Source organism: Melampsora larici-populina (genome assembly GCF_000204055.1).
Source record: "Melampsora larici-populina 98AG31 unplaced genomic scaffold MELLAscaffold_58, whole genome shotgun sequence".
Lineage (NCBI taxonomy): Eukaryota > Fungi > Basidiomycota > Pucciniomycetes > Pucciniales > Melampsoraceae > Melampsora > Melampsora laricis-populina.
Window position 1 is genome coordinate 300294 of NW_006768822.1, and position 60948 is coordinate 361241.

At 40.4% G+C, this 60948-nt stretch overlaps 8 protein-coding genes across 8 annotated transcripts; 4 read left to right on the top strand and 4 right to left on the bottom strand.

Annotated features, from left to right (window-relative positions):
- Window positions 1-7057: 7057 nt before the first annotated feature.
- MELLADRAFT_39732 (uncharacterized protein) lies at window positions 7058-8610 on the bottom strand (the record flags this gene model as incomplete). The annotated part of the gene is made up of 4 exons (XM_007416244.1): window positions 7058-7409; window positions 7492-8063; window positions 8124-8319; window positions 8408-8610. The coding sequence occupies 4 exons, from the start codon at window positions 8608-8610 to the stop codon at window positions 7058-7060; spliced, it is 1323 nt and encodes a 440-aa protein (XP_007416306.1).
- A 12759-nt stretch (window positions 8611-21369) lies between these two features.
- MELLADRAFT_111843 (uncharacterized protein) lies at window positions 21370-23560 on the bottom strand (the record flags this gene model as incomplete). Its single annotated transcript, XM_007416243.1, has 6 exons — window positions 21370-21944; window positions 22025-22543; window positions 22797-22874; window positions 22936-23142; window positions 23179-23290; window positions 23366-23560. The coding sequence occupies 6 exons, from the start codon at window positions 23558-23560 to the stop codon at window positions 21370-21372; spliced, it is 1686 nt and encodes a 561-aa protein (XP_007416305.1).
- Window positions 23561-31407: 7847 nt separating this feature from the next.
- On the bottom strand, window positions 31408-33407 carry MELLADRAFT_67817 (uncharacterized protein; the record flags this gene model as incomplete). The annotated part of the gene is made up of 6 exons (XM_007416242.1): window positions 31408-31916; window positions 31982-32416; window positions 32502-32585; window positions 32641-32772; window positions 32795-33143; window positions 33219-33407. 6 exons carry the CDS (start codon window positions 33405-33407, stop codon window positions 31408-31410), a joined length of 1698 nt encoding a protein of 565 aa, XP_007416304.1.
- Window positions 33408-34885: 1478 nt separating this feature from the next.
- On the top strand, window positions 34886-37281 carry MELLADRAFT_50391 (uncharacterized protein; the record flags this gene model as incomplete). Its single annotated transcript, XM_007416202.1, has 4 exons — window positions 34886-35033; window positions 35249-35375; window positions 35695-35812; window positions 35882-37281. The coding sequence occupies 4 exons, from the start codon at window positions 34886-34888 to the stop codon at window positions 36884-36886; spliced, it is 1398 nt and encodes a 465-aa protein (XP_007416264.1).
- Window positions 37282-39112: 1831 nt separating this feature from the next.
- On the top strand, window positions 39113-41271 carry MELLADRAFT_111846 (uncharacterized protein; the record flags this gene model as incomplete). The annotated part of the gene is made up of 2 exons (XM_007416203.1): window positions 39113-41066; window positions 41195-41271. 2 exons carry the CDS (start codon window positions 39113-39115, stop codon window positions 41269-41271), a joined length of 2031 nt encoding a protein of 676 aa, XP_007416265.1.
- Window positions 41272-44139: 2868 nt separating this feature from the next.
- MELLADRAFT_111847 (uncharacterized protein) lies at window positions 44140-46922 on the top strand (the record flags this gene model as incomplete). The annotated part of the gene is made up of 5 exons (XM_007416204.1): window positions 44140-44168; window positions 44520-44596; window positions 44661-45048; window positions 45127-46607; window positions 46678-46922. The coding sequence occupies 5 exons, from the start codon at window positions 44140-44142 to the stop codon at window positions 46920-46922; spliced, it is 2220 nt and encodes a 739-aa protein (XP_007416266.1).
- Window positions 46923-52044: 5122 nt separating this feature from the next.
- Window positions 52045-52948, top strand: MELLADRAFT_123880 (uncharacterized protein; the record flags this gene model as incomplete). The annotated part of the gene is made up of 5 exons (XM_007416205.1): window positions 52045-52195; window positions 52299-52367; window positions 52445-52558; window positions 52739-52810; window positions 52914-52948. 5 exons carry the CDS (start codon window positions 52045-52047, stop codon window positions 52946-52948), a joined length of 441 nt encoding a protein of 146 aa, XP_007416267.1.
- A 1083-nt stretch (window positions 52949-54031) lies between these two features.
- Window positions 54032-54867, bottom strand: MELLADRAFT_75760 (uncharacterized protein; the record flags this gene model as incomplete). Its single annotated transcript, XM_007416241.1, has 2 exons — window positions 54032-54412; window positions 54515-54867. The coding sequence occupies 2 exons, from the start codon at window positions 54808-54810 to the stop codon at window positions 54349-54351; spliced, it is 360 nt and encodes a 119-aa protein (XP_007416303.1).
- Window positions 54868-60948: the final 6081 nt, after the last annotated feature.

Below are 60948 nucleotides of genomic sequence, written 5' to 3' on the forward strand. Positions count from 1 at the left end.
AGAGCTCTCATGGTGAATCATCAATCCCAAACCCACAAATTATTACAATTACATTTCATTAAAAAGGTTCTTGCTACTCAAGAACACCATTTTGCCATGTTCTCATATCTGAGCATTGGCACTCAGATCTGTATTCAACAGTTGCTTCCACAACTTTACAAAACACCACGCCTCACTTCCATGCTCAGTGGACAAGCTTGGATTGATGAGCTTATTAATCATCCCAACCAATCAGTTTTCTACGAGAATCTTGGCATGCAAAAGCATGTATTCTTTGAACTACGCTCAGTTCTCCAAGATGCTGGAATTCTAGTAGACTCACGTTTTATTACGGTGACTGAGAAATTAGCTCTCTTACTCTATACTCTCATAACCGGTCTCTCGAACCGCAAACTTCAGAACCGTTTCCAAAGATCTGCTGATAGTATTTCTAAGTACGTTTTTTTTTGAAAAATTGTATTGCTTTCTTCTAACATGTCTTATTTTGACTAGGATTGTTAATCACCTTGTCAAGGGAATCTCTGATAATGGTGATTTACTTCAAAAATACATTCCTCTTCCCGATGCCAACACACCGCTCCCTGACGATTTCTCTACGAATACCAAGTTCATGCCTTACTTTAAAGACTGCATTGGCGCAATTGACGGTACCCACATTCCAGTCACTCCGCCAGTCTCTGAATATATTCCTTTCTCTAATCGTAAAGGCTATACATCTCAAAACGTCCTTGCTGCGTGCAATTTCAACATGGAATTTATTTATTTATTGGTTGGAGCTGAAGGAAGTATGGCTGACGGTGCGCTTTGGAGTTTGGCTCGAAGTCGTGACCTTGCAATTCCAGCAGGAAAGTACTATCTTGGTGATGCTGGCTTTGCGCTCACCGAGACTTGTCTTGTTCCTTTTCGAAAAGTCCGTTATCATTTACGAGAGTGGGAAAAAAAGGGTTTCAGGTCAGCATTCTTTTTTTATCATCCTTTTCATCAATCTCAATCTTTTCTTATTCTTATCTTTTTCCACCATTTCCATCCTTTCATCTTAGACCAATGAATAAACAAGAACTTTTCAATCTCCGACACGCTAGTGCTCGTAACGTCATTGAACGTATTTTTGGAGTCTGCAAGAAACACTTCAGTATCATGGCTCACGGGTGTCAATATACTATAGAGATACAGATTTCTATGGTTACTGTTATGTGTTTTATTCATAATTTCATACGTGTGAAAGATCCACAAGAAGAAGATCCTCAATTTGGAGCTGATTTCATGCCAGACATTCAAGATTCAACTCAAACTGCCACTCAAGATCAAACTGATAATCTAGAACCTTATGGTAGTACCACTCAAGGTAATAACAATGCTAGAATGCTTCAAGATTCAATTGCAGATGCTATGTGGGTAGATTATCAAAAAGAGACTGCAAGAAGACAGCAGTTAAATCGTAGCAGGCAAAGACATGGGAAACCCATCCCATATCCAGGTGCTTAAATGATTAGATACAACCTTATTTAGTTTTTATTTTACATGTATTACTCACATCTTTGATTGTTTCTCACTGAAATCTCAACTCATTCATCATGATAATGTGGAAGCAAAGACTACATGTGTTCTTTTTTATTTCTGAGCATCAAACAAATAACTAAAAACAGGTGTATAATAATATTGTGTACATACAGCTTTACAAACAGCTTTTGAGTAATAACATTGTGAGTAATAATATATCAATTTAATTCTGTGTCTGTGTTTAAAAAAAATACAGAACAAAAAGAAGAAGACTGAAGAAAATAAATCAATAAATAGATAGATGAAATAAAATCAAAATAATGAATTCAATAAACAGTGGATGAAAAGAGTAAAGAAAGAAAGGGAAAAGATAGAGTACATCAACATGTAGCAAGGATAGGTTTGAAGTAATTGAAACCACTTACCTAAATCTTGGATTGAAGCCACTCATCACGTTCCTCAGCTGGAGTGCTGATGTAAGTCTCAGCCAACAAAGGCTGGACTAAAAACAACTCGATAGCCTTCCAGCGCTGTTGGCGAGTAAGTGAAGATTCATACAATAGCTTGACTGCTTGGCTATGGTTCGATTGGGGTGGAGCCTCAGGAGTAGAATGTACAACAGAAGTGGAAGTTGAAGGGATTGTCGATCTCAAAAGGGTGCTCATGTCGTGTAATTCGGTTGAAGATGAAGAGAGTGATGACTTGAAGAGGGACCCAATGTCGTGTAGTTCGGTCAAAAGCCCATCTACAATCTCGACACCGCTGCGTTTCTTCTTGCGAACCAGGTTACGCTCCTTCAGTGCCACCGCAGACTTACCATGTCGATTTCCGGCTGGTCCTTCATCTGAGCTAGGATCCTCTTCAGACTTAGGAACGTCCGACTTAGGATGGGCAGGATCTTCAATACCGGGCAAGTCGGATGTGGAAGAGGTTGGTGAGAGGGAGTGGGTGGTAGCTGGGACGTGCTGAATAGTTGAAGTCGAAGGAGCTGGAGGGGGGTCGTCGGGCTTCTTGATCGAGGTTTTGGTGTACTTGGCAGTGGCTTTATGGCCCTCCAATAAAGGCGCCAGTTCGCTGAACAAAGGGAAGGGCCGGCCTTTGCATCGGGCGTAGTCTTTCGCTTTCTTGGTTCCCTGAGAAAAAGACAAAAATCAGTTTGAGAAAAGCAAAATGATGACAATAATAATGAAATTTACTTACATTCTTACTTTTGGCTAGGATGGGTGCCCAGACCCCCTCAGGAAGTGTGATACATCCATCTTCCCACCCAGCTCCACTAAGCCCGTCCAGATGTTTATAGTCGGCATAGAGGCCTCGTAACTAACAAGCAATCCAGGAATTCATATAAAAAAGAAAAAAACAGATTAGTTTGAGAGTTTTGTAACTAACAAGTAATTGAAGAGTTCATATAAAAAAGAAAGAAACAAAGAAAGACTCATTTGAGAGTAGACACGGTGGGATGGACTTGAATCCTGTCAATCCCCATCCCAAAACCATCAGGTTAACCGTGAGGAGCTGGGAAGGTGGCAGCCTGAACCTGTCAGTGCGCCCCAATTTCCCAGCTTGAGGGATAGAGTGGTGGAATAGAATTGAAAGTGTAGAAACTGAAGAAATGAGGAAATGAAATTATTATGAAAAACTTACAACATACCACCTGGACTTGCAGTTTCCTACCTCTTTAGTGTGACTTAGGTAAACAAGACCATCAATAACTTTCCTTTCACTCCCTGCAAGTGCGGTGACACAGGCTTCCCAAGTCGGAATTTTGAAGCCATGAGCGGTCGTAGCGTTCTCAGGTCCAATAGGTTTTCCGTCAGCTGGCTGGCGTTCAGCAGTGAGAACATCAATCATGATTCGATTGTCATTGTCGTCCCAAGTTACATTCGGAATGATCTTGTCAGCTTCGACGGACTGGGTGGTAGGCTGGGTAGCAGCAACACCCAAACCCCGCCGCAGCGCGGCGGATTTTGGGTTCACGGAGGCAGAGGTGCGATCAAGCCCAGTTTCAAGGCGACCTCACCGCATCGCTACCACAGTGAGAAAAATTCTCAAGGGGACCGCGGCACGCTTGAGACCATCGCAGCGCGCCGCAGACTGGGTTTTTTTCACTAAATTTGAAAAAAACAAATGGCCGCCAAAAAAAAGTCCAAGCTTGCTTTTAACAGACAAAGTGGAAGGATTCATAGCACAGAATGCATCTGAGAAAGAATTTGAGAAAAGAAAATTCAAGACAGAACTTGAATTTGAGGAGGACAGAGGAGAAAGTTAAGTGGAAAGGGGATTTGATCAAAGGGGTGATAGGATTGGGAGATTGCTAAAGGCCTTGTTCTGTTCTATTACCAAGGATTCAACTCTGAGATAGTGCTTTGGAATCAATATTCTGTTTTGCATTCACTTAAAAGTTGATAAAAATCGATCGATCAAGTTGAACCACTGATTTCCACTTAAACCTTTTACAAATTCTCTTTTTTTTTGGTTCCCTTCATCTTGATTGATTTTCACCACTTTCCAATCACATCTTTGATCGATCCTTTGGTTTCATTCTTGAATGAATTCATCAAACATGTTCTTTGATCTATTGGTTAAGTACAGCCTTTGATCAATTTGTTATACATTTCTGCATTGGTCCGTTACTTTTGTTCTTGAATTGATCTGAACCTCTTCTTCAACCAAAAGACGTTATTAGTATGACATCATTGGCTTTTAAATCACCAATTGTATCAACTTTCCTCAGTATGATTCAGTCCAGTTGATTAAGTATACATCACTGATTGCCTTATATGGTGAAAAAATATCTAGATAGCAGGAAAATCTCATTCAACTATCTTATTTTGCTCTTTGAGCCAAACTGGGCCCCTGGGTTCCCCCTGGGGTCCCGTCAATGGGGCAGCGGCGGGTCGGACCCCAGTAAAAACCGGGACCCGGCGCGCTTTTATCCCAGTGCCACTTCAGTAGACTGAGGGTGCGGCGGGACCCCCGCGCTGCCCCAGTTTTCCGCGGCGGGGTTTGGGTGTTGCTACTAGTGAGTTGAGGATGAATGAAGAGAATTGGATCGAGTAGGGAACTGATAGCAAGTTGAGGATGAATGAAGAGAATTGGATCGAGTAGGGAACTAATAGCAAGTTGAGAATGAATGAAGAGAATTGGATCAAGTAGGGAACTACTAGCCAGTTTTGATAGGCATTTAGAGTGAATAAAAGACTTGATTGGATAGAAAACCAATAGCGAGGTTCGATAGCCAGTTTGATGAACTAGCTGAGGAAGGAAATCGTGAGGAGAGCTGAGCGAGGGAATGAGGAATAAAAAGAGACGTTGGAAAGGGGGTGTGCGGGTATTGAGATTAGGAGAAAGGGGTGGAAGAAGGAGATGGATTGGGGCAGGGGCAGATAGAGATAGAGGGGGTAGATACAGCCCAAAGGCTGTATCTGTATTTGGACGAATATGTGAAGATGTCCGATGACATATTGACTTCACATATTTGAACCGAACGGGTATGTAAAAGCGAGTATATGGGTCCAATCTGGTCCATATAATAAGGGTACTCAAAGTAAGTATGTACGTGTACATACTTTTTGCTATATACTTTTTTTGGCGGGGAAGGCGAGGCCAAAAGTATATTTTTTTTCTTTGTCCCCGCCAAAAAAAGTATGTAGCGAAAAGTATGTAGCGCTACATACTTTGCTTTGAGTACCCTTAATATATTGCTGTATGTAACTTTTTTGGTGTAAAAGTCGGTCACATAATATGTGACCGACCGAACCAAACGGGCCCTAAGATCTAAGCTATTTCGCAAATATATGCACCGGCCAGAAATTTCTGGTTACTCACTGGTGGTCACCGTGTGCCGAAATCCTTTTGGGCACACGAGTTGGTGGCAAATAGAGTTACATGTTCCCCGCAAGGAAAGAGATTCTGGGATTTGTAGCATATACTCCGAAAGGAAGTCTTTGAAATGCAAATTCCAAAGGCGTCACAATTTCTCGAGTTATCCTTTTCGCTTGCTGTAGCGAGAGTGATCCGTTTTCAATCAGGCTATATTGGAGTCAGACAATATCTTGTCGATCAAGTGTCTCATTTCATACTATGGATTGGGGTAGCACCGCAACCGTCTTCGATCAGCTCGCTTGCATTTCGGACTCAGTCAAGTCCTACCTGAAGGCCAATATCTTACATTGTAATGAAAGCTTCGACATTCACCAGATGCCGGACCTATCAGGTAATGTTTGAGGGATTGCTTTTGTTTATCTTCAATCAAAGGTCATATGGGGGAAAGTTTGTGAGAATGTGCCCTCGCAAGCAGCCCTACAGGTCAAAAAAAATCCAGGAAGGTTTAATCAAAAAAATGTAAATCTTCATTGATCTACGGCATACATATTACAGTCAAAACGGAAAAGCTTGACCAATTTTGCCCGCAAAACTCGAGCAATTTGGCGGGGAATTTGTGACAAGCTTTTCTGGTTTGACTGTAGTTTAAGAAATACATATCCTTGCTACTATCACAATAATGGAAAGTGTACACCCTTATGGAATCAATTCTACATATAATTACAACAAAGATTCATACAATACTATGTGCGTGGAAATTAAAAAAACATAAGCAAAAGAAATATTTGTACAAACGATTTTCTTGATCACGTGCATTAAAATTTATAATACCCTAAAATTATTAAAATATCCTCTTTTAAGAAACAATATTTATACCTTTTCCACCATTGACTTCTACAGATGCTGTGTTTAACTCTGAAATGTATCTAACAGCATGTTCAATATCAATCTGAAAGCAAGGACGATCAATTGGTAAGAGCGGAAAGATCTGATATTCTGAATCTGAATCCTTGTTACCGCTCTCTTCATCTTCGATTCCTAATAAACAGAATCACAATAACACAATCGCTCATTCAATTCTTTGTTGATAGTTATCAATAAAAAAAGAAAGCATACGTGGTTTATGTCCAACTAAGCTACCATCCACCTCACCTGTTCCAAAACCTCGAGCTGCCAATGCAGAAAAGACTGAAGAAGAACGTAACCCACAAAACACGATAGGTATGCAGTGTGATTGTTGAAGAGTTGCGAGTGCTTCAGCGGCAGTCGAATCGATCTCGACAGTAGAACTAAGATCTAATACTAGTCCGATCGAGCCTTCTTTGAAGATCAGATCATTTAGCTGATCAATGATCCGACTTGCATTTGCGTAAAACATCGGGCCTGTGAGTCTGGCTACTGAGATCACGGAAGCGTTGGTTTTACTATTCACAAGCCTGGGATTTGTGCCATCAATTCCAGAACTTGAAATCCATACGACCTCTGGGGTTTCTGTTTCACGACGCCAAACGGTCGCGGTCCCGAGCGGTTGGACGTTGGTATGTACAAGCCTGAATAAAACCAGAGTGTCATCGTGAAGATAGAAAGTGGATGTGTGCTTTTAGACTTGAACAAAAACAGTTTTAGAGGTACAATAGACCGACCTAAAGAGGAAACCAGCTAATGATGCAATCACAGTGGTGTAAATGCCAATCTCTGATATGAACAGAAAAATAAGTAAAATGACAAATGATCAGAAGGTAGGTGAATAAAGATATAGAGCATGTTGATGATTGAACCAACCGAGAGAGGTGAAGATTGCAACGAAGACTCCAACAATGAACAAAAATCCATCCCAGGAGGAGATCCTCCAGATTGTCTGATAAGCCGTGGGAGGCCAAACGATCAAATCCCATACAGCGTGAACGATGACTGCACTGATGGCTGCATTTGGTATATAATAAAATACGCCTGTGAGCTCATAGATAGCAAGTAGCACAAGAGATGCGGTGACGATTCCGGCAAGTGGAGTTCGAACTCCAGCTTTGGATTTGAGGGCTGTACGCGAAAAGGATCCAGTGACTGGATAAGCACCCACAAAAGGTCTATTGAATAGAGTGCGCTGAGTCTTTGGTCAGTATAGAGGACTGCAGGTCAACAGGTAGTTTTCGGATTGAGTTGCCATACCCAAAGATGTTAGAAATCCCGATGGCAATCAACTCCTGTGAGGGTGAGATGGTGTAATGGTTGATCCGAGCAAAGGATTTGGCTATCGAGATATGTTCTATGACTAGGACAATCAACACAGCAGGCAGATGAGATGCATAGGTTTTGATGACTTCTTTGTCAAGCCGAGGTGGACCGACGGTGGTGAGACCGCGTGGGATATGACCTAGGATGGCAATCGGTGGTGCGGCTTTGTGATGACGGGTGACTAGGTAGGCTATGAGAGTGTAGACCAACAGCACGAATATCGAACGCATTGCTACCAGTACATCTGTGCTCTTTCGGCCCATCCCTCCAAGTCGACATATAGGCGGAAGCCCAAATTTGATTGCATATAAGAAAGCCAGCGCGGTTATGCCGACAGCTGCTTCAGTGGTCGTATGTGGTAGTTGCTTCAAGGTATTGATTATGATTCGATAGGTTGCAGCGTGAGTGTCTAATCGGCGAGAGATTCCGAGCATTGTTGGCACTTGTCCTGCGATGATGCTGATGGCAGAGCTTGTCAAAAAGGCCGCGATGGCCGGAAGTGGGATCTGAAGAAGCAAGACAGATGAGCTCAGATCATAAATACTTCCAATGAAAAACATACATACAAAATCTACCACAAAGCCAAGCCTCAACAAACCTAAGGTGAAAATGATGCAACCCGATATCAAGGCGAGTGAAGAAGCCATGACGTGACCAGGTATGTTCGGTGAGGTTACTGCAGCTTGTCGTACGATTTCACCCATCAGTGAACTCATGACAGCCACAGGACCGATGGTGATATCCTTGGAGGTTGCAAACATCCTAGGTAAGTGAGAGCTTATCAGCATCAATATGTGCTTCTTCCAACTATTGAACACATGATGATGATTATTGTGATCTTTTTTCTCACCAGTAGATCAGAACACCCATGAATGAGCCGTAGAGTCCAAATTCGACAGGAAGTTCCGCTAGTTTTGCATAAGCCATTCCTTGCGGAATGACTACTATTCCGACAGTAAGACCAGCTACTAGATCACCTATGATCCAATCACGTTGATACTTGAACAACCAACTGGAAAATGGGAAAAAGGAACGCATCCAATCGAATACCATCCCTGCTGAGAGGAGGGGAAATTCACGAGGGTCCGGTTCGATGAAAGGTTCAAGTGCAGGCGCCGATGATCTCAATGCCTGTATCCGTCGATCTCGGTCGCTCGGCTCTCCGTCAAGTGGAATGCCAAGAAGGATGCGACGGACATGCTTGAAGGTGGTCACTGTGAGTTGTGCCATATTGCTACTGAGTGGGTTTTGGAGACTGTGTAACCACTAAAAACCAATATATCCTCGTTCTAAGCTTCGAAAGGAATTTGACCAGAACGATGGATGTAGAGATAAGAAACTTGAAATTATTAAATAGCTGTGTGCAGGAGATTTGGAGGGTGAAGTTCGCAAAGTAATTACGGATTCTGAGACGGTAGTCTAAAGAAATCGCAAATGCAAACAGAGCAAAGCAATAGAAGGAAAGAGAAGGAAAGGAGGATTGAGTGAGTCTTATCGTAAAGCATGAAGATGAGCTTCAAGTTCAGTGATCAATCGATATCACACTGAGCCAAAAAGTGATCTATAGCACGCCATCGACTGCTGCATAACTTTCTAAGATAAGTGATTGGTAATGAGTTTTCGCCTCATTTGACTGATCCAGAATACTCGAAGGCTTGTGCAGCTGAAGTAGCTGCTACTTGGGTAGCAGCTACTATCCACTACGCACCCCTTTCTGACACGCAGGCATCGGAATAGTCCAACCGTGAGACCTACACCAGTGTACAGCGTACGCAGACTCTTTATTCAGCAACCATCCACAAACAAATCCGTATTGAGCCTTCCCAAGCTTTTTGTTTGGCCGCTCACGAGTCACCAGTGCTCCACCCGTTCAAACTGAAAATGAGAACATCACATTTCCCATTACAAGCGGAAGCCTTGGAACGATAAAACTTGCTTCACTGATGTTATACATCCCATGCCCATTCACTCAAATTATGTTCACATTGCCAACTGAGTTCACAAAGATCATATGTATCCTTTGAATAGCTTTTATGGCACCAAAAGTCTCATTGACAAGATTGAATCAATCACCTTAAACTTATATTTTTTGAGGCTCGTTTGATCAAAATAGTTTCCATGTCATAAGCAAGGTCAGTATATAAGAGCTTTGCAGCGTCAACATTTCAAGAAAATCACTTTTGTAGTTCAGCTTAATTACAATCTAGTTGATTACAACTTCAACTTGTTTTATATGATCTGTTTAAGCTGTCTAATCCGTTTACTGAGTAAAATCAATGCATTAGGATTGATTCCCCCTAACCTTTCAGCAACTCCCATAGGGTCTGAGGCAATGGATAGATGTTGTCTGTCCGTACAAGCAGCAATCTGACCGGGTGTGGAGGATTGGTGCGGTGATTGTGATCAAATGTGCATTGGAAGGACGGTGAGGAGTCGGATGGGTGTTATTGACAACAAAGACGGATGGAGATAGAGTTTGGGTACTGTTTCTGAAAGGGGGGTGCTGCGTATTTTTTTTGGGTTAGAGTAGCAGAATTAAGGGGTTTCAAGTTTAAATCTTTTATACAATTTTTTAAAAATTTGGTCAAGTTTTATACAACACTGTAAGATTTTAAATTTGACTGTTTGTAAAAATCAAGCACGTCAAATAATTACTGTCGTAAAACAAATCAAAGCGGTGAACGTATTGTTCCAAGATTTGGCGACATTTCCTTTGAAGAGAATGACCAGATGGCCTTCTTGACCAATCTCATCTTTGATGACGTGGACAATACCATGATTGAAAAGGTCAAATCGTTGACCAAATGATTTTTAGAAGTGTACATTTATGCTAATTTTGGAACGGGAGACGTAAAAAGGTCTCCTGTTTTAAAAATATTTTACGTAAAATTTACAACTTCGTCCAAGTTTTTAAAACGTGAAAATACGGAAAATCTTGAACTTGAAACCCCTTATTGCAGTGGGTAGCTGTAGCCGCTACAAAGTTGCACAACCCTTTGGTGACTCCCGACTGATCTCACAACAAACGGAGTAAACAAGAGTGAACGAAAACCCAACCAAAGCATTAGCTTGAACAAGCCCTGTGTGGCCATGTCCGCGCGCCTCACAGAGGGGCTTGGGACTAATTGTGAATTCCTGGCACAGAGACTCCACGAGTTAAGTCCACTTATGTAGTTTTTTTCTCTTTCCCGCTTTCTTCACTGATAAAAACAACTTTACCTTGCAGGAAAAGTTGTTTGTATTTTTGTTCTACATGTGTTTCCATCTTGATATCCTGGTTATCACTACTTCATCACCCTGATCATGACTTCAGTTTTCAAGCTCTTATGTCCCATATGTAAATGAATGTACAGCCTGTATTTGCATCGTACGTGATTTAAACATAAGGATGTGCAAAACATTTGGTGAATTCGGCGCAGGCAGAAACTAGCATACAAAAAGCACTGAAAACAGACCACAATACAGGCGGGTGTTGTAAAAATGTTAAAGCCACATTTCTGGCCACATCAGATGGTTTGTCTACAATCTGAGGCAATGAGGATGTGTAGAAAAAAAATATGAACAACTCTTGCTGCAAGGTAAAGTTGTTTTTATCAGTGAGGAAAGCGGGAAAAAGAAAAAAACTACATAAGTGGACTTAACTCGTGGAGTCTCCGTGCTAGGAATTCACAATTAGTCCCAAGCCCCTCTGCGAGGCGCGCGGACGTGGCCGCGCAGAGAGGGCTTGTTCAAGCTAAACCAAAGCACGGGGCTCCCGACTACCCACTGTCCCATCACCAGATATCGCAGTGGAAAAGTGTCAGTCAGAGTGATTGATTTCCCACACTATACCCAAATAGAAACTCGTAATTACAGCCGTTTTTTAAAAGCTCATCCAAACTTGCCAGCAAAACTCGAGCAATCTAGTAGTGAATTTGTGACAAGTTTTTTTGTGAACAACTGTACTTTTTGATCACTGGCTCACTAGGACCTACTAGGACCCAGAAAAGCTCCTGTGGCCATGTCCGCTCTCAAAGAGGGGCTTATGACCAAAACCCCAAGTTTGGCTTGAGCACAGCAAAAATTTCAAGCACATTTGCTTGAATACCCACCATGAGGGCCCAAAACATCATGAAACCTCTCCAGAAATTGAGAAGATCTTCTTCAAGGTCTTCTGTGTCTCCTTGTACCATTTTTAGCATGTGAACAGTTGTTGACATGAGGATATTGGACTCCAAGATCAAGTGATGTTCAACAGTTTAATCATTCACAAGAACTCAACAACTCAACTGTGCAACTTTGCTCAAGTAAAGTGGTGCAAATAGTGACACAAGCATGTGTACAAGGCTTATAAGAAGCTCTGTTCATTTTATTGTGAGGTTACAAGATGTCTGGAGCTTTCACAATGGAATTTCAAGCAAAAGTACTTGAAAATGCTGTTGTGCTCAGGCCCAACGGTGAGTCAGCAGCGCAACTCTGCGCTACGAGGCATGCAACTTGTAGGGTAGCTTTATCCGCTATCGGAAATTTTCCCAGACGACTAGCGTAACTCTACAGGTTACGCTATCCTTTTTAGCGTAGATTTTTTGTACCTCGAACGCTATCCCAAACTGATAGCTTAACTACACCAGTTACGCTAGCGCTAGTTAGCGCGTTAACCAAGCTTCAAATCGAGAAAAACACTGACTAGACATGATATCATTGCCACCAAAAGATAGCATGTAGTAGGTTAAGATAGTAAGTATGTAAGACCTACGGTCATTACACAGACATAACTCACCAATCACTTAAATATTAACACTTATACTTAAAATGATTTCTCATATATATTATTGTTCTCAATTCTACGCTTGGTTCCTTAGCGATTCGGGACTGACTTCCCACCCCTTATCCTTCGGAACCAGGTAAGCGTTCATATTCTTTCTAGTGTTATCATTCTTTTCTTTTGATGCTTGTAGAGTGTTAGAGCGATTCGGGACTGACTTCCCACCCCTTATCCTTCGGAACCAGTCTCCTATACTGGGTATTCCGTTGATTTGAAATATAAGTCTCTCGGGTTCTAGAAACCTGTCCCGCTGTGTGTTCCACGGCGCTCTCTTTGTGCATTCCCGGTGAAGGTTCTAAGGAACCTTACAAAGTACCAACACAAAGACAGTAATAGAAAAAAGGTGAAAAGAAACAAAATCATGAATTGAAAATAAAATATTTAGAGGTCACATGAAATCATTAACTTTGATACATTCGACCACCTTGCTGAACTCGTTGCCAAGAGGCACCTTCTCAACCAGCCACATGTGAGTTGAAACGGACCGCTCAATGCTTATGGGGGTAAGACCGCCTCTGTTTGCAGAACATATGTCTGCGGCTGCCGAGAAGGTCCGCTCGGGTCCAGCCGATGAGCCTGAACATGCCAAGTAGTCATGAGCCATTCGCGCTATGATCGCAAACCGGCCATGGTTAACCTGAAGAGATGATGTTAAAATGTTAAATTCAAAAATCAGATGACATTTGGACCAGTGGAATCAAATAACACTCACCGACCACCAGCGAAGAGCCTCATTCGGGTTTCCCAAATCGTATTCTGGCTCCTTCATCCGAAGAACTGATTGGAAATAGTCCTTGACTTGGGAGTCATCACCAAGATCCTCCTGATCCTCCTCATTGTCGCTATACAAATCAAAAATTGCCGATGAAGGATTTGAGGCCTGAGCTGATTGATATGAAGGTGTATTACTTGGTCTCTTTTGAGTTGATCGCATCTGATACTCCTTGAATAATCGGTTAAAAGTCATTTCAGCATTTATGTATGTTGAAGAAGTCTTTTCGAAAAATCTCTCTAAAAATTTAAGTCAAAAAGCTGGGTGAAGGATTGTCGCCATTACAAGTGTTTCGCAAGCCAGGGCTTCATCTAGGTACCCTTGCAGTTTTGATATCATAGCCGCAAGCATCGGATAAAGTGCTTCGTTTGATGATAGTTTTTTTTCTCGATCTTGTAATCGTCGTCAAAGCTCGACATACTTAGGAATCACCATGGCCCCGGTGGGCATGTTGCCTTCCATCTGTTTCGTGGTGGTCAAAAAAGGCTGAAGACGTGATTTCAATATGCCAGAAGAGATGGAGGAAAAAACATCATAAAGGTGACTCACCTCAAGCTCTGAGTTAAGCTCTTCGATTGATGCCCATTCCGAGGGACTGATTGTAATCTCGTGGAAATAGCCGTGAGGCTTTCCATTCTTGCGTGGTCGTCGAGACTTTGAATGGACGCGGGCCAAGTCTTCCTTCAATATCTGATCAATAATCTGGAGGTAATGAAAAGAGAAATGAAATAGTTATGTTATTGATTTATCAGAACACATTCAGATAAATCAAAAAACATTCTACCTCACGAGCCAGCCACGCTTTATGTCGGCTAATATACTTGATATTCCATCTGATACCATACCCGGCTATCAGAGATCCCAAAGACAATCCACGTGCTTTCATAATACGATTGTATTCATTCCTCCAGGAGGATGAACGAGTTATTCTCCGTATGACGAAGTCGAGCTGACATAGGAATATGGAAATGTAATCAGTAATTCCAACACATCATGTAGTAAATGTAAGAGATTTAAATATGTTACCTTTTCTAATATGTAATGAAGCTTGTTAGCCTCCCTTCGGTGAGTAGGTGCAACTGTGTCATCGAGGTGGCACAGAGGGTTGGTTTCGTCGTCTTTATCTGCGGCATCCCAATCAGCCTCGTCATCAACAGGAGCGTCGGCTAAGGTGGCATCCAATCGATCTAACACTGAGGTATCTTCATCCAGGTCCTGAAGGTCGTGTTCCACATCGGAAGGAACATCTTCATCGCCTGGCGGATTCAAAACATCGGGGACTTCGGAGACTGGCCCATCCCCATCATGAGCCGTCTCATCTTCTTCAACTAGAGCGTTGCACACGTCTGGGAATCGGCCACGGAAGGCTGTCTTGACTTTGCGAGGTGGAGGCGTCTTGAGACCCAGCGCAGCTAATCCAGCTCCTACCACAAGTGCCAGCTTGTGGCAGAAGCAAAATGCGTGCATCGTATTTGGATCCCAACAGTAGTCCGAATCGACAAGACAATGGTCCATGAACTGCCGGTGCATTTCATGGGCCATCGTCTTGTTGTTTGAGCCAGAGTCCGTGGTCTGGCTAAGCAAGTGAGCACGAGTAACAAATAACAAACTTATATCAGTATGAAATTATGATCATACTGATAATAAAAAGAGAGCAACACTTATCTTTCCTGCTAGGTTGTGCTTGATTAACACGTTAGCCAGGGGTTTGGCTAACCATACTCCTCGGTGTTCCCAAGCAACAACTTTCATAGTAAGGTGACGCGAAATGTACTTCCAAGAAGGATCGATGTAGTTTACGGTGGCAGAAATGAAACCATGACGATTTCCTTTTGAAGTCCAAACGTCGTGTTGCATACAGAATTTCGATTCCAAGCCCTGTGAGAAACAATCAAAGTAAAAGATGTAAGTAAAATCAATAAGATGAATGTTATGCGTAAAAGAAACTAAAACACTAAAGGTTCTCACCTTCAACTCGTTGATCACTTGATCCTTCAGAGATAAGTTGAGCCGTTTAGCTTCCTGTGCTGCCCAATGCCGACCATAAAGCTTTGCTTCAGGTCTCAAATATTGGACGCATGCTCGGAGCCAAGGCTCCGCAAGCCTTAACCAAGGCAATGATTGCCTGAGAAGCCAGGTACACATTCCTTGGTTAAACGTGAGGTTGTCAAACTTTGAAACCTTGGTTGATGTTACAAAAGAATCGAGAGGACCGTTGGTCTTCTTGATTTTGGCTTCTTCTTGAGCTCGAAGTTCGGCAACTGACGGAGGAACCACATGTCCGGCTTCACGAGCTTTACGTCGACCAGGGCAACCTGTTGATGATCGACCAGTTTGGGTAGAGCCATCTCGATGAGCTTTAAGGTTTCCGGTTGGATTGGTGAAACTGATTCGAACGGGGTGTTTTCTATCGCGCGAACACCATAGACATGGGTAACCTAAGGGTCTTTTGGTTACGTCCTACAGAGACAGAGAATAACATGTTAGTTAGATAGAATAACATGTTAGTTATTATAATTGTACATACATCCTCTTTTTTACTATGGAATGGTGGTCCATAATACCCTAGTAAGGCGTCGGTCTGCATATCCTCCTCGAGATCAACATGCTTTCTCTTGCGTACTTTCCTGTTTTCATCGTCAGAATCGGCGCGCAAAGTTTTCTTCGTAACCTGGACGGAGGATATCTTTGATGGGAGGATGACTTGATCAGTACAAAGAGACTTGGTACAAGTAGTCTTGACCAAACAGTGTGTAACTGTTACTGACCTCATCTTTGGTATTGGTCTTTCTTCGTTTCTTAGTAACAACTTGAGGTGAGTCATCGGAATCATCAATGGTAACACTGGTGGTATTTCTTCGTTTCTTAGCTGGAGGTTTAACAACTTGAGGTGAGTCATCGGAATTGTTGGAGGTGAGGACTGGATCTGTGTGCTTGTTGGAGAATGGTTGAGATGTGTCAATTGAGAGTCTTCTACGGCTATCGGGATTGGTGGCAACCATTCCGGGTGTTGTCACAGGGTTTCGTGTTCTTTGAGGTCGAGTAGGAGTAGCTGAGACGACGGGATTTTTTGATGAGGTAAAGTTGATCTGGGATTGTTGACTTGAACCCCCAACGACGAATAACTGGAAGTTTAAGTAGTTGAACATCTGTATGAAGATGCCAACAAATGGATGACGAATGGGATTGATCATGATAATGGTGTAAGATAAGCGTCAGAAACGTTGAATGTTCTAAATGTGAAGATATATCGAGGAGAAAGAAAATCAAAAGAAGGAAGGTGGGAAGGAACGGGTGGCAGGACTGACCTTCATCCAACACCAGGTTGTACATTGTTCCCCTTGCGTCCGATTGTGATCGATTTGGTGCATGTGGTGGTGAATTGTGTCCAAAAGCGTCAGTGATACACAGCCCCCTTGTGCTGGTTTGGGTTGGTGCGCAACATAGTTACGTTAACGGGTTACGTGGCTGATGCGTAACTGAAAAAAAAAAATACCCGTTATCCGGGTTTGCTAACGTAACTCGAGAAAGAAATCCGAGTTACAGGGATCTGGCAGCGTAACTCATAACGGGTCCGTTAAGCTATCGGATAACTTAACGGATTGAGCTACGTTATCTCTACGCAGAAGCTACGAGCAGCGCTGCTGACTCACCGTTGTCAGGCCACCCCTGGGGTTTTAGTCATAAGCCCCTCTTCAAGAGAGGAGGTGGCCACATTGAAAGAGGGACTTAGTTAAGCTTGTTTTCAATTGAAATGACTTCTTGCGGACTGGATGTCAACACAGATATATGTGGTATGTAGAAATAAACCAAAAGCAATAAAAACCTGGTAATTGTAAACTTTTGAATCTCTATATGATGATTCTTTGACCTCTGTGCGCACACTGTCCACAGTAGGGGTTGGGCAAAATTTTGACCAACCGGTTTCAAAACACAATTCAGCTGCAGTTCAAAAATTTGGGAATGCTTTTGAGATTACTCAAAAGCAATACCAAAGCCACTCAAAACCAAAAAACATTTTTGTCTGTCTTTTTGCTTAAAAACCCCTGCAAAAATGTTTTTGGGTATCACTGGGACCCCCTAACATTTGGGTCCCAGGGCCAGGCTGTTGTTGTGACTAGCCTGGAGCAACTGTAGACTATATATTCTTGATGTGCAAATACAGGAGCAGGTGTGTACAGATTTATGATGTAATATGATGACATCAGATTTTGGTGGTATGACAGGCAAATGACCTCATATGATATTATGTTGAAGTAATTTTGAAATATTTCTGAAGCGTTCATGAAGCTTTCATGAAGTTTTGGTAGTCTCTGGCCTGCCAGAGCCTATTAGCTGGGGGCTGTGAAAGGGTTTCCACGGGAGGAGGCGGAACACCACCAATGCGGTAGGCCATGTGTCCTGACGCACTATCCAGACCAATTGTGATGCAAGCAATATTAGAAAAATGGTAGATGAAATTGGGGTCTGAAGCCATGAAAACATGAGGGACAACAGTACGGAAATAGCACATGGAAATACTCTTGCTACCCCCAATCCTATTGTATTTGAGAAGTATTTCATCAATCTTTTCAAAGTGAGCAGTGTTATTGTTGATGGCATTGCTCATGATTTGAAAGTATCACTATTGTTTTTACCTCAAGAACAACAAATTATGGCTAACATGATAAAGGACACAAGATTTTTGTTGTTGATAAAGTTGTGGATGGATACAAGTCAAGTAAAGAAGGCAATCTGAAGTGGGCCAAATGATTTATGAAAATTGTGAAGATGATATAATAGGTTTACAATCAAAAGCTTGAATACTGTTACACTGAGCTCTTTACCATTTGGAAACACAAATCTTTGAAGATTAAAAAATAAAATATGATCCTTTGTTTCTGGATTTCACAACTCCCTACGCCATTGCATTTTGCCCTTGGTTAAAACACTTCCCAACCACATTCAATCCATTTGTTACATAATCAAAGTTTTGAATTGGATCTGAGTGAAAAGCCCACAGAAGATTGATTGGGCTTCTCAGTTTTCTTTGACTAAAAGGGGGTCTGTCAGTGCCTTAACTCAAATTGCTAGAAGGAAAAATACAAAGAGCTTCAGGTTGTTTGGCTAAGATATACAGTATATCTTTGTAAAATATATCTTTCTTACTAGGCTATTACCATCCTTGGGAAAATTTGTCAACAACACTCTGAAAGAATCAATGTTTTTAAGTCAGGATCATGTCATGGAGTGGATTTGAAACCTTCAAATATAGGTGAAAGAGCTGGTATGCTTGTTCTCTTAGATGAAATTTGAATCAAAGCCAAATTCTCAGGCCAGATTCAAAGCTGCTATAGATCAATTTGACAAGACAAATGTGTTTAGCACATCTGCTGCAAATACTCTGACCAAAAATGAAGAACTAGACCAGTACCTCTTGGGCATGCATCCTTGCAAGTGTGAAACTGATATATTACAATGGCTGTGTACATAATTAATTCTCCTTGATATCACAGGAAACAAGAGATGGTTTTTTCCTGGGGAAAAACCATCATATTTGACACAGTTTTCTGCATTATTTCTGTCTTTTGGCTCCAAAACTGCATTAAATATAATCAGTCTTCCCACAGGAAAATCATCTCTTTTTTCCTGTGTTATATTTTTCTTCTTTTCCTCTCAATTACTTGGCTGACTTGTTTTTAAATAGGGGTTGGGCAACAAACCAACCAACCGGTTTCCAAACCCTATTCAATCGCAGTTCAAATTTTTGGGAACACTTAAGAGATGGCTCGCAAGTAATATCAAAGCCACACAAAACCAACAAACATTTTTATCCATCTTTTCGCTTTCCAAAAATGTTGACCAGTATGATTGGTCTTGTGATCACACCACCGCTTTAACTGTTCAAAAGCTCTTACAGGGAAAGCAATTTGCGGCACCACAAGCCTCGCAAACACCCTGTTTGCACCCTTTTTGCACCTCTTACAGATCCGTGAAAGGTGCAAAAACTTGCCCGAGTTCTTCAAGCTGAGCAATTGGTGGGGCTGGAGGAGAAAAATCAGACCCCAAGACTGACTTGTCTCTTTGGGTAACCTGGCACAGCAACGGGTCTGTGGAACCTGCACCCAGTTGATTTTGTCCATCTTTGGCTGTTTTCAATTTAGTTCTCAAGGGCGCAAAACCGGTTGGTCAGTTTTTTGCCCGACCCCTAATGCATGTCAATCAAAAACAATTCCCAAAGATTCCAAAGCCATCTTGGGACTTCCTAGCCTGTGTGGGAACATCTTGTGCAGCTGATAGGATCTTTTCAACTGCTGCAATTGTTTGTTTTAATTGTCACTGAGGCCTCACCTCCAGAACATTCACACAAGCCGTTGGCATATGTCAATGGCTCAAACAGAAGTGTGTTCAATTGAAAGAACAAATCACTTGAGATTTTTCAAGGTGTCAGCTCATGATGGCCTACCCGCACCCCAGGTTCTAGAAGAAATCATTTATGAGTTTGATGATAAACAAGTTGTAATAGAGAACAACAAGAAGACTTTATAAGCACTCAAAATAATGATGTCATCTAACACTGTTACATCAACACAATGCATCAAGCAAAAGAAATCATAAGTGCATAAGAGAAGAGAAGCACTGAGATTCAGATTTAAATTTGTTCCACACTGTGTTCTAAATGGAGAGCTGGAAACGGTATTGGTAGCTGTGGAACATCTTGTTAGAAGCTTGACTAAGAAGAAAAAAGGAGAAACACTTTAGTTTTTGGCCTACATTTTCTCTCGAGTTTTTCCTTCTCTTGTTTTTCTTGGTCAATCATCTTTAATAATTTTTTGTTCTTGTGACCAATAATCCATAGGACATGCATTTCATACTGTTTTATGCCCTTACAATTATTTCTTCTTATTGTTTTGTCACCTTTTTCAAATTTTGATTTTCTTCCCGCAATTGATTCACTACTGCGCTGCGCTTCACTGCAATTTTGACAGCGCATGGGGTTTTGCAATTAACACATTGCGCGATTTGCGCACCACACTGCGGTGCCCGGTATTCCCCTCTTGGTGAAAAGTGTGCTGTCCTGCGCTGGCGTTGGGGTTTGATTGGAGTGTTTTAGGGCAGAAGGCAAAGAGAGGAAGATATGTCTTTACATGAGGCACGAAATGTGGGGTTAGTCCATGTAAGCGTGATCCAAAAAGAAATGACAATCAAGGAATTGACATTAAAAGAGAAGGGAACATTGTGTAAGCATCCATCCCAAAAGAGAGAATCTACGAGTTCCCTCCAGGAGTGACGGACTTACGACAAAATGACCTAATTGATAGACGCTGTCTTACGTCACTAGTCAAGAGATCAAAAAGAAGCCTTGAGATATATAGAGGGGAGGCTCTGTACCCTTTTCCTTTTTGCTCTTTTGTTACTTACCTTTTAAGACTTTTTGATTCAACTCACAAGAGACTACAGTAACCATCTGTTACCAGTGATTCAACTTAGTATAGGAACTCTAATAGTTATCAATTCCCCGATATTGATATCAACCACTTACAAGTTATTTAAAATTGTAAGAAATAAGAAATAAAATTTTCTGTCCAACCCTCCCTCCCTACATAGGTGAAATAGAATCCTACAGTTCTCTTTCCCCGTGTGGAGACTCCGGCTCCACACGCACTCGTCTTTCTAAGGGGTAATTCCACTTTGAATTCTAGAAAGGTTAAGAAAAACCTTTCGTAGAATATACAAAAGAGGAAAACCCCTTAAAAACTGGCCTTCCTGATTTCTGTAGAATTCAGTAAGGCCTCTAGCCCATATAGACTCCTCTCTCGTCCAGGCACAAGTCTGGAGGAGAGAAGACTCAATTCTCATAGAATAAAAGACTTGAATCAACGGAATAATGGATACTTCACAAACATGGCACGAAGCTGCAAGTCACGCAGACAGGATCTAATTGTATTCACATGATCCACTTTCAGTGTATCACATTCTTCACTTTGTTGACTTGGATTCTAATTATCTGATTCTAAGAATTTCTTGAAGGCCTTGCATTCATTTGACAAATCCATTTCATGAATGACTCAGTTCACCATGTCAAAGAGAAAAGTAGTTAGACAGTAAAAGTAATTCAATTAATGCAAATTGACCCTGTGAATGAACAAACATAGCTTTTGTGTTGTCAGTTCAACAATTTGGTGAATGATAAAGATTAATCTCAAATTCTGCGCCTTAATGATTTGAAGTTGATAGAAAATTTTGAAGGATGATTTTAAACCATCTCAAATGAAGCAAAAGGTTCAGGTGAAACTGAACTAGAAAACTTTCGTTCATTTTTTCTTTTGAAGATTGATTTGAATCTGGACAAAAGCTTTTTGAGTTTTTCAATCTTGGATTTGATTTTATCGAGCCAAATTATTAGTTTGCTTTTGAGTGAAGACATTTGAATATATGGACGCTTTCGAATCTCTCTTCTGTTGGAGATCTTTTGCACATCTATGAACAGACCAAAGTCATTACCATGTGCCTGTGCATATGTTTCAATGTACAACTTAAATTTTTGGCGTGGTCTGTGTGCTCGCCGTTTCGCCTCGTTGTCTGGAATTGTGGGGAGTGATTTGAAGTGTAGCATCGCGTCCTGGGCTTCATTTGCTAGTTCTATGACTTGATCGTATGTTACATCCTGGGGTGCTTCTAGCACAATGCTTGATCGTGGTTTTCCAGCGTTCAAGTATGCGTCTGCTGTAATGTCCGCCAGCGATCTCTGATCGATCTCCTTCAAAGCCTTCTGTCTTCCCATAGCGTCCGCCAAACTTTCTTGAAACCAAACACGCTTAGCTTGATTGGCTATTGTAGGTTTGGTTGGTTGGATTGTGACCATGAGTGCCAGACAGATACGTTTTATGTGGGAATACAAACCAGCTCACGTTGAGTTTTTCCATGTTCAATCGTGGCTGGGATGGTATCGTATGCCCAAATCGATTTTCGTATGGAAGATACTTCCTTTTCCAGCTCTTGAAGGTTCTCGTCTCTTAAAAACCTATTGGTGTGAACCCCGTCTTCCATCTTCAAGTGACGCTCCAGTTCCGTGACATAGATACTTCTGAGTTCTTCAAGTTCACTGACTAGTCGGTTGGTTTCCACTTCGCTCTCCCCATCAATTACTGACTGGAATAGACGTTTTTCTGAGTAAAGTGCAAGATATGCTGTGAAAGTGAGGCCTCGTTCTTTGATTTCTAGAGCCGCCTGATGTTTTTCTGTACCGTCTGTCGCATCTTCATCGAACTCTTTGTCTATGAAACCTGGATTTGGCTTCTTCCGCATAACATCGTCTGTCAATTCCAGAAAAGGCTTGTAACGCACGTCGATGGCTTCCAGGAAGCCCAACTTAGCAAGTTCTTGGTCGTCATTTGATGATAAGCTAGGGAGCGAAGCCGAGCTTGGAGCTATTTTTTTGAAAAATGGCGATAATGATCATTGTCAAAGGCTTGAAAGTTGAGGGAGAGTCTCTTCGTTCTGGTACTGAGGATTCCGCTTACGAGTTTGGACCGGGTCTGAGCTGGATTCCTTCCGAAATGACTCCGCTTGAAGATTGGATTCCAAAGTACAGAACAATGATATACATATCTTCATGAGAAATTTTCTTCAAAGTGATGAAACATGGTTAATAGACAAAATTGACTAATTTGGGCTTCTTACCTCTCTCCAAAGTTGGATTGTCCTCGCCCCTCAAGTCTTTACTTGACTCTGCAAGATCACTGGCTAAAACCGTTTTGTCTACATGAAGAGAAACAATCAGGATCCTATACATCGACACGGTTTCTGATGATTTTCACACCTTTGGGGAGATCAGATATAGTCTCTGCATGGTCTGAGCCCTTTGATAGCCTTGCGATGCCTCCCCTGATTCCAGCGATGGAGCTTCCAAGTTCAGGTGATCTTTTGACACGTACTTTTCCAAAATGCCTTGAAAGATAGACTTGCTCTTTACGATTGACGAGGAGCCATTTCAAGAGAAAAACATTCGTGAGCTTAATATTCTGTCCTTTTGAGATTTAAAATTTGGATGAATGGAAAGTACCTTGCGGATTCTCGTAGAAAAAATGGGCGTTTCCGTGGGTCTGATCAAGTTTACTTCCATGCGGCCGAGATTTGATTGCCGGGATCGACCTATGATGACCTGGAGGCAAATTCTACAAACAGAAATGTCAGAGCCTTTTTTCTATCACAATTTGGCCCGGGAATGATCCATAAAACCTCAATCCTACCACACTAAGAGGTGAAGTCGGCTGGAAATTCTGCCCGATCTTCAAACCGGTTGATACGGAGGTATCATCTCCTAACTTCGTGTTGCTGTGGTCCGGTTGAATGCTTCTGCCTTTCTTGGATCTTGAAGAACATGCATTCAAAGCCAAGTTGAGTAGGATGGCAATGAGTACAATGTATGTCGATCTTAGTGGCATTTCGAGTAGACACCAATCTTATCAAGAAGCCAGGAGTCAGGACACATCAAGTGAACAGGGGGGCCGAAAAGTATGACCTTTGAAATCAAGAATCTTCGAAAGAGCCTGTACTTTGAAGTTGGTCCTGAAACAAAGGACGATGAAACACACAGATTGCATTGAGGTAGATCGGAGATACATCCATGTTACAGGAATGTGATGCAAATGAGAAAATGTCCTCAATGATGGTTATCCGCCTGTACACAGATTTGTTTGCAAATGTCAAGAGTTTTGAGTAACCAAAAGAAGATGGAAGAGCCATGAAGGTGCAAATCGAAAAGGACTCGACACCTTTTGTTAGTGTCAAGCGCGAACTGGAAAGAAGTCCAGAAATGAGCTCGCAGATTATTTGTTGCCCCAAGGCATGATTTCAAAGGATGAGATCGCTAGAGATTTGGAAAATTTGCCTGTTGATACCAAAATACTCATCGTTGATGGAATGCTATATAGGATTTTCGAGAATATGGCGGAAGCCACAGCAGTTCATCAAAACCCAGACATAGATGACCCCTCGTGCCTCGGTCATCGCTTGCTAATAAACCCCGGCACGCTGGGACTTAGTTAAGTTTGTAGATGACCCAGTTGTAGAATACATCTCTCGCCTTTTCTCTTTCAAAAACAGTGATATTGGCGCTATATTGCCCCTAGGGCCAACCCAGCAAAGTCTTCCATCCATAAGACAGCAGGATTCCGAGCACTTAGCGAATCGGTATCTCATTTTTTAAAGCATAGGTCTTGGAATCTTCATGGTAGATTGGATGAATCCAGAAAATCTCTTGAAAACGTTGAATTTATGATATTTTTGGGACAAAACCAGAACCCTCAATCTCGACTCTACAACCACATCTAGTATGTGATGTTGTGACTAACGATTCAAACAATTAATAGTCCAAGAATCCAGGGCTCACGACGAATATTGCAAGAATCCTTGAGCAATCATCTGACCTTCTGGCAACCCCGTTCTTGAAAAACCAGTCAGAATCAACTATCTTTCATTTCACTCATGAAGTCATTGTCACATGATCACCAAGTCCTTTATGTTGATGTTTCATCAGTTATAATCCTTCTGTACCCTTACAATCACAGCACAATCTAAATAACTTCGGTATTCGAAGTTTCACTTTCCCTGAATAGGTTTAAGATCACACTTAGTCTCACGGAGGAAGACTATGTTTGATCAAAAGGAAACAACTTCACCTGAATAGGTTTAAGATCACACTTAGTCTCACGGAGGAAGACTATGTTTGATCAAAAGGAAACAACTTTCTAAGGAAGGAAGATGTGACGCAAAAATGAAGATGAGTTCGATTTATCAAAAGAGAAACATTCTAAGTAAACAATAACTAACACCTGAATAGGTTTAAGATCACACTTAGTCTCACGGAGGAAGACTATGTTTGATCAAAAGGAAACAACTTTCTAAGGAAGGAAGATGTGACGCAAAAATAAAGATGAGTTCGATAAGGAAAGAGAATAACATGATTGAAGTGGTATTCTATATATAGGATCCTGTAGAACTCAACAACGCGTCATGGTGTAAGAAGAGAAACATAACTTGTAATGCGCATGAAATAGAAATAGAGACTGTGAGAGTAATGCGCTTTAAAGGATCACTTCGTGATCCTGATTCCCCCCCATCTTCAAAACATTGTGTAAGCCTAATAGTGTGCAGAAGTTTCCGTGTTTTGCCGGTGTTAGTGATTTTGTCATTATGTCGGCTATCATATCATTTGTCGGGATGTATTGTATGTTGAGTTGTTTGCTTGCTGACAATTCTCTTAACCAATGGTATTTTACATCCACATGTTTTTTCCGTCTTTTAAATTTTTTGTTCTTTGACAACGCTATTGCTCCTTGATTGTCCAATTTGAATATTGGCGTCTCTTCTTGTCTAATCCCCATACCCTTGACTAAATTGTCAACCCAAACCATATCTTGACCTCCTTCATATGCTGATCTATACTCAGCCTCCATTGTTGAAGTTGCTACCGTGTCTTGTTTCTTAGAGTTCCAATTTACCGTGCTATTCCCCAACCTTGTAACATACCCACCAGTAGATCTTCTCGTAATCGGACATATGGCAAAGTCAGCACCTGCAAACACGTTCAGTTTTAAATTGGAACCTCCTAGGACAAGACTTAGCGATTGAGTACCTTTCAGGAATCGAAGTACCCTTTTGAAGGCAATCCAGTGATGTATTGAAGGTCTATTGAGGTGTTGAGATAGTTGAGAAACTACAAATGCTAAGTCTGGACGTGTTGCATTGTTCAGATACATTAATTTTCCAACAGCTCAACAATAACTTACCCCTAGTTTGAGAAATTCTTGTTGTTCTGCTAGCGTTCCCGGGATTAGATACGTGTTGGGTGTCATTGGTGAACCGACTGGTTTGCAGTCTTCCATGCCATAATCTTCCAATAGATCCTGAATGTATTGAGACTGTGAGAGAGTGATGGTCTTGTCTTTGCGGTTCCTGACAACCTTCATTCCAAGTATATGTTTGAAATCAGTGTTGTTGTCCATTTGGAATTGTTTGGTGATGGTGTTCACGAAGCGTTGAACGTCATTTGATGCAATCACCATGACATCTACATGTACATGGACTAAACACCTCCAAGATGGATCTGATGAGATAAAGAGGCTTGCGTCGGAATCTGAGGGAAAGAGGCCAATAGTGGCGAAGAAGGCTTTTAGAGTGTCGTACCAGACCTTCGGAGCTTGTTTCAGACCGTATAGAGCTTGGTTGAGTTGTAATACAGTGTCGGCCGTAGGATTTTTGACATCAAATCCTTTGGGAATCCTGATGTAGATCACTTCTTCCGGTTTACCGTTCAAAAATGCGGCTACCGCATCCATCTGGATGACATCAAGATCTTCCTCAGCTGCAATGGTACAAACCGAGCGAAAAGTAACAAGTCTGCCTGTAGGCGCGTAAGTTTCGTTATAGTCCACACCAAAATACTGTAGAAATCCTAGTGCACATAACCTAGCCTTATACTTGAGTAACTCCCCTTCTGCTCCCATTTTCTTTTTGAAAACCCAGGTTGTGCCAATCTCTTTTTGTCCCTTGGGAAGGGTTACCACATCCCAGACCTTTCTTCTAGTCATGTTCAGTAGTTCACCTGTGATGGCTGCTTCCCATTCGGAGTTTTCGTTCAACATGAGTGCTTGTTTGTAAGACTTTGGGGTTGGATTGGTAGGAGTCGTGGAAAACTTGGATGAAACAGCAGCGGCTCTGCGACGTGATCCTGATGGAAGGATGTTGGAGGAATCTATGTTGCTGGAGATATCTTTTGGCGCTTCAGCTCTGATTTTCCAGTCCCACCCTGGTTTCGTGTGGTCGGTTAGTTGTTCGATGATGTTCTCGTCATCGTTGGAATCCGGATTATCTTCAGGTGGGAAGGGATCTTCAGTCTTGACAATTGGTGATGTAGGAGATGAGTCTTCAGTTTCAAGAATTGGTGATGTAGGAGATGTGGGTGTGACTGGTGGGATGCTAGAATTGGACAACTGTGGTTGAACATCACCTTTGGTGATAGATGGAGATTGTAACTCCTCAGCGTCCGTGGTGATTGTTGGAATGACGTATTCTTTTTCACTGAAGAGACCGGTGATTTCAGTTTCACTTGATTGATCTTCGCCTTTGATTCCTGGAAAGTTATCGCAATCAAAGGTGACGTCTTGTGAGTAGACGATACAGCCGTCATCCAGTCTTACTCGATAATATTTCATACCAACCTGGTATCCAAGGAGAATACCTTTGGTCAAAGTATTGTCAAACTTTCGACAGAACTGTTTTGGAATCAGAACATACGCGCGGCATCCAAAAGGCTTTAGCCTTGAATAGTCAAACCTTCTCCCAAACCACAATTCATAGGCTGATTTGTTGCCTGTTCTTCTGGTGGGTGTGATGTTTTCAAGGAATACCGCTGTCATGACAGCTTCCGCCCAGAATCGATATGGTAGATGAGATTGACGAAGCAAAGTCCTGGCTTTCTCTGTTGTCGTACGGTTGCCTCGCTCTGAGACTGGATTTTGCTGTGGTGTATAGGGAGCGCTCAGATGAGAAGTCGTGCCGTTCTTTGTAAGAAGATCTTGAAACTCCTTGGACATATACTTGCCTCCCTGGTCATTGACCAGACTCACAATCTTTTTGTGGTGAAAAGTCTCAACAAGTGATTTGTATTGCAGAAAACATGAGAGAGTATCGGACTTTGACTTCATAATGAAAACATGCTCGTAATTGGTACATGCGTCGGTAAGTTTAAAATAATAAAGACCTCCACCAACAGACGGGATAGAGATTTTACCGCTCAAGTCACTGTGAACTGCATCAAGAGGAAGCTTCAACGAGGGGAAATGTCCAGAGTAAGGAAGACGATGGCCTTTTGAGAGCTTACAGATCTCACAGTGCCAGGTATGGGGGAGATACATCGTACATCACTTTAAGGCAAGGGGGTTCGGGATGACCTCCCTGTCTATGAAGCATATCATAGTCAGAAACGGAGATGTTGGCACAAGGAGGAATAGCAGAGGACAACATGCCTAAGGTGATTTCTAACTCGATGACTTGATTGACTACATGGCCGATGAACCCTCCAGCGCCGCGCTTGGTCATCAAGATGTCGTCGACAACATTCTCAATCTTGTAGCTGTCCGTTAAAAGGGCGCCCATACTGATTAAGCAACATCCTAAGTCTGGGACATGAAGAGCCTCGAGAACAATCTCATTGTCAGCAGAGTTGCAGGTGAGTGTGCCTTTGCCGGCGATGTGAATGTTGGAACCATTAGCCAAGGTTACTGAAGAGGTGACCGCTTGATAATTGCTGAATAAATCACAATCAGGAGCCAAATGGTGGGAACACCCACCATCCAAGAGGATGCACTTGTGATCAGAAGATGTGACAACAAAGGCTTGTGCCTCAAAGAAGGTGTTGTTGACCACAGCAGCAGAGGCTCTGGGATTGGTGGTTTGAGCAGGTCGTAAGCTGGGATTCACTTGATAGCACTGGAGTGAAGTATGACCTTTGGCCTCCGGATTGTGGCGCCCATTGGAGCAGTACGGTCAAGGTGGTCAATTGAACACCAAGGGGCGTTGAGTCGCAGATCGTTGTAATGATCTGGGTTGTCTGACGGCGAGAGCAACAGAGGTCGCATGAAGCTCCTCATCCCTCATGGTGATGAGTTGAGATTCCAAGTACTTGATCACCTTTTCTGTGGTGAGGGGACGATCTTTACGTAGTAAAGTCTTTGTGATGTCCATGGTGGACGGGAGTTTGCAAACAATAGTTTTGCCAACGAACTTGTCATGAATATGCTTGAGTCCGTCGACGGCAAGTAAGCCAGCGAGGGCGAGTTGGTTGTCGGTGATGTAGGTCTCTAGATCCGTGAATACAATATCGGTCCACTTGAGATAAGCACAAGCTTGATTCTCGTCAGAAGATGATTGGAAGTGCTCTTTAAGTAGCTTCCACATCTTGATGGGATCAGAGACAACATCCTTAGTGACGACTCGCATTTGGTTATCTTGATCGATACAACCGTACAAGATTCCCGCGGCTTTGAGTTTTCTGGTGGAGAAGGTGTCGACACTGCCCTTATCATCCGCTTTGATAGTGGGAACTGGGGGATGATCGATATTGATGAACTCTTGAAGATTGCAAGCCATCAAATGAGCAACGACATCACCTGACCATTCAACATAGTTGGTCTTCGCGAGTTTAGGAAAATGTACACAAGTCGAGGAAGAAGTATCGGTCATATCGAAAAATTGAAATTTGACGTAGAAGTTGTAAATCGAAAAAAAAATTGAAGAATCACGGCTATTGGAGCGCTGGGCTCATAACCAAATAACTTCGGTATTCGAAGTTTCACTTTCCCTGAATAGGTTTAAGATCACACTTAGTCTCACGGAGGAAGACTATGTTTGATCGAAAGGAAACAACTTTCTAAGGAAGGAAGATGTGACGCAAAAATAAAGATGAGTTTGATTTATCAAAAGAGAAACATTCTAAGTAAACAATAACCAACACCTGAATAGGTTTAAGATCACACTTAGTCTCACGGAGGAAGACTATGTTTGATCGAAAGGAAACAACTTTCTAAGGAAGGAAGATGTGACGCAAAAATAAAGATGAGTTCAATAAGGAAAGAGAATAACATGATTGAAGTGGTATTCTATATATAGGATCCTGTAGAACTCAACAACGCGTCATGGTGTAAGAAGAGAAACATAACTTGTAATGCGCATGAAATAGAAATAGAGACTGTGAGAGTAATGCGCTTTAAAGGATCACTTCGTGATCCTGATTAATCTCTCATTCTATTTATTCACTCATTTATGCTTCTATTACTTGAATTTAGAATCACATTCATTCTGTGTTGTTCTGGTTATGTCTGGAATCAAGACTTGATCTTCTCACTTCACTGCATTTAGTTTGGACAACTTCTTTGGGGGAAAACACAAAGGTAGGAAGACACTTTGTGATCATGGCAAGAGGACAGAAATCACTTACAGGAAGAAATCCAATGTATGTACAATATGGTTCCTGGGGTGATCACAGGATTTGACCTTCTAATTATGTATCTTGCGACCCTACATGATGGATATTTTGTTTCAAGCAAAATTACGCAATGGATGCTTTTTGTTTACTCTGATTCTCATCATCTGATTCAAAGACATTCTGATCTAAAGCTTCTATTCATTTGTCCAATCCAACTCATAACACTACACAAAATGTTATCTTTACCGGGCGGTAAAGAAAACTACTGACATAGAAAAGTCCTGAGGCAACAGGAAGAGAGCTAAAAATCTGAAAAAATATGCACCTTGTTCCTAGATGTTGGGGCGTCATGATGAGTATTTTTTTGTATTTTACACGCAGATATTGGTTTATGTACTAACAATAAACGCTGAAAATCATCAAAAACTCACATGTAACAATACCTGAAATTTGGCCCTTGATTTTGAAGACAGGATTTTGGAATCTTCAAACATCAATAACTTTTGCAGTTCTGAATCAAATCACTCGATTCAAAGTGCATTAGAAAGGTGAGCCTTTCCTTTACATTTTTCATTGAGACATCACATCTGTAGCTGGTCTACAAAAGATCCTACAGAGCTATTCATGCAGAACTGTTTGAACATATGCAGAGTGTTTAAATGACTAGATAGCACCTTACTAAAATTATGAAGTGTGAAGGAGAATAGTTCAGCCTTTGAATGAACCAAAAATCGAGTTATTTGGAGCAGAATTGCAAAAGTTATTGAAGTTTTTAGACCACAAAATATTGTCTTCATACTCATGACCCAAATTTCAGGTATTGTTACATGTGAGTTTTTGATGATTTTCAGCGTTTATTGTTAGTACATAAACCAATATCTGCGTGCAAAATACAAAAAAATACTCATCATGACGCCCCAACATCTAGGAACAAGGTGCATATTTTTTCAGATTTTTAGCTCTCCTCCTGTTGCCTCAGGACTTTTCTATGTCAGTAGTTTTCTTTACCGCCCGGTAAAGATAACATTTTGTGTAGTGTAAATCTTTCAGTGGGTCATAACAAAGACCAAAGTGACTAGGAATAAAGAAAACTACAATCAATATAATTTTACCATGAAGACCGCAAGCCAGTATTTGTTATCTTTTTAACATGTGGTGGATGCCCAAGCATCTTATTGTGATTTTATATCCTGCGCTTTGATATTTTGAATTTGACATACATTCGGCCCATGTTCCAATTAATCAAAGCAAGACTCGAAAGATGATTCACCATGTTTTTAGACCACCAACAAAAAACCAACAAGTTCATGAAGAAACTTCTTTGTTCTTTTTGAAAATTGACGTAATTAGTTGGGATATAAGCTTTCTGAACTTGGTCTTAAGGTGATCAGACCAAAACGACAATCTTGTTTCAACCCGAATCTCTCTTCTATCAGAAATCTTTTGCAAATCTATGAGCAAAGAATAGTCAATCCGATTTCTCTGTGCATACGTTTCGATATACAACTTGAAAGCTTTTCGAGTTTCTCGTGCTTGTTTTCCATTTTGAATGTTCCTTAGAGGGCCAGAATCAAGGATCAATGCTGCGTCTTGTGCTTGATTAGCTAGTTTGATGACCATCTTTTTGGTCGCATCTTTAGGTGGATTGATCACCGTGTTTGATCGTGCGGTTCTAGTGTCTAAGTATGCGTCTGCTGCAATATTCGCTAGTGATTTCTTCATAATGTCTTTTGATGCCTTTTGTCTTCCTTCAGATTCATCCAAGGTTTCTAGAAACGAAACCCGCTTGGCTTGCTTGGCTAGAGTAACCTCGTCTGTTTTGGTTTTGACAATCAGTTCAAGATCAATGCATTTTTCCAAAAGAAGAAATCCAACTCACCAGCTTGTACAGCTTTGAGCTCGGATGGGGTCACTGTGCGTGCCCATATCGAGTTCCTCATGTCAGATACTTCCTTTTCCAGTGCTTCAACATACACCTCATTTAAAAATTCTTTGGTCTCCACTCCTTTCTTTAGTTCATTCACATAAATACTTCTATGTTTTTCAAGTTGAGTAGCTAGTTGATCAATCTTCACATTCTTTTCACCCTCAAGTGCTGATTGGAATAAAAGTTTCTCAGAGTAAAGTGCAAGGTGAGCCAGAATACTGAGCTCATCGTTTTCTTCGTGATTTGGATCTGGTACGGATCTCATGAATTGGTCTGTTAACTCAGAAAAAGGCTTGTACTTTATATCTAGGTGTTCTAGGACTTTTAATCGGTGAATTTCTTGAGATTCTTTTGATGATAAGATGGGAAGAGATTCAGACCTTGAAGCTATTTGTGTAAACAAACACAATGAGGGTCAGTGTCAGAGGTTTCAATAGCGAAAAAGGAATTGCATACTATGGAATTCACTTACGCTTTTGAACCGGTGGTAATTTGGATTCCTCTGGTAATGAATTGACTTCAAGATCAGAGTCCAAAGCACCCAACAAAGATATGTCTTCATTAGAAATTCTCTTCAAAGTGATAAAATATGACATAATCCAGTTTCTTACCTCTATCAAACTTTGAATCGTCCTGGCCAGATCCTCTTAATCCTTTATAACCTGGTCCTAGGTCTGAAAGATCAACATCTAAAAGTGTTTCGTCATCATGAAGAGAAACAGTCAGCTTCTTGTATCTCAATACTGATGTTGAGTGGGTTCAGACCTTTAGGAAGACCAGAGAAATCTTCTACATTGTTGTTCTTGGCTAGCCCTTCGATGCTTTTCCCGAGTCCAGAGATAGAGCTCCCAACACCTTCAAATGCCCTTTTGACGAGCACTTTTTCAAACCGCTGCGGTACATCCACCACATCTTTGTAATTGAAGAAGTTCCATTGCAAGAAAAAAAACGCAAGGTTGGATTTAGTCCTGGAAAAATTGTGTCGCTTGAATAAATGGACAGTACCTTGCCAATTCTTGTGGAAAGTATGGGCGGTTTTCTGATCCTTGTCTTCTTTGATCTCCTGTGAGTTGGTAAATTGAGGTTGAATGAATTGATTTCCTGCAATCGAATTCTACAAACAAGAACGTTTCAAGCTTTTATCAACAAGAATTGAAACACAAGATGATCCACGAATCCTAATTCTTACCTCACTAGACCGTGAAGAGCTTTGCCAGATTGTTGAGCCGGTGTGAACGGAGTGATCTGATCTTGACTTTGTGTTGATCCGATCAGGTTGGATATTTATTCCATTCTCAAAACTGCCGACGACGTCGTTACTTATTAACAAGTTGAGTAAGATCACAATATGTGAAATGTATGTTGACTTGCGTCGCATTTCCCTCTATTGATGTTATCAGGCCCCCGGGCCGGAGGGGGACGAGATGATCAAAAAGCTCGTCCTTTGGAGTCTTGAAGATTAGCAAGAGTTTCTGATTTGAAGCTTTTATGTAGTGAAACAATCAAGAACGAAACACCAATATCAGATTTTGGTCCAATGATATGTTACAAGAATTTGATAAACATGATAGAAAAGTTCTCAACAATGATGGTTTCTGTGTAGATTGGAAAAGAGATTTTTCAAAAAAAGGTGGAAGGGATACAAAAGTGAAGATTGATAGATGAAGAGTTCATCGGCGCTTGGTGGCCATTGTCCGCAGCGATTACTTTGTTGAGTAAGGCTTCATCCACTTCGATCAGGTTGCATCCTTTAACTGTGAGCGCAGATTCGAAGAGCTCATCAACCCCGCTTGTGATTGGTGTCAAGCGGAGGTCGAAACACCACCCTGGTTCCCGGAAGGCCCCACGGAAGGCATTCTTGAGGTCGTTGAATAAGTTAAAATGAAGCTTCCTCCCGCACCTCACGAGTCCCACTTTGAAAAGTTTAATCTCCTAACATGAAGACGAGTTTCTAAAGGTTGTCACTTACACAACAAATCCTTTTATAACAAACTTTCTGTTCTGAAATTACTTGGTTGCTTTGAGACTAACTAGAATCCTGCTTGCCATTTTTTTGGTGGGAAAAGCTAAGATCAAAGCATGTAACTCGAGTTTAATAGCTGAAAGGAGTCGGATCAAGAAGTTATTGGATGAACTACACCTTCAGAATCCCCAAAATGCCCCAATTCTTGAGAGATAAAGTTGTTCTTTACCAAATAAGGGTGCCTAATTATAGGTGCGGTTGTTGAGCAGAAGCAGGTGCGCTGGCGCGCCTTGTGAGAAAAGGACACGCCCCCAGCCTAATATCACTATCATTTGGCGGCGGCGCAATTGTGAATGGGATTGCAGCTTGGGTTCCATTCGATCTGCAAAATCTTGAAAAGTGATTGATGCAAGTGAGTCTTGCGTCATAAGAAACAGTCAAACTATATCCTGCTAGAGTACTCTAAAGCTTCATGACGGGGTTCAGATCCAGTCTTTCAAAGTTGAATCACACATGGACGAGGTGGTGAACATCCGTTTTCCATGCGTGGTGATTGTGGCACTAAATTTTGTACTTTCTGACCCGAGGGTCGTAAGGTTTTCAAGCTGAATTGCACCGACTGTAGCAAGTACTGTGGCCAGATTCTTTTGAGCCAAGACCCTCTGGAAATCGAAACTTGGGGATGAAGTGAAATTGTAGAAGAAGTCAACTTCAAGGTTCAAGAAATACATTTTGAACTGATAGACTGGTTCTTAGAGCAAGATTGATGGTGAGAAGAATTGAATGAATTATTTTGTTTTAATGAACTTGATGACTGATTGATTTTAATTTTCAAAGACTCAAACCCATCCCATCCCAATCCAAGCTCACCTCACTCTGACTCTAACACCAAAATGAGTTTATCAAATCATTCACTTCATCTTTCTAATTCATCGTCAAATCATCTAAACCTATGCGGAATTCCAATCAAATATTTATCTCTCATCACTCTAACTCTTCAAAATAGTTTACTTACTATTCTTTGTAAGTTTATCCTCATTTGTTTCTTGAATCATAAACTAACTAACATTTCTCATTTCATGTAACTCGAATCTCATTCTTGGATGGTACTACTGCTGATCGATAAGTGCATTATGTTAGTATGAATGAAACTATCTAGAAATCTTGTTTCGATCAAACTAATCCCATAAATGATTTACCCTTCTTTCTTGTTTTTCTATAGTCACGGAACACTCCTTCAAACCAATCCTACTCAGCTCCAGCTGCAGTCCTACTAAACGAGATTCTAAAATGTTTAATCTCATTAACCATTGCGATCTACAATTCATCAACTTCTTTCTCGACCGATACTCGTTCAGATGACAAAGTGGGTCAGCTTTGTAGGTTTTCTAAACTCACTTATTTTTGATTTTGTTCATCACTGATTTGGTGTTTATCTTTTTTTGGCGGTTTCTATTTAGCTTCACTTCTTTTTCATCATCCTGATTCTCTCGATAGTCCTCGTTCCGATCACTCTGTTTTACCGATCTCAAATCGGTCAAGATCTTCAATCGATTCTGATACTCGTCTTACCCATAACTTTGTTCAGTTACTTATTCAACAGACCTTACAGACCTTCAAGTTAATCATCAGGTAATTCTTCACTGACATGATCCCCTTTTTGTTTCGGATTTGTTAATGTTTGGTGTATTTTTTCTCGTAGTCGTGATTGTTGGAAACTTTCTATACCTGCTATTCTTTATGTCATTCAGAATAACCTTCAATTCGTTGCAGCCTCTCATTTAGATGTAGCCACTTTCTCAGTGACTTATCAACTAAAGGTATGCAATATACTGATCCTGATCAAACCAAATCTCTCATCTAACCTTTTTGCACATTCTATGGGTCAGATCTTAACCACAGCACTTTGTTCGGTACTTATGCTTGGTCGTCGATTATCGACCTACAAATGGGTTTCACTCTTTTTCCTAGCCATCGGAGTCGCACTAGTCCAAGTCCAAAACACGCCCTCAGCCCCACCTAAAGATCATCCAAGCAATTTCGAATCAACTGATCGACTCATCGGTTTTATTGCTGTCACGGCTGCTTGTTTCACATCAGGTCTAGCAGGCGTTTACTTTGAACTAGTCTTAAAATCCTCCACAAAAGTAGATCTCTGGATCCGAAACGTTCAACTCTCAATCTTTTCTCTCTTACCTGCACTCTTCACTGCATTCTATTACTCATCAAATTCTCAACATCATGGATTGTTTGATCATTTCGGTTGGGCTGCTTGGGCTACTGTCTTGACCCAAGTCATGGGTGGATTAGTTACGGCTTTGGTTATTAAGTTTGCGGATAACATTTTGAAAGGGTTTGCGACTTCTTTATCGATCATCTTATCAACTTTTGCTAGTGTGATACTTTTTAATGCTCCTCTTCCGCTTGGATCGGTTATTGGAGCTTCAGTAGTTCTTTTGGCTACTTACTCTTATAACCATCCTGTAGCTGCTGATCGACCTACTAGTTTAACTGGTTTACCTATTCGTATGCCTCCTAAGATTCCTACATGGAGAGACCATTCTGGGAACAAGAAGGAGGATGGGTCTGTACCTTTTTCGGCTCCTCTTGGGATCGGAATCAGTCTTCATGGAATCGATTCGATTGGATTTGGAAACACGAAATATTCATCAGCTTTTCCTAGTCTTCAATTTAATCCTTTAACGACTTCTTCTTCTGAGGATAAGGTTTTATCTGGTTTGATGAATTCGAATTCCAGAGGTTCGTCTGATACTATTGAACATGCGTCTGGGGGTGGGTCTCCGGCTAGGTATTTGATGGGGTCGGCTCATTCTAGAGGTTCGGCTTCGAGAGAGAATGATGAGGATTTGGAACTGGATGAGAAGATGATTTGAAGGGATTTGATTCATAGGGGATACGTACTTGGACTTATTGGTTTCTTATGGGAAACTTTTTATGCGGTTTTTTTGTGGGGTTTAGTTTAGGGTCTTGCTTGAAGATGATTTGGATCAATGAAGGGTAGATGCATCAATAGGAAATCAACAATTAGATTTGATGTGTTTTTTGTTTTTTTAACTTTCTTTTTTAGGGTTTTTTTCATTGAGTGAAATCATCATGAACTTTTAAATTTTTTTTGTAATCTTAAGATTTTGGTTGATGTTTGGTTTTTGGTTTTTCTGAATAAAACTCACTGGTGTTTTTTCTTTCTTTTTTTTTTTGGTTGGGTTTTTTTGGTCACTGCAGCAGTATATGTGAAGAATGCAAAGTATTTTATGTCTTGAGGGGGGTTTGATTGTCTTGTTTGTTTGGGTTAATTAGGCATATACAATTATTAACCTTTATGCAGTGTTCTTTTACTACTCAGTGGAATATGTCCAACCTCAAATCAATCTCAAATCAATGTCAAATCAATATCAATTCAATATCAATTCAATATCAAATCAATCTCAAATCAATCTCAAATCAATCTCAAATCAATATCAATTCAATCTCAATCCAATATCAAACCAATCTCAAACCAGTATGAATGTTTGGCCTAGAGTAGCAAACAAACAGTCTTCCAGAATGGACTCAAATAAGGTTTGGTTGTATCTCTGTTGGAATTTTTGGAAGGGTTGGGTGGGTATGCTGCTTAGGCATATTACACACTTGAACTGAATTGGAGGTTGAACTGGGATTGGATTGGGATTGGATTGAGGTGAATGGAACTCACTGGGCTGCTAGTGACTAGTAAAATGACACTGTGCTTAGTAGGTCTATTGATTGGGTTGTGGCCTAGCACAATGAAGCCTTTGGTGATTTTGGGTTGTGCTTTTTGTGTATGGAATCATACTAAAATGAGTGCAATATTGAGCTGATCAGTGGACAGATTTTGCTTGGGGGTTGATTTGATTTGGTCTTGAGTTATGAGATTTTCTGTGGAACAGTTTGAAGAAGTTGATCAAAGCTTCACTGCCAGCATATTTACCTTGGATTAAAAAATCCAAGGGATTGGGGAATTTCAAACCTTGAGAAGGTATCCAAGGTTTTGGTCCAAGGTGATTCTTAGCACACAAGAATACCTTGGATACCTTGGACAAGGTCTGTGAGAGTCCAAGGATTTGTCTTCAATGATGCCTCAGATTTCTTAACCCAAGGCATCTATAGTGGTGCTCAAAATTGACCCAGTTACAAAAAACCCAGTCAACCCAGTCAACCCAGTTGACTTTTTGGCTGTGAGCTATCAACAAATGTTGACTTGATACACAAAGTTACTGCCAAAAAGCAATTGGTCCAACTGGGTTTTCTTGAAGCTGGGTCTACTTTGAGCACTACTTATGTTGGCAGTGCTTGCATGTGCATTGCGCTTGGGACCCTGTCTGAAAGACTGTGTATATAACATGGTTCAGTTATACCCACTAGGTCACCCATCTAGATCACATGACCAAGACATTTTACTGTGCTATAAATCCATATTGGGTGTACCTTATGACCCTTTAAACATCAGTCTGGTGTTATAACAATTCAGAACTTGAAACCATGCCAGTCAGGTATTGACAGATATAAATTCAACTAATTAACTTCAGGCTGTGGGACAATGTGAAGTTGTACTCTTACAAAATCCTACTCATTAGCAGTTTTGTTGTGACTACACATTCTGGGTCAAGATATCATGACATGTATGATCATAGCTAAACAGCAGTACATTCAACTGCATTGATAAAACATTGAGTTTTGCTTGAAATCCCTCATAAAACCCCACCCTTCTATGACTTTTTAAATTGTCCCTTCCTATCAAGAAACCTTGATCAGCTATCAAATTTTATATATTTGGTTATCTTCAACATCCCCCAAATATTAATCAGTCAACATCATTCAATTTTTGGAAACCAAATTCAAATCCTCAGATTGATTGTCTGTCAAATGTATCATCATCCAAGATACATTTTGTTCCCATTGATTGGGGTGTTGCTTCAGTCATCCTCATGTGTAAGATCATTCTCAGATGGAGTTATTGATGTTTCCAGATTGGAGTCAACTCAGAAGCCAGTTATGTCAACTATTGGTGAGTTATATTCAAGGACCACCTAAAGATCTGTGGTAAAATTTCAATCATTGGAATACAATACTGATGAATCCAAATGTGTTCTGGATTTCATGATAAAGAATACAGTACACCTGTTGACAAGGCTCTCTTGAACCAAGATCATCTTAATGCTTGGAGAGACTTGAGGACAATTGAAGAGGTGGCCATGAACCGTAAAGATAGTTTTGTCTTCAAAAAGAAGGTGGCTGATTTTGTTGAAGACCTTGCCAAAAAAAATCCTTCACTAAATGATCAAGATTGGTTATCATCTGAAGCCATTTGGCTGTGGACTTTGAACAGACAAAACAAGTCACTTTGTACTCTCTTGTATTACATGAAGCAAACTTTGAAATTACATTTACCACAACATACTCACCAAGAGATAGATGAAATGGCTGAAGAAATTGTTAAGAATTTCAAATTTTCCTCCCAGATAAAAGATCATCCTGTAAGGGAAAGAATTGGTCCTTTCTTGGATTCAGTTATGACACAATCAGGTTTTTATTTACTAATGCAGAATTTGAAGATGGAGAAAGACTTGAATTTGCAAATGGGCACACACTCCTTGTGGGTTAAAGTAGATCCTTGGAAAGGAATCATTGGCACAGAAGATCAAATTGATTATGGAAAAAGCTACCGACAATACATGAGTTTGATTGAAGTCTTTGACATTTTAGCTGCAGCAGGCTTACAGGATAAAGGTGCAATTTTGAAACTGACACCAAGATCTGTTGATTTACGTCTTGCTAGGAAAATTCTTGCTGAACATGCTCCAAAAGCTCGAGATCTGCATTACTACCTTGTAAATGATGTTCCATACAATCCTCCTAAAAAATTGAATCTTCCAATATTTGGATACCCCTTTGAATTGAATGGTCAGGATTCTAATCAAGTTGAAGATCAAGTACATAAGTTATGGTCAAAATTTGAAAAAGAAGATTTGAAGATTGTATTGAAACTTGAAAATCCTGTGAAAACAATGCAAAAGGGTGATGTAATGTTTCCAAGAAATTTCAAAAGGATGACACAGTTTAAATCACTCTGGAAAATGAAAGACAAATCCAAGTATAGATACCTATGGGGAACTATAACAAGATCTATTGGAATAGTTCTAAAGCTTGACAAGATAAACTCTGGTGCCCATGTAGTATTTTGGAATATAATGTATTCAGCATTCAAGTATCTCCCAAAAGAGGAAATTGATCCCAAGAAAGTTGAAGTTCAAATAGAAAATAGTGTTATGTTCTACTTATTAATCAGAAGGATGGGAATTGTATTGGCAGAGGTATTCAAGTTGCATTCTACTACAAGTGCTCCAGAACAAGAAGTCAACAAAGAACAGTGTATAATGTATTATTGGTCTTTATTCAATTATGCACCACCAAATGGAACCTACAAGCACAAAGATAAAGTAAAGTGGATGAAGTTTGGCATTGGAAGAGTCTATATTAATCACCTTTTAGCTTCAATGAAGCTGAATGAGTTGTTTCAGAAGACAAGCACTACCCAGGAAGAGATTGTATCACATGAATCATCTAGTTCAACCTTTAGTGAAAACCTTGGTCAAAGTAGCATAGTTGATTCCTCTGGAGACATTGATTCTATGGAGCAAGTAATTGTTAATGAAAACCCAATTGATAATCCCAAGTTTTCAAAATCAAGAAGTCTTGAAAGAAAAACAAAACTCAAACGTCTTGAAGAGGCATTAAATCAAATTCAAGCAACTCACAGAGCACCAGATGTATCTCCTCCAAAAAGGAAGGTTTCAATGCATGATATTGCATTGGAACCCAAGTTTTTTGCATCAATTCCAAAGAAGCCAAGAACTCAACAGATTGAGTATAACCCCCACATCCGTGAGGAAATTGAGCTTCTCAACAGGAAACTTGCCCTGAGGGAACCAAACTTGGATAGAACACAAAGCACAGTTTACAATCAAGTCAATTTAAAGCAAAAAAATCAAAACCCAGACCCTAGCTACCAAAGTATGGGTGATCTCAAAGGTCCAGGTGAGAAATTATCCTGCTTTAATTATGAATTCTGACACAATCTGACATAAAATTGTAATTCAAATGTCACATAGGAGCAACCCATGGGGTTAATCCTGATTCTTGATTGAGAAATTCTCATCCTACAGAACCACCCTCAGTTGAGGATAGAGGTTCTTTCATGCTTTCTGACCTCAATGAACCTTTGGAGCCAGATTACATGTAGTGGTGCCCTGGAATGGCAGAGGATTATCATCTTTGATGTTGTGTTGAGATACTTTGCAGTCAAAACCCTGATGATACATACAACCTCTGCAAAAATTGGACACCATATATGTGATACTTGCTCATTTTTTTCTAATTGATATTCATATTCACAAATCCCAGAAGTGTGGATCTCTAAACCTGATTCATTCTTTTACATTTTTGGAAATATCCAATGATTCCTTTCTGAAACTTTTTGAAACCAAATGATATGTCTCATGAACGCAATGAACCTTTCTAATCAAAAATCTGGTTTATTGATCTTGAATACATCAATTATTGACATGGATGGATTTCAGCATTGTTATTAATGCTTTCAGAAATTTGGGATTCTAATAAAACAATGAGCATTCTTTGACTATGTTTGTCATGATGTGCTCCTGATCTTCATGCGTGTACAGTCCCCTCCAAGTAATGTATGTAATCATTCAAGTTCTGCAGTGGTGGGACCAGGGTTTGTCCTGAACCCAATGATTACAATTCCTAGGTGTGAGGATGTGTGCATAACAAGTGGAATTGATGAAATAGAACATGATATTCTCAGTATTTTTCTTAGCAAAGGTTTGAATGTGTTCCTTGAATTTAGTAGAAGATCAGGTATTTGAGGTGGAAATGAGAACAATCCAATGAGATCAATCCACAAAAAATCCTTCGATAAGATTTGTGTATTTTCACAAAGTGCAAATCTTTTAGTGAAAACACAACATGTGTAGGCCAGGTATTGCCCAAAGTGCACTTCTTCGATCTGCTTTGTTTCCAAATTTATGTAGTGTAGCAAAAACCTGCTATGGGCCCAACCTGCTCTGCTCCTCTATTAAACATGAACCATTACATACTCCCGGAAGTGCAGTGGTTATTCACTCCACTACCTTGTATTTTTAGTCCAAAAGCAGCAGGATCCACAACTTCAAGAGATTTTCAAAGTAATTCCAGAAAAATTTCAAACAAATCTCAGAGAACCTTCAGAGAACCTTCAGAGAACCTTCAGAGAACCTTCAAGGTGATGCCTGCATCAACTGGACAGTTCTCCAGACCAAAATGAGAAGCATGTGGCAGCTCAAATGAAAGAGAGGACCAATGACCTCCAAGAACAGGGGCCAAGATAGATTCTCACATATAGGTGAGCACAGTACTCTTTCATGAATGCTCCAAAAAAGACTCAACTTCTTTAAAATTCACATATAGGTAAGCCCAGTACTCTTTCATGAATGCTCCAATAAAAGGCTCAACTTCTTTGAAAATCTTTCAGTTCACAATGTTGATTGTGTTCAGGTGATCAGCCTGCTTTGCTCATGTTTGATTTGAGATTTTGGGGGCATGCTCATTATAATCTGGGTTGAGAATTTTGAGATCTTTCTATTTTTTAATTCAAACCAATGATCTTACAACTTATTCAGAAAAGCATAGACTGAGTTTTTGTCAAACAAAACCCACTTGATTCAACTGATTCTGAGTACTCATCTGCAAGACTGTGCTCAAAGAATGCTCATTCAAGATGGAAATGAGCATTCTCCAGAAATGTACAACAAAATTTGAGCAAAACAGCCTGATCACCTGAGCACTGCAAAAATTGTCAATTGAAGCAATCTGAAAGAAAAACAATCTTTTTTGGAGAATTCAGGAAAGTGTACCATGCTCACCTGTATGTGAGCATCAATTTTGACCCCTGTGTGTCAGCTAAGGCATAAATATTATCAGATACAGTATACAGTCGAACCCGCGCAATTGCATACCCGCGCAACTGCATAATCAGCCTTTTTGCATAGGCCAGGACTTCCCCCGACTTGGTGCGGGCTAAAAATTGCATTTATTGCATAATTTTGTCAAAAATGATAATGCATAAGTCAAAACCCAAAAAAACCGGGTCTTGGAAGCCCAATTGCATAGCTTTTACTCAAAATACAGGATAAAAAGTACATAATTAGGCATAAACCTTGAGCCCTAAGTCTTAAAGCCTAGCTCATAACCTGCAAAAATGCATAATGTTATGTATTTTGGCCTATTTCCGCATATATGCATAACTTTATGCATTTTAACCTATCCTGTATTTTACCTCACTTTGCATAACCTGTGAAATTGCATAGGCCGGATGTTCCCCCCAAATTATGCAATTGCGCGGGTTTGACTGTATACAGGTTCTTTCTTGTGTACCAGAAATATCAGAGTAGACATGCTACACATTTGCCTGATGGCAGAAAGCATGGTGGTGGAAATCCCATAAAAATCCACTAAATCTGTGTGTTGCTGCATAACAGTTTTGGAAAAGGAAGCACAGGCACAGTCCCAAGACCCACTTTCACCCTAGGAGTGTAGCACAGGTGGGGCAATCCCCTCCTCTGCTGCCCTGTTTTTGCTGTTTGTGGTGGATGTGAGGGGTCAGCTACTATTTGGCTGACTCTTCACTAAAAAGTGAAGTACAAACAACAATAAATCAACACACTGCTTCTTTCCCTTACACACAAAACATGAGATTTGATTCCAGCAAGTTAATTGACTCACCCAAGCTTCCAGAGTTCATGTATGTTCACACACAGTACACACTGGGAGGGAGTCTACATGACTAATTGTTGAGTGTGCGCCTACGTCCTAAGCAGAACACAAGATCTCAAAAACACACCCTTACCCAGCTCCAATTGTGTTGTGTAAAGAAAAATGGGGCCTGTTATGGAGCTAGATCTTTATTGTATGGTCGTTCCAGCTGCAACATGTATTGAATGTAATCCTCTCACTGTGAGGGTTATCAAATTATCGTACACAGTTTGCATTGTAAGAACATAAAGATACAAACACTGTACTACAAGAGGTGAGCTTATGGTTTGCTGTTCTGATCATGACACATTTTATAAATCAGCAGTTTGGGTGTGTTTAATGTGCTTAGTGACATCATGATATGTAAGATAGTTATGTGATATGAGAACTAACTCAGAGAAGTTGTGACGCCTTGATAAAACCTTGGGTCCACCTTAAAGCCCTGTTGCAAAATCCCCACCTTTCAATCAACTTTCCCTCACCATTCCAGGATTATAAAATCTTCACTCAGCTACAGCATTGATCAAATCCTGTTTTGAAGAACCCTCCAGAAACCTCTCTGTCAGCATTATTGGAATTTTGTACTCAAACCCACATCCTAGGGTTGATTGTTTATCAGATGTATTGTGTTAACATATACCTATTTCTGCCATTCATAATTTCTTTGCTTCAATTCTCAAGATCTGTAAGATTGGTTTCAAATGGAGTTCAAAAGTTTGCCATTGAGTCAACTCAAAATTTGAGGCAACCAATGGTTGGTGAGTTGAGCCCTAGACCATATCTCATATCTGTGATTATGATGATTGAATAAAAGACTAATAGTTTTGCATGCATTCAAAGATGAAGAATACAAAAGACAGATTGACCACATCCTCTTGAATCAAGATCACCTCAATAGCTGGAGAGATTTGAGAGAAATTGAAAAATTGGCTATCAGCTATAGAAAACCTTCAATGTATAAGAGTAGGGTTGCAGATTTTGTGGAAGAACTGTCAAAGAAACATCCTTCTCTTCAAGAAGAGGACAATCAATCACCCAAAGGAATTCTACTGTGGGAAAAATACAAACCCAACAAGTCACTTGCCATCCTTCTTTATTACCTCAAGCAAGTGCTGAAAGTGCATTCACCCAGTATTAATCACAATGAGATAGATGACTTGGCTCAAGAAATCATCAAAACATTCAACTTTTCAGCCAATGAAAATGGAAAGTGTGTTTCAAGGACTATGGTTTCTCCCTTCTTGGATGTTATCATGTCACACCTGGGTTTTTATCTATTCATTAATAGCTGCAGGAATTATACAATTTCAGACTTTACAGAAGGCTTGCAATCATCAGTTGAAAGATTGAATAAATGGAAACAGATTATCAGCAAGACAGACCAAGTTGTGTATGGTCAAAGCTACCGGGAATACATGAAACTGGTTGAATTCATTGATGTGCTAGCTGCTGCAGGCTTACATGATAGGAATGCCATCTTGGAACTTAAACCAAGCTCTATCAAATTATCTCTCACAAGTGAGGTTCTTTTTGGAAAATCTCCTGGATCTCTAAAACTGCATCATTACCTCACAAGTGATTTGCCATACAATTCTCTTGTGGCACTTAATGATGAAATCTTTGGATTTTATTCTGAAATTAATGGTCAAAATCCCAACAAAATTAAGGATCAAGTACACCAGCTATGGTCAGAATTTGAGGAAAACCATCTAGGAATTGCATTACAGATGAGTGAGCCTGTTGGAATCCCCCAACAGAAAGAGTTCATATTGCCCCAAGAAGTCACAAGGATGAAAGAGTACAAATTACTTTTTGAAATGACAAGCAACTCAAAGTACAAAGAAATGTGGAGAAATATTTCAAGATCCATTGGCCTAGTTTCAAAACTGACAGTGGGGGATTCTGAAGCCTTGGTGGTATTATGCCATATATTGAGGTCAGCATTGTATTATTTTCCAAGACAAGAATTGGAATCAGATAAATTGGGACTTGTGATAGAAAATAGTGTTATGTTTTACCTATTTGTCAGAAGGATTGGAAAGGTACTGGAGGAGATGTTTAAGATTCATTTTCCCAATAATACTACAAAGGAGAAAGCCACTCGAGCACAGTGTATCTATTGGTCCTTGATAATTTTCCAGAAACCAAGGAACTTTTACTCTTACAGCCGTGAAAGAAAAGCAAAGTGGATGGAGTTCCGCCTTGGAAGACTTTATTATGACTACCTTTTGGCCTCCAGAAAGCTGAACAACTTGTATCACCATATGAGCACTGTTCAGGGGAAGAGAACAACAAATTCCTTGTCATATTCAACTTCCAGAAACCCTTTTAGTCAAAGTACCACAATTGATGCTCCTGGACATGTCCAAAACATGGGGTGGGGCACTCCAAATCTTTATTTGAACACAATCCATGCTCTGAATTTGGGCACATCAAGATATCTTGGTAGAGAAACACAGTCAAAGAATCTTGAAAAGATTCCACATCAAAGTCTGAAAACTTCCACATTTTCACATATATTATCTCACAAAAGAAAGTTCTCAACAAATAAAAGTCTCTCAGATCCCAAGTATTGTACTTTGCTCACAAAGAAGCCAAGTAATAAGCACACACAAAATGATTTACAAGTGAATAATAAAAAGTCTTTGGAAACAAAGGAATGCAACCTGGAAAATATTTGCATCACAATTCACTCCCAAGCTTCTTTAGACAAACAGCAGGGAAGTCAGAATCCATCACATCAAAATGCAGCTGATTTCCAAACTTCAGGTAAGTGAATGCCCCACTTAATCATGACTCTCAACACACTCTGAAACCATTCTACATTCCCAATGACAAGCAGGAGAACTTAATAATGATGCTATTGCTGTAAAAATGGCACATTGGGTTCCAGATGTCTCTTCATATTTGAGTCAAAATAGGGTCACCAAGTTTAGCCTTGGCCCAGATATACCAGCAACTTCAAGTGGAACAAGAGGCACTTCCTTTCTTCCTGATCTCAATCAGTCTATAAGTAAGGAAGACTCTAATCACATACTACCTGACCTAAATCTTCCCTATAATCCCAATTCATCCAATTATTAAGCCTCCAATAGTGTAAGACAAGTTTAATCTACTTATCTGTGTTCATGGCCCTGGGGATTCAGAATATTCTGGGGGTTATCACAGCTGTAAGAAACATCAGCACTCCATACAAAAATCTGATCATCTATCTTCAATAAAGTTGTCAATGAAACTTGGTCAGTTTGATGGCTTCTAAATGCTTTCCAAGGATTTTGTTTCATATCTCCAGGTGTCCAGAAAAAAGAATAAAAAATTGTAATCATCATTTCAAACAAATTCTTGTGCTTTTTATGATACTTGCTGTCTGGTGATCCTGATATTTTCAGAACTCTATTCTAAGGCAAATATTTAGCCTGTTATGTCATGAATCCAATGTAGAAAAACTGTGGTTCTCAAGTTCACATTATCTCAGAATTGTGAATCTTGTTCACAACTTGTTTGCATTGGTTTTGCAAGTCTTTCTCAAGCTACCCTTCCCATCCTGAGCTACACACCAGGTCCCTATTAGACAGCACTGACAGACAGTTCTAAGAAGCCCTAAAACACAAACAATCAAAACAAAAAGCTTCCTTGCATCAACAAGATGCTGTTCAACAAATACCCATCTCATGATTGAGCATTTGTGAAAAGACATAGTAGAATAGTTAGTAGTGAGAAGCATCAGGTTGCTTAACCTGTTAATTTAATTGACTTCAGGGATGCTTGTGAACATAATTCAAATGAGTTGCAAATATGATACTTGATTGAGAGAAGTTGTGGACCCATTGAGCACAATATTTCCCAATTGGCTTTTGAACATAATGATCCCTGCAGTGTTAGTCTCTGGTGTTTTCTTTGAATGATATGGATCAAATTTTTATGACTCATTCTTCATCTATTTGGCTTTCTTCAGCCACCACTGCAGATCCCCTCTTCCTTAAAGTGTATATTAAAGTCAGTTCAGTATTTGAACAAGGGCCATTGCCCCTAATTTACTGCACTGGTGAGAGCTAGCCACAAAGAGTTCCATACTGGAGTGGACCACTACTGTTTTGAGGTGCATCACACCAAATGAATACATCACCTTGTTGCCTGATTTGAAGCTCTACATTTCAGACACAGCAAGGATCAGTCTGGTTGTGTTTTACATGATTTGTGGCACTTTGCCATGTCGGATACATCTTGAATATGGGATCTAAAATGTAGAACATCTGGCCCCCTTGATAAACCCCTGTGTTCAGCTTGAAACACACCTTGGAAACAAGAACCTCTTGATCAAATGATCAGCCACCCATATAGTCTTATCACATAATCCCTTTCAGCCATAAAAATCATTTATTTACTCTGAGATATTTGAAGATCTACTCACCCAACATTACCCAACTTTGAAATTGAATTAAAACAAAATCCTTAGATTGATTATGTATCAGATCCCAAATTACCTTCTAGTTTCATTTATTGGTGTGTTGCTCCAATTATTCACATTTTTGATATCAGTATCAAATGGGGTCATGGATATATCTATGGTGGAATCAACCCAGTAGCTGGAGAGGCCTACTCCTGGTCAGTTGAACTCACAGATTTGTCTCAATCCTGTGATTATGATACTGGGATATTTAACCAATGATCTCAAATGCATTGATATTTTAACAATAAAGAGTTTAGCATATCTGTAGACAAAGCTCTGTTGAAGCAAGATTGTTTAAATGCATGAAGAGATTTGAGAACAATTGAAGTAGTGGATAGACACTGTGAAGTACTTTTTATCTTTAGAAGGAGTGTGGCAGAATTTGTGGAACAGTTGTCAAAATAACCTGCTTGTCTGACTGATGTGAATCAGTCAAAATCTCATTGTATGAAGCAGAAGACTATATATGAACCAACTGAATCACTTTCCATTCTGTTGTATCACCTCAAGCAAGTGTGGAAAGCACATTCAGCTTAAATCTGTCAACCAGAGATAGATCATATGACTGAAGGGATAGACAAAAACTTTAAAATTTCTTTCAATATAAATAAGCAGAGCATCAAGGGTACAATACTCTATACCTTTCTGGAAGTAGCTAGTATGTCAAATCTGGGTCTATCTATTTGTGCAGAGATTCAGGGAGAAGGCTGTTGACTTGAGGACAGGCATGCACTCCTTAGAAAATGATATGGATCAGTTCCAGAGGCTAATTGACAAGGAATCCCAAGGTGAATGTTATGAAATCTACCAGGAATGAATGAAGTTAGTTGAAGTCTTTGATATTTGAGCTGCTACAGGTCTCAAGGATAAGAAGGACATCTTAAAAGTGACACAAAGCCAAATTGATTTACCGCACACAAGAAGAGTTCTTTCCCAAATTCTTCATAACCTCAAGATCTGCATGTTACCTCAACAACAAGAAACCATACAGTTATCCCAGGCCACTTAATCTTTGCATCTATGAACATCCTTTGGTGATTAAAGGCTGAAACCCTGCCCAAATTGAGGATCAAGTGCACAAACTATGGTCAAAATTTAAGGGATCTTGAAATTGCCTTGCAACCGAGCAAACCTGTGTCAAATTTTCTAAGGAGCAAGATTGAATTTCCAAAAGCAGTTAAAAAGATGAAAGAGTACACATTACTCTTTGCAGCCAAAGCTGACTCAAAATATGACAAAATTGTGGAGAAGAATTTCCAGATCTATCAACCTAGTGTCTCAACTGGAAGAAGAAATATCTGAAGCTCAATTGGTATTATGGCATATATTTCAATTGGAATTTAAGTATCTATGGCAAAGAAACTTGTGTTCCAAGAAGGCTAAAGTCCAAATAGAGATCAGTGTGAGTTCTACCTATTTCATAGAAGGATGGGACTAGTACATCAAGAGGTCTTTAAAATCTTCCCTATCACCCATTCTAGAAAGGGATTTAGTAAAGCACAGTGTATGATGTAATATTGGTCTTTAGTCTTGTGTAAATCACCCAACACCACCTACAGATGTGATTCAAAAGCAAAGTGGATGGAGCTTGACCTTGAATGATTTTACCTTGATCACCTTTTAGCCTCATGAAAGCTTAACATATTGCATCAAGAGATGAGAACAACTCATGACAAGGGACTATTACTATTAGGTGACTATCCAGCTTCAACTTTGAGTCAGAACCTGGCTCAAAGTGGCCATAAATGATTGATTCCCCTGAACACCTATACAATGTGAGACTAGGTTTTTTGGACTTCAATACAAAGTCAATTGACATACTGAACTCTTTTCTGGCTAGAAACAGAAGGAAAATCTCTTTAAGAAGATTGTGAATCAATATTTCAATTCTGCCAAAGCTTCAGGTAGACCTTCCCCAAAAAGAATGTCCCAAACACATAATAAGTCAGAGCCAATATATCTTACATCAATCTCAAAGAATCCAAGGACCAAGTGTATTCAGTATATCTCATCATCAGATCATGGGATTGACAATACAAATAAAGGTTTCAGAATGGAAGGATTCAAGGTGGATGGAAGGCCAAGAACAATCTATTCTCAACCTTTTTCAGAAGAACAAAAGGGACACCATGATCCAAACTACAAAACTGGAGGTGGATTTCAGGGTTCAGGGAAGCAGATTTCTCAATCCATTTCTTCCTCATACAATCCAACTTGGTAATCTGTTCCAAAGCCCAATCAGAACCACCATTTTGAGTTGATTCCAGTGTAACAAAGGGAAAAGATGAGGGTAGAACAAGAATCATAGAGAATATGAAACCATGTTATAGGTCTTATATGTCATGAGAGCACATGTCACAAGTTGTTCATTAGTTATAAACTTGTATTACGTCATGTTGTACGTGCTTCCTCATCCAACAATCATCATAGCAAACTGATTGCTTGGTAACTCTAGTCCTTCATTCCCTTGATAAGACCCCGCAAGACCAGTCCATACCAAACCACCCTCAACTTCAAGTAACAACAAGAAATAACCTATTCCTGACCTTGATGAAGCTGGCCAGCCAGACTTTGTGTGGTAGAACCTCCAAAAGTGTTAGGATCACCATTCATGATCTTATCCTTTTGCTCAAACCTCTTTGAGACTAGCCCACAACATATCTAATTCTTTCTCATCAATCCTTATACTGCTCTTATCTTTTATACAATTTCTTGGAATGTCAAATTTCTCCCTTGATTCTTTTTCATAAATATTTTACATTTTTTGATGTTATCATCTGTCAGCTACTTCTGTTGCATCTTTTGTGTACCCACAAAGCTTACTTTCTTTGAACAAGGAGCTCTGTTTGTCAGAGAAGGTGGTGTTGAAAGTTGGTCACCTTGATAGCTCACAAAAGTTTGACTCATTCAAAAGTTTTGAATATTGATTCAACAAACTTATTCTCTGTTTCATGATCTAATTTGTTATGGTGTGTTCCTTGCTTCGTTGCCTGATAAGCAAAATCCTAATTGGACTTTATCAAGCAAAATCAATTCATGGTACATTTTTCTGACATTTGTTACATTGACATGGACTGATCATGAGCTTCAACATCAAATTGGGTAAAATTTACAGCCTCAAATAGTTTCCCAGATTACAGAAACCCATCTCTCCATGCCAACAAGACTGAAAAGGGCTCAAATCTGTTGGTTCAAAGATTTTAGAACACCCAGGCTGTGCTTGGTATGTCTTACGTCGGTAGCACGAGAGAGCACGAGGTAATGGAATCCCGTTCAAGTACTTGGCGGGGTAACTCCTGGAAGAAATCTCTGGATTTGGATATATTTGAGACTCTGAGTAAAGAATCGCAAGCGATTGATCCCTCGCAGTGACAAGATAGGACAAGATTCTCCCAAATGTTCATGAACCCTTTGTTTTATCCTAGGGCTACGACTCAAGAGGCATGTATATACACTTTTGTTTCCACCAAAAACCCTTTGGTTTTGCTCAGTGGCTGATCACGAACGTGTGGATAAAGTTATAGCCTGATTGTATGTGTGGCTTGGGCGGATTCGGAATTCCTTCTTGAATCACGGCGACTACAAAATATGAGGCTGCTTTGCTAAACGGGACTTTCAATCAAAAATTGTCCTTGCTTAGAATTTGTGTTCCACCGAAAACTTTTGCTGTCTGTCCACGGTTACCTACAGCAAGATCTCGAGCTTTCAATAACTCTTCAACGCGTGAAATAGATTGATATCCTCAAATTGTGAACTATGTTTTGGAGTCGACCGATGCCTATCTTTCATCTTTTGCTAGTGATCCTACTCGCCGGAGACCTCGGCTCCCTTCCTTTCGTCAATGCTAATGCTCTAGAATGCAAGAACGGTTATACTCTATTACCAACCCCTCAAGTATATCCTTATGGTCTGTAATTTTCACAAGCCTTTCAAAGATCTTTCTTTTCGGAATTTAGTTTGAACTGACCTGAAAATCTTCAATACCTCGCCGAAAAACTTTTGGCTCAAAGCTTGTAGAGTCACATCCAAGTCCACATACAAGTGTAAGAAGTGTGGAAGGGGTGATGGGCTACCAACCAGTAAGCCAGATGTTTTTAGTTTTCTATCAATGGGCAAGATAGAGTGACCGATTAACCTTCATTTTCGTATCGCACAGCTGCTCGTGATTGCGTTGATAAGGTTGGCAGACCAGTGGGCGGGGGAGGACCATGGAATTGCGATGTCTCGGTTTACTACGATATACAAGGTCGCGAAGACAACAGAAATATACGTTAGTAATTTTGCATGATCCTTTTCGAAAAACTTTACATCAAGCCGAGATCTTTGAAATGTCTCGAGATACATTGAATCAAGAGAGTTCGGATGGAATTTCTTCAAATTCTCATCCGAATTGATACCAGAATACTGATTTCTCCAACTTTGCTCATTTGCTGAATCCTTTAAACAAAAGTTTGCCAGCACCGCATTAATGCGCATGGAGGGACGTCTCCGTACTTTTGCAGAACAGCCATTCACAACCAACGTAAGTATAACTTCTAGAACTCGTTCTGCGGTCAAGCGTATGATCTTGATTCATAACTAATTAGTCATTTCTTTGTATCAAACTTGATGATGTTCGTATCTAGAATGTGACCCGCAAGGTTGTTTACCTTCCAATTAAAGATGATTGTTACTTGTCCATGATCATGATGTTACTTGAACAACTTGTCACAAAAAATTGTCATCAATCTTGTTTAGATAAACCTTTTGGCCTTGAGGTTAAAGTAGTTTGACCCAGTATGACTCATTGATGTTGGAAATTGATAACGCTATGATCTTTCTGATGTCCAAAGCCGACATTCGAATTATGAAACGCTATCAAGGAGACTTGTCCCGGATCATCAAGGTGGTTACGTTCACTATGTAATTGATCAAGCTCTTGAGTCTATTAGGGGGTCTCAAGTCAGAAATTTTTTGTGAAACTTTTTAAAAAACGGACAAGTTTTTTAAATTTTACGGTGGTTTTTTTTTCTGCAAATATACGGTCAACACCATTCGGGACACCTTTTTAGGTGTCCCATTTTTTTAAATTTACGGTATATTTTGCAACATCGGACAACTTGTTGGACTGTAAAATACCGCAAATTTATTGACTTGAAACCCCCTATTGTCAAAGTAGTGTTCTGGCAATGGCTTTCCACCCTCTATGGAATGAAGTTTAACCAGCACCACCAAGACCTTTAGATCTTTTACTCATCCGCTCTATTTGTCAAACCTGAGCCCACCCAAGTATCCTTGATGGCACATACTGATTCCGTTGATTTTGAATGCTTGGAAAATCTATTATGCCGTGTCAAATGGAAATTCAAATCACATTACAAACTCGTTTTTATTTTCTTAAACCCACACTGGTCTGAGTGAAGTCTTCATGATCAGTTCATTCAACAAAGAAAACTTCACAATCCATCCAAAGGTAAGCCGTGTCACACTAGAGAGACACCCAAACAAGGCCCTCTCACCCCCAGGCCAACTTACATGACAATAGATGCGACGGCCACATCGGCCCCAGTTCGCAGTCTGGCAATGTGATTCCGACGTAGTCACTATTTGACCTTATGAGGGGCAGATAGGATACGCATTGTGCATGTTCCAGTTGCCACCGGTGTGCATCCTTTGTGGGATGGGCCGACATTTATCGGCATCCAAAAATGTGAACTACACAGTCTCTGATTTGCTCAACACACTGCCAATGTACCAGATTTATCACGCAATTTGAACAGCACAACTTTGCAAACGTCTCAAATCCTCACATCGATAATTGTAAAAAAACCTTGCCCATGAGATACACTAGACACCAAATCTATAAAAGTATATACATCACACTCTATAACCCTCAATAAACATTTCCAACACAACAAATCGAAAAAAAAAGACCAGTGAAATTCAAAACACTTTGCAAGAGAATATACATATACATAATACATATTATCATCATCATAAATTGATTTTTTCATAACTGCAGAATTAGATTAGGAGAAAATTAAACGATTCCGGTTCTTTTGAGGGTTCAGAAAGATACGGTTAACCACAGAGTTGTAGATCTGTACATTCCTTTGGTAAAGGCTCGTTGTGCCATGCCACATGACTAAAAGACGAAAGATACAAAAAAAAAGGAAAGATAGACAAATGATTAGTAATAGCATTGATTGAAAAAACAAAAGAATAAAAAAAGTAAGGGTCTACATACCAATTATAACAAATCGGTTCAATTTCTTCTTTAGTTTTGACCATCAATCCAATAAATTCACTTTCACCACCACTAAAGTCAGTAGGCCAATACTTTGGACCGATCAACAATTTTCCCAACAAATCTGAATGAAAACAAAACGCTCCATTATCGATTGGATATTTCCTATCTTGAACTGCACCGGCTTCCCAACCCAAAAGCGTATGATTTAAAGGATCATATTTTGGTCCTTCCCATCCATTCGGTCCTAAGTTTCCCATCGGCCAAACTCCAATCTTTTTGACTTTCCAGATCATTTCTAGTAAGGAGGGTAATAGGTTCGAATCATCGTCTATTGAAATCACAGGTCCGTGTCCAAAGATTCCGTTTAAAGAATTAGATGAAAGTCGATGGATAAGACCATAAGCTGCGTTTTGTTGAGCGTTACCGAAGTGATGGGTAGGTCCATAGACTAAGTAAACATAAGGTAATCCACTTCTAGTCAACACGTTTGCCACATCACTCGATAACTTATCATCATCTTCAATCACTATCCAAATCAATTGTCTTGAACTAGAAAGTGGACCCCATCGATCTTCAATAGGCCAGACTCGATTCTTTGTCAGTGCAAGATGAGTACGAAGTGTTTGGATATGTCGTTTGAAATATGCTTCACGTAGGTGTTTCGTCTTACCTGCCGCACTCGTTTTGGTAAACACATAGGTTGTGGGGATTGAAGGTAAGAGAGTAGAGAGGTTCCATTGGATTATCGAGCGAAGGGTTTGTTTTGGTTCAATTAGATCGGTTTGGCGTAGTAAGTCAAGAGCAGGTCCTTCGGCTAAATAAGCATGATGACAATATATATCTCGTATCGAAGACTTTTTGGAAGATTTCAAGCCGAAAAGGTTAGCAAATCGAAATATGTCAATCAGAGATCAAGACTTACCCAAACTTTATACGAGAGTGCCGGTTGACTGCCTGGGGTTGGTACAGCTGTGTTGATTGGTAAAAGAGGTGGGCTCGTAGCATTCACCTGACAATCACAGTAATCGCAAATCGTCAAAGGTGGAGCTAAAGTGATTGGTAGTTCATTTGTTTTGTAGAGTTCTATGGGTTGAGAAGATTGAGAAAAGGATTTGATAGATTGATTGATTTGATGATGAGAGGTTAAGAGGGCTAAAGAAAGTAACAGAAAAAGAAGTCAATGATTCCGTAGCGAATTGAAAGGTATTGAAAGGATTACTTACCATAGAGAATGTAGAGTGATAAACTGATAGGTAAGATAATCAATATCCAACGCGTCTTTGTCCATTTAGATTTGTTTCTATAAGGAATCGAATGATGAATAGGTTCATCAGGTGAAGAAGAAGAATGAAAAAAAGAAGTAGGTTTCGGTAAAGGAGTTGAAGGAGACCAGTTTGATGATTGATGGTTTGATAGTTTTTGATCAGATGAACTACTTGAACTTGAGTGATCTATAAATGAAACTAATAATGGTTCTCGATCGTTGGGTTGAGTTGGAGTTGTAGGAGTAGGATAGATTTGGTTGAGATGAATTGTATCATGGTTTGATGATGATGAGCTTCTTGTTGCTTGTTGTTCTGATTTGTTCATCTTCTTCTTTCTTCTTGAGAATTCTAATCAAAACTTGGATGTGCAGTGCTGCTACTGTAGGACAGAGTTATGCTCAAGAGTCTTGAAAAACAACACAAACCGTGTACCAAAGCAGTTTGATGAGAAATTAATTGTAATTAAGCTTGGTTTTAAATTTCTTACTTTTAAGTTCTCATCTCATCATTCATCTCAATTCACTCTCCCTTGACATCCCAAACTCCTTCTGCAGTCAAAAATCAATCCATACACCATTTGTAAAAAGATCCAATGCAGATAAATACATCTACAAAAAATGTGGACAAAAATGCTGAAGCAGAAATTGCACCAGTGCATGAAGATTTCGGATCACGGAAATCGAGCGAACCATCGGATTCTGAATACCACCCCTCGCTTGATAATAATTTCAAGAAACCCCATAGATTTGGTAAAAGATTTCTCAATATCCAAACCTTTCAAAGATCACACAGATAGAAGAGTGAACTGAAAGAAAGTGATACATATAACTATTCAGCTTTATCACGAATGTATCCATCAACTGGTATTCTTTTGAAAAAAGTTTTCATATCAAACTTCTCGAGGTTAATCTTTTTGTTGTAAAAGGAGGTTATACAAGCCAGGCTGGTTTTAGCCACTTGATCCGCTCGGTGGAAGATAAACCCAACCACTATAAGTATAGTACTTCTACATAATAAACATGTGGCTCAGACTCGACCAGGATGTGATGATAGGTGATGATGCATGGTAAGGATTCCAGGCTTCTATTTTATGGTTAGAGCTATCCAAGAAGTGATACAATACGGTATTGTATCAACTGAAATCCTTGTGGCTATTCTTCAGCAAAGAGTGGCTGACCACGAACGCTTGGATAAAGCTATAGCCTGATTGTTTCTCATGAACGAGGCTTGAGCCAGAACAGTAGCTGATTGAAATGTGTTGACTATATAAAGGCTGCTTTGTTGAAAGAGATATGGTTCGAGTGTAACGCCTGTTTTCTCTCACTTAACTCTTGACTGTTTCTCCGCTGTCTATAACTTCAGCAAGACTTCGAATTCTCAGTCACTCTTTAAAGATTGACATCTATTTCTTTGAAAGATGTTTTGGAATCAATCGATCATCCTCCAACTTTTGTTCATTGCACTACTCGCCGGAGACCTCGGATCTCACATCTTCGTAACTTCTAATGCTCTAGAGTGCACCCGAGGATATTTTCATCCCAGTAGCAAGGCCGCCACAGATACGATACTGGTATCGTACCGGCGATACCAGTACCGTATCTTGGCTCACGGCACCTATATTTTTTGTTTATGATATTGTACCGGGGCTCCGGTACGGTACCAAGAACCGTACCGAAGTCCACGATACTGTGTTTTCCACCAAAGGGTGCCGTATCTTACCATGCAGGGAAGATACGGTACTATACCGTATTGTAAAATATCACAACGATACGGTATAGTACCGTATCGAGAGACAAAAGTGCTGTGTCAAAAATTTCACACAACTATGACATGTATTTCATTGTATTTCAAGAAAAAAAGAAACCAACATAAAGAAACGATAAAGAAAAACCACCCCAAGTTTAACATCTTCACTTTCTCCTCTCTCGCGCACCCAGGTCCTTTGCAATACAATCAACCATCATCTCTTGCGCTGTTTCAAACTTGCCTTTCATCTGAACCCCTTGTACAGACCACAAACATCCTCCAATGGTGCGTTCGATGGTTTGTGGCTTCAGTGCCATCCTATCCTGAGAGCACACATCAGCTGAAGAAGAGAATGCTCTCTCCACTGGGCATGCAGTGGCACTGATCGCCAGGTAGTCGCGTGCAAGGGAGCTTAATACTGGGTATTTGCCCTCGTTCAGCTGCACAAACATTAGATTCAATTTAGCAAAATGCCCTTTTAAAAAAGGATCTATTTGAGTGTAGAGAAATGAACTAACCCGCCACCATTCCAAAGCCAAATGAGGGTTTTCGGCCACCTCAGGTGCCGGATCCTCAGCCATCTCTAAGTAAGATCGCAGTTCGTTTGCCGTGTTGCGGCGGTTCCGTTGCTTGTGCATGCGGAACTCCTCATCGTCTTCGTTCAAAATTTTGCTTTGACCCACAGGATTAGCTAACCCTGATTGATTATCAAGTCCATCCTTCTCCATGGCAGCCTTCCGTTGGGCGTATGCTGCTTCAGTAAGTATTTTTGCCATGTTTGATTCTTCAGAACTGGATCCGAAAGCAAAGTCGAAATAATCCAAACATAAACTGGGATGCAATACAGTCGCAAGGATGAGGATATTCGATCCCAGAGCCTCTTTGAGGTATGCCTTCACTCGCACCATCATGGCGTGGTGCATGGGGAACATGGGATCAGCTCGCGCTCTAGTGGCGTCAATCTTTTTCTGAAGTGTCTTTTGGAGCTTGACATATTCTCGAATCGCTAGTGAGGCTGTTGGTCCGTCTTGCTCAAAAAATTTTGTTAAGGTTTCAAAATCCTACATAGCAAAAACAATCATGTCATAGTATGAGTATCCCAAAGAGAACTTAACGTAAGAAGAAAAAAAAATGAAAGAGTCACTCACCTGAAGAAGTTCCATGATATCTCTAACTTGTCTCCATTCATCAGGTGAGATCATGACCTTGTTGAAAATACCTCGAGGGCGATTGACATCCGGTGGCAAGACAGTCTCACCAGCTCGAGTTTGTTGTCCTCGGCGAGGTTGGTCCATCTGGTCCTCCTTCAGGATTTGATCGATGACCTAGGAAAAGTTAATGGTGAGATGATTAGTTATGGCACAAGTGATTGAAACAATGTCTTTTACCTCGCGGGCGTTGTATAACCGAGTCCAACACTGTAGTTTGATGTTCCAGCGGATACCATAACCTGGTATCGGCCTTGGAATTTTCTGCTTCAAAAGCGCCATGCTAACCGCATTGAACAGCATACACATCACTGCTGAACCACTGATTTTACGCCCTACCATATCAAGCTATTGGAATATATCAGTAATTGTTAGTTTTTCAAAAAGAAATGTATATGCTTTACATACTTTGGTAGTGAGTAAGTGCACTGCGTTTGCAGCGGTCCTGTCGGTAGCAGACACATCCTCGATATCATGAGGTCCATCTATGACGTCATACCAATGAGGAGCGTCTTCGGGTACCACCAGATCCCCATTGTCAACCTCGCCATCAGAATCTGAATTGCCATCGGAATGAACGGCGCCATCACCGCTCTCGTCTTCTTCAATAACCGTCTGTAATGTGTTGGTTGGCACAGGGAAATCTCCCAGCATAGTCGATTTGACCAGAGGAGGAGGAGGCGCCTGGATTCCAAGCGCTTGGAGTCCGGCGTTCACAATTAGAGCAAGTTTATGACATACACTCCTAACTCTGTCGGTCTTAGCATCCCAAGTAAACTCTTCGTTTTGATCCACACAGTATTTGGTCAATCGGACTTGCATTGCTTCGGCTAGCGTGTTGTTGTTGCTGCCGGAGTCGTGGGTCTGAGCAAGCATGTGGATATATTATATATAAATCAGTGAAACACCCACGAGAAAAGTTTGATAGGACAAGAGAGAAAATTAATAGGATTATAAGAGAAAACACTTATCTTATTATGTAAGCCATGTTTTGTCAAAAGATTGATTAAAGGTTCGGCGAGCCATTCACCTTTATGGTGCCAGGCTATAAGTTTGAGGGCAAAGTGACGAGTGATGAAAGTCCAGTCGGGGGTAATGTATGTGACACAGGCACCAATAAAACCGTAACGGTTTCCTTTGGTTGTCCAGGCATCGTGGATGAGACCAAAGGAACTGTTAAGGGCCTGTAAGAGATTGTGATAAGCGTGCACAATCAGTCAGTAAAATAATGAAGGATTAGTTGAAAGAAATATACAAGAGTGAACTTACCTTTAAATCCCCAATTACTACATCTCGTAATTCAAGGTACGCCTCATGGGCAAACCTTGCAACCCATGTCCTTCCAAACAATTGGGCATTTGGGTTGCAATAACGGACACACGCCCTTAAGTAAGAATCCTCTATGCGAGCCCAAGGTTGGGCTGTTCTAAGTACCCACATTCCAATCATTTGGTTAAGAGTTCGATTATCGAACTTAGGAACTTTCTGGGCGTAATTCATGATTGAAGCTTGTCCTTTCAAAGTTTTGGCTTGTGCTCGCTGTTCAAATATGGTGAGAGGTAATATACACCCTTGGTCGATGGCGAGGTGTCTCTCCTTGCAGCCCGGCTTTCCAGATTTACCGTCCTGTTTCGAGCCGTCGCGATGAGTCCACATGTTAGATGTTGAACCAGCAACTGATCGAACTAAAGTGGAACAGTATCGACATGCGTAGTAAGTGCACTGGCCCGGAGCCTGTGATTGAAGAAGTTCAGTCAGATACAATATCACCATTTGTTTTATGTACTCGAAATAATAGCAGCAGACAAGGGACCTGGTACTAGTAGAAGAGATAGAAAGGTAGGAAACTTACATCTTTCGGGCCTTGCTCAGGTTCGTTCATATAGTATTCGCGTAGAGGGTCGAAAGATGGCTTAGGTTTCTTGACTCCTTTTACTAGGACCTTGTCGTTCTCTTCGTCCGAGTCTTGAGTAAGGTTGATTTCAAGGCGTAATTGGCTGGTTGGAGTATTCGTCTCATTATTCGTTTGGGCTACCCGAGTGTTGGATTTAGAAGGTTGTGAGGTTCGCTTAGTCTTCACTGGACCTTTGCCTTTAGCATTGCCTCGAGTATCAGTGTTGGAAGGTGTTTGGCGAGTTTTCTTTGGTGGTGGTGGCTGAGAGAGAGATTGATCGGTCTGGATATGATTATCAGGTTCAGATTCATAGTCTGT